This window comes from Oncorhynchus mykiss, chromosome 9, assembly GCF_057628025.1.
Source record: "Oncorhynchus mykiss isolate SJ-2025 chromosome 9, ASM5762802v1, whole genome shotgun sequence".
Taxonomy (NCBI): Eukaryota; Metazoa; Chordata; class Actinopteri; order Salmoniformes; family Salmonidae; genus Oncorhynchus; species Oncorhynchus mykiss.
In genome coordinates this window covers 76,348,346-76,414,898 of record NC_143030.1, presented here as the reverse complement: position 1 = coordinate 76,414,898, position 66,553 = coordinate 76,348,346, and the positions used below count along the sequence as shown (strand labels likewise).

Sequence of the window (66,553 nt, the reverse complement as noted above, 5' to 3'; positions counted from 1 at the left end):
GAATTTTTACTAGGATTAAATGTCAGGAATTGTGAAAAACTGAGTTTAAATGTATTTGGCTACGGTGTATGTAAACTTCCGACTTCAACTGTTGTGTAAACCTGAAACCTTTGGAAAACCACTGTTTGGGAAAGAGGGGTAAAGGAGAGGGGAATTTCCTTTAGCCAGCTGCTATCCGAAAGGAAGTGAGTCAGATGGTTCTACTGGCCCCGCCCTTCAGTTGTAAACATTAGTTCAGACTTGTTTAGTCAGGAAATTACTGTACCACCCCTCTGTATGTATGTGTTTGTTGTGAAACACGCCTGGCTGGCAGCGTTTTGACCTCCTCTGAGAGGACAAAGAAGAAATCAAGTCATCCAGTGCAACAGACAGACAGATGGATGGACAGACACAGGTTCTTTGTAGTGTTCAACATCTTGGACATACCCGAGAGGCGTTGCCTTCAACTAGCAGAGGATACTCTACCACCAGTTGACCTAGCGAGTCGGCGCACCAGCCCATTCATCAACCTGCCCAGGTCAGTGATGCCCATTTGTTCTTCCCGGGTAAATATGATCTAAATGCCGTGGCTTTCTACTACAGTGCTGCCTCTATTTTGCGCACCAGAGGGGAGCTCCTACTACGAGAGATCCAAGGTTGCCACGGTTCATTTTTCTGCTGACTGGGCGGGCATTGGAATGGGCCAAGTCTGGGAGAGAGGAGAGGAGGAGCTGGATTCGTATGAGGGGTTCATGGCTCAGTTCAGAGAAGTCTTCAATCATCCACTGGAGGGCAGAGAGGGGCAGAGAGGGGGGTGAGCATCTACTCCAACTACTGCAGGATGACCAGACTGCTCCTGTGGTTCCACGTCGGTTGAGAGTCCTGTAGTTGCCCTTCAGCCCAACATCCCGGTGGTATACCATGACCTGCGGAAGGGTATTTTCCAAAACCCGCGCCACCTGTCTCCCTTCTCATCGACCCTGGCGCTGTGCCATTGACCTGCTTGCAGGCTCTGCGCCCCTGCGCAGATGCATCTATCCTCTGTCGGTGGCTGAAACCCAGGCCATGGAGGAGTACATCCATGAGGCGCTTCAACAAGGTTTCATCCGCACGTCGGCAGGTTTCTTCTTCATGGCCAAGAAGGATGGAGGGTTACGCCCATGTATTGATTACAGAGGACTCAATGAAATCACCACCAAGTACCGTTACCCTCCCCCGTTGGTGCCGGCAGCCATTGAACATCTCTGCGGGGCCCGGTTCTTTACCAATTTGGACCTGTGGAGTGCATACAATCTCATTCACATCTAGGAGGGGGATGAATGGAAGACTTGGAGTACTTGGTGATGCCATTTGGCTTAGCCAATGCTCTGTCAGTGTTCCCGGCATTCGTCAACGAGGTATTCCGGGACATGATCGGATACCAGGGGGTCGTGTATATCGACAAAATCCTGGTCTGCTCGGCTACCTTGGAGCATCACATCACTTCCGTCCGAGTAGTCCTGGAACGCCTCCTGAGTGTTGGTGATCGAGGATCCATTCGTCATCCTCACCGACCATCGGAACCTGGAGTACATACGGACAGCGAGGAGGCTGAATCCGTGCCAAGCAAGGTGGGCCCTGTTCTTTACAAGATTTGACTTCACGCTGACCTATCGCCCAGGTTAAAAAAACACTAAAGTCGATGCCCAGTCCCGTCTACGTTTCGGGAGAAGGTCCAGAATGCACCCATAATCCATTCCTCTTGAGTCATAGCCCCTGTGGTCTGGGACATTAATGTGGATATCCACCAGGCTCTGGAGAGGGAGCCCGCACCCACTACCTGTCCTCCTGAGCGTTCCCACAGGGATAAGGGGTCGGCTGCTGACCTGGGCACACGCAGGTATCGCTGCTGGACATCCAGGTGTTTCTCACACTTCCTAATCTATCTCAGAGAAGTATTGGTGGTCTACCTTGGTGCAGGACGTTAGTTGTTACATCAACTCCTGCTCCTTATGTGCTCAAACCAAATCCCCCCAGCACACTCCAGCAGGGAAACTCCTCCCCCTTCCCGTGCCTCAGCATCCCTAGTCTCATCTATCCATTGACTTTGTCATAAATCCTAAATCCTGTCGTTTTATCCCTTTCTCTGGTCTCCCTACTGCGCTCAAGGTCACTGTCAAGGTCACTAAGGCACTATTCCAGCAGGTCTTCTGACATTATGACCTATAGGAGGACAGAGTTCCTCTGTCCAGTGTCTGTGTTCTTTTGCCCATCTTAATATTTTATTTTTATTAGCCAGTCTGAGATATGGCTTTTTCTTTGCAACTCTTTGTAGAAGGCCAGCATCCCGAAGTCGCCTCTTCACTGTTGACGTTGAGATGGGTGTTTGGCAGGTACAATTTAATGAAGCTGCCAGATGAGGACTTGTGAGGCGTCTGTTTCTCAAACTAGATACTTTAATGTACTTGTCCCCTTGCTCAGTTGTGCACCGGGGCCTCCCACTCCTCCTTCTATTCTGAGACAGTTTGCGCTGTTCTGTGAAGGGGATAGTACACAGCGTTGTACGAGATCTTCAGTTTCTTGGCAATTTCTCGCATGGAATAGCCTTCGTTTTCAGAACAAGAATAGACTGACGAGTTTCAGAAGAAAGTTCTTTGTTTCTAGCCATTTTGAGACTGTAATCGAACCCACAAATGCTGATGCTCCAGATACTCAACTAGTCTAAAGAAGGCCAGTTTAATTGATCTTTAATCAGAACAATAGTTTTCATCTATGCTAACATAATTACAAAATGGTTTTCTAATGATCAATTAGCCTTTTAAAATGATAAACTTGGATTAGCTAACACAACGTGCCATTGGAACACAGGAGTGATGGTTGCTGATAATGGGCCTCTGTACGCCTATGTAGATATTCCATAAAAATATTCAGTTTCCAGCTAAAATAGTCATTTACAACATTAACCATGTCTACACTGTATTACTGATCAATTTGATGTTATTTTAATGGACAAAAAAAAAGGACATTTCGATGTGACCCCAAACTTTTGAATGGTAGTTAGTGTATGTTAAATGTACAGGATAGGGACATTCCATTCCATCTAAACAATGGATATGTAGATACACATCTAAAATCTAATTCCAAATCTGACAGTAATATTTTACTCACACGCATAAAGGTACCATTAAGAGGTACAGGGAGTTGGTTAATAGTATTGTCCAACAGTAAATGGAGTTAGGTAATAATATTGTCCAACAGTAAATGGAGTTAGGTAATAATATTGTCCAACAGTAAATGGAGTTAGGTAATAATATTGTCCAACATTACAGGCAGCTAGGTAATAGTATTGTCCAACAGTACAGGAAGTTATGTAGTAGTATTGTCCAACAGTACAGGAAGTTGGGTAATAAACTCAGCAAAAATAGAAACGTCCTCTCACTGTCAGCTGTGTTTATTTTCAGCAAACTTAATGTGTAAATATTTGTATGAACATAACAAGATTCAACAACTGAGACAAACTGAACAAGTCCCACAGACATGTGACTAACAGAAATTGAATAATGTGTCCCTGAACAAAGGGGGGGGGGTCAAAATCAAAAGTAACAGTCAGTATCTGGTGTGGCCACCAGCTGCATTAAGTACTGCAGTGCATCTCCTCCTCATGGACTGCACCAGATTTGCCAGTTCTAGCTGTGAGATGTTACCCCGCTCTTCCACCAAGGCACCTGCAAGTTCTCTGAGATTTCTGGGGGAAATGGCCCTAGCCCCACCCTCCAATCCAACAGGTCCCGGACGTGCTCAATAGGATTGAGATCCGGGCTCTTCGCTGGCCATGGCAGAACACTGACATTCCTGTCTTGCAGGAAATCACACACAGAACGAGCAGTATGGCTGGTTGCTTTGTCATTTTGGAGGGTCATGTCAGGATGAGCCTGCAGGAAGGGTACCACATGAGGGAGGAGGATGTCTTCCCGGTAACGCACAGCGTTGAGATTGCCTGCAATGACAACAAGCTCAGTCCAATGATGCTGTGACACACCGCCCCAGACCATGACGGACCCTCCACCTCCAAATTGATCCCACTCCAGAGTACAGGCCTCGGTGTAACGCTCATTCCTTTGATGGTAAACGCGAATCCGACCATCACTCCTGGTGAGACAAAACCACAACTCGTCAGTGAAGAGCACTTTTTGCCAGTCCTGTCTGGACCAGCGACATTGGGTTTGTGCCCATAGGCAACACTGTTGCCGGTGATTTCTGGTGAGGACCTGCCTGCCTACAAGCCATCAGTCCAGCCTCTCTCAGACAGTCTGAACACTGATGGAGGGATTGTGCATTCCTGGTGTAACTCGGGCAGTTTTTGTTGCCATCCTGTACCTGTCCCGCAGGTGTGATGTTCGGATGTACCAATCCTGTGCAGGTATTGTTACACGTGGTCTGGCCACTGCGAGGACGATCAGTCTCCCTGTAGCGCTGTCTTAGGCGTCTCACAGTACAGACATTGCAATTGTATTTGTGCTCATTTAGCAGATACTCTTATCCAGAGCGACTTACGTTAGCGAGTGCATGCATTTTCATACTTCATACATAGCGCCATGCTCTATTAACTGAGCCACATGGAACCATGGGCAGAGTTTACACTTTTGGGACAGTTCTATTGGTTCTATTTTGACACGAAAGCTCAATCTAACAATGCTGAAGTATTTGAAATGATTTCAGATATTATTTGACCCAGATCTGGTTGTAATTTGATCTGGGTCTGGGCAGTAGTAGAAGCAGTGGGACTTGAGGGACAGCTTCGTTAAATAACCCACATCTGTGACCCTGGTGATGTCCTCTATCTGACCACTGACTAGCTGGATAGAGTACTGTCCTCTCTATCGAGATGGGATGGGACTCATTCAACATGTCAGGGCTAGAATAGATCTCAGGCCTAGAATAGATCTCAGGGCTAGAATAGATCTCAGGGCTAGACTAGATATTAGGGCTAGAATATATCTCAGGGCTAGAATAGATATTAGGGCTAGAATATATCTCAGGGCTAGAATAGATATCAGGGCTAGAATAGATCTCAGGGCTAGACTAGATATCAGGGCTAGAATAGATCTCAGGGCTAGAATAGATCTCAGGGCTAGAATAGACCCCAAGGCTAGAATAGACCCAAGGGCTAGACTAGATATTAGGGCTAGAATATATCTCAGGGCTAGAATAGATATTAGGGATGGAATATATCTCAGGGCTAGAATAGATATTAGGGATGGAATATATCTCAGGGCTAGAATAGATCTCAGGGCTAGAATAGACCCCAAGGCTAGAATAGACCCGAGGGCTAGACTAGATATTAGGGCTAGAATATATCTCAGGGCTAGAATAGACCCGAGGGCTAGACTAGATATTAGGGCTAGAATAGATATCAGGGCTAGAATAGACCCCAGGGCTAGACTAGATATTAGGGCTTGAATAGAGAAAGTGCCGTGAGGTCTGGGTCTGGGCAATAGTAGGAGCAGTGAGACTGGAAGAGCAGCTTCATTAGAGAATGACAGATGTAACTCTGTGGGCTGATATACCCCTTTAACTCTACTGAACCAAACCCATTCAAACTGTGACCAGATGCCTTATATCTATCAACAGCACCAGTGAGCCAGACATTTTTTTTTTAAACAAACTATAACTATAAAGCCAGACCAAGAAAAACCCAACCAAGCTGTGACCCTGATGCCCTCTATCTGTTGGCCAGAGGACAGACAGCTGAGCCTGGCAGGACCATCCATACTGTAAGATCTGTAAGGTGGAAGAGCCACTTAGCCTATAACCTATTAGAACGTTCAGATCTACAGGTATCAGAGGGTTAAGGCCCACAGTAACTTCGTCCCCAGAGAGCTGGCTGGTAGTGGAGTGAAATGGGACCCGAATGGCCTCTCTGCTTGTAGTACCTTTAATGCCCAGCAGAGGGCAGTATGTCATTAGGGCCCACAGTAGGACTGGAAACACAAAACCGCAACAACAACCCATCTGAGCAGCAGCTATGGAGGAAGGAGGAAGGTAGCCCATCTCCAAGAGGCGAAGGAATCCCATGGTCTGGCAAGCCTGATCCCAGATCTGTTCGTGCTGTCTTGGCAACTGCTGTCACGGAGAAGGCAAGACAGCACAAACAGATCTGGGATCAGGCTAGGGGGAACATCAAGCTGCCCCTCAAATACCCAGAGACTCTTTGCATTCAGTCTCACACGCACACAACGCACGCCAGAATTGGCCTGCTGAACCAAGCAGTAACTCTTATCACAGAAGCAACCAAGCGCCCAGCCCACTGCCTTGCTGTATTACATATTGGGTAACAAGCAATTAAGACAGGTCTACTGGGCCATAGCAAGTCACTATTACCATTATCCTGTTGTGGATGTGCTGTTTGTATTTCTGGTCATTTATGACTCAGGAAGTGGTGATTTATAGTAAGATATGCATACATGCACCATGTTCACGTCAGTATCCTGTCTGAGGTTTTGAATGCCATTTAATAAGGAACCTAGTGTTCCACAAAATACTCTAATCCGCTCTTTGGAAATGTGACGTTAGTTAGGTAGAAACCCTGGCGTTTTGCCGTTGCTATTTAAAAACATCCCGGGTGCTTTGTGCGTGTTTGTTTAAGTGTACATAACTAATGCGTTTATGACATAATGTTCTCTCTCTCCATCTACATGCTGTGATGTTTCCTGCTCATAGCAGCACAGTGATGACAGCATGCCGTGCATTAGCACTCTGTTTGTTGTGAAAGCTTCAAATAATTACATTTCTTTTTTTTTCAAGAACTTTCTTCAAGTGCAGTCGCAAAAAAAAACCCATCAAGTGATGAAACTGATGATGAAACTGGCTCTCATGAGGACCACCACTGTCATGTATACTCTCTCTGGCCTCTAGGTCACCAGACTACTGATTATTAAGCACATCTGTCACCATCGTCACTCGCACCAGCGCTTATTGACACTCACCTGGACTCCATCACCTCCTTGATTACTTGCCCTATTTATGTCACTCCCTTTGGTTCCTACCCCAGGCGTTAAATGTACTCACTCCCTGAACTTGATCCCGACTCTCAGCGTACATCTTTACAGCCAAAGGAAAGGAAGACCCAGACGTACCTCTTATCCTGCAGAGGATTACGTTCTTTAGAGTTAACTGCACCTCAGATTGGAGCCCAATCTGACACATCTCAACATCAACTGTTCCAGTGGAGACTGTGTGAATCAGGCCTTCATGGTTGAATTGCTGCAAAGAAACCACTACTAAAGGACACCAATAATAAGAAGAGACTTGCTTGGGCCAAGAAATAAGAGCAATGGCCTCCACAATCACCCGACCTCAACCCAATTGAGATTGTTTGGGATTAGTTGGACCGAGTGACGGAAAAGCAGCCAACAAGTGCTCAGCATATGTGGGAACTCCTTCAAGACATTTGGAAAAGCATTCCAGTTGAAGCTGGTTCTGAGAATGCCAAGAGTGTGCAAAGCTGTCATCAAGGCAAAGGGTGGCTACTTTGAAGAATCTAAAATCTCAAATATATTTTGATTTGTTTAACAAATCTTCCTGTGAACACCGGTGACATTATGGTTATGATAAGACTTCTGTATAAATATTTCCTCAATATTACATAAAGAGCCACTGCATATAGCATCGTTAGACCCAGTCAGAGCATGGCATCAGTCATTTACAAATTTAAAATCAAGCTTTATTGGTCACAAACACATGTTTAGCAGATGTTATTGCGGGTGTTGCGAAATGCTTGTGTTCCTATCTCCAACAGTGCAGTAATATCTAACAATTCACAACATTTCACAACAATACACACAAACTTAAAAGTAAAATAATGGAATTAAGGAATATATACATTTTCGAAGGAGCAACGTCGGAGTGGCTTTGACTAAAATACAGTAGATTTGAATACATAAAGCAAAAATATGTAAATATTACTCAAGTGACTAGTGTTCCATTATTAAAGTGGCCAGTGATTCCATGTCTATGTATATGGGGCAGCAGCCTCTAAGGTGCAGGGTTACGTAACCGGGCAGAAGCCGCCTAGTGATGGCTATTTAGCAATCTGATGAAATTGAGATGGAAGATGAAATTGAGATGGATGTTTTTTTTTTTTCAGTCTCTCTGTCCCAGAACCTGTACTGACCTCGCCTTCTGGATAACAGCGGGGTGAACAGGCAGTGGCTCGGGTGGTTGATGTCCTTGATGATCTTTTTTTGGCCTTCCTGTGACATGGGGTCCTGTAGGTGTACAAGGCTCTACATACTTGTACAATATGTTCATTTCTCAGACTCATACTGAACTAACAGTGAATGTGTTCAGACATGATAGATATTTCCCAAATGGCTTCCTACTTCATATGTAGTTCACTACTTTTGACCAGAGCCCTGTGCACTACTATTGCCCCGAGGGCCCTGGTTGAAAGTAGTGCACTACATATTATTAGGAAATAGAATACCATTTTGAGACACACACAATGTCAACGATTCAAAGTAAGAAGGATGTACAGGATACCTTTCCAAGCTGGCTTCATCCCAGATCTGTGCTCTTGTCAAGTCCATAGCTGTCATTGTCATGTCATGAAACAGACAGACAGACAGACGGCCGGACACTAAGGCTACTTCCAAGAAGAGCATTATGCAAATGAGGCAACACCAGTTGAGCTAGATAAAGTAATACTGTAGTATAGATGCAGTAATACTGTAGTATAGATACTGTTATGCTGTAGTATAGACACAGTTATAGTGTAGTATAGACACAGTAATACTGTAGTATAGATGCAGTTATACTGTAGTATAGATACACTAATGCTGTAGTATAGATTCTGTAATACTGTGATATAGATACAGTAATACTGTAGAATAGATAAAGTAATACTGTAGAATAGATACAGTAATACTGTAGTATAGATGCAGTCATACTGTAGTATAGATACAGTAATACTGTAGAATAGATATGTACAGTTGAAGTTTGAAGTTTACATACACTTAGGTTGGAGTCATTAAAACTAGTTTTTCAACCACTCCACAAATTTCTTGTTAACAAACTATAGTTTTGGCCAGTCGGTTCGGACATCTACTTTGAACATGACACAAGTAATTTTTCCAACAATTGTTTACAAACAGATTATTTCACTTATAATTCACTGTATCAGAATTCCAGTGGGTCAGAAGTTTACATACACTAAGTTGACTGTGCCTTTAAACAGCTTGGAAAAATCCAGATAATGATGTCATGGCTTTAGAAGCTTCTGATAGGTTAATTGACCTAATTTGAGTCAATTGGAGGTGTACCTGTGGATGTAGTTCAAGGTCTACCTTCAAACTCAGTGCCTCATTGCTTGACATTATGGGAAAATCAAAAGAAATCAGCCAAGACCTCAGAAAAAAAATGTAGACCTCCACAACTCTGGTTCATCCTTGGGAGCAATTTCCAAACGCCTGAAGGTACCACGTTCATCTGTACAAACAATAGTACGCAAGTATAAACACCATGGGACCAGGCAGCCGTCATACCGCTCAGGAAGGTGTTCTGTCTCCTAGAGATGGACGTACTTTGGTGCGAAAAGTGCAAATCTATCCCAGAACAACAGCAAAGGATATTGTGAAGATGCTAGAAGAAACAGGTACAAAAGTATCTCAACAAGGAAGAAGCCACTGCTCCAAAACCGCCATAAAAAAGTCAGACTAGGGTTTGCAACAACACATGGGGACAAAGATCGTACTTTTTGGAGAAATGTCCTCTGGTCTGATGAAACAAAAATAGACCTGTTTGGCCATAATGACCATCGTTATGTTTGGAGGAAAAAGTGGGATGCTTGCAAGCCGAAGAACACCATGGCAGCATCATGTTGTGGGGGTGCTTTGCTGCAGGAGGGACTGGTGCACTTCACAAAATAGATGGCATCACGAGGGAGGAAAATTATGTGGATATATTGAAGCAACATCAGTCAGGAAGTTAAAGCTTGGTCGCAAATGGGTCTTCCAAATGGACAATGACCCCAAGCATACCTCCAAAGTTGTGGCAAACGGCTTAAGGACAACAAAGTCAAGGTATTGGAGTGGCCATCACAAAGCCCGGACCTCAATCCTATAGAAAACATGTGGGTAGAACTGAAAAAATGTGTGCGAGCAAGGAGGCCTACAAACCTGACTCAGTTTCACCAGCTCTGTCAGGAGGAATGGGCCAAAATTCACCCAACTTATTGTGGGAAGCTGGTGGAAGGCTACCCGAAACATTTGACCCAAGTTAAACAATTTAAAGGCAATGCTACCAAATACTAATTGAGTGTATGTAAACTTCTGACCCACTGGGAATGTGATGAAAGAAACAAAAGCTGAAATAAATAATTCTCTCTCTAATATTATTCTGACATTTCACATTCTTAAAATAAAGTGGTGATCCTAACTGACCTAAGACAGGGAATGTTTAACAGGATTAAATGTCAGGAATGGTGAAAAACTGTGTTTAAATGTATTTGGCTACGGTGTATGTAAACTTCCCACTTCAACTGTATATCTCTGTATAGGTTTTTCTGTTCTGGGCCTTTTGAGTCCACAGCCAGTCAGTCAATTAGTCCAAACACATTAATACACTGATTAAAGCTGTGGATGGAAAATGTAAACTGATTAAGGCTGTGGATGGGAGAAGTGGCCCAGTTAACTGGCATGTAGACCACAGCCCACAACCACAGCCCACAACCACAGCCACAACCACAACCCACAGCCACAACTATAACCACAGCCACAACAACAACAACCACAACCCACAAAGATACAGGCCCTAAAAGTGAGGACTAGAGATAGAATCGTCTTCAAATGCTCCTTCAGTTGGAATGAAGGAATCTCTCTCTCTCTCTCTCTCTCTCTCTCTCTCTCTCTCTCTCTCTCTCTCTTCTCTCTGTCTCTCTCTGTCTCTGTCTCTGTCTCTCTCTCTCTCTCTGTCTCTCTCTCTCTCTCTGTCTCTCTCTCTCTCTCTCTCTCTCTCTCTCTCTCTCTCTCTCTCTCTCTCTCTCTCTCTCTCTTTCTCTCTACAGAGCCTTCGGGAAAGTATTCAGACTCCTTGACATCTCCACATTTTCTTATGTTACAGCCTTATTCCAAAATGTATTTATTTTTAATATCAACAATCTACACACAATACCCCATAATGACGAAGCAAAAACAGGTTTATAGATTTTTTAAAATAAATGTATTCAAAATGTAAAATAAGATTTTAGACCGTTTGCCTATGAGACTCGAAATAATCCTGTTTCCTGTTTCATTGATCACCCTTGAGATGTTTCTACAACTTGATTGGAGTCCACCTGTGGTAAATTCAATTGATTGGACATGATTTGGAAAGGCACACACCTGTCTATATAAGGTCCCACAGTTGACAGTGCATGTCAGAAAACCAAGCCATGAGGTCAAAGAATTGTATCGAGGCATAGATCTGGGGAAGGGTACCAAAACATTTCTGCAGCATTGAAGTTCCCCAAGAACACAGTGGCCTCCATCATTCTTAAATGGAAGAAGTTTGGGAACCACCGAAGCTCTTAGTATATCTGGCCGCCCGGCAAAACTGAGCAATCGAGGGAGAAGGGCCTTGGTCAGGGAGGTGACCAAGAACCCGATGGTGACTCTGACAGAGCTATAGAGTTCCTCTGTGGAGATTGGAGAACCTTCCAGAAGGACAACCATCTCAACCATCTCTGCAGCATAGGCCTTTATAATAGATTGGCCAGATGGAAGCCACTCCTCAGTAAAAGGCACATGACAGCCCACTTGGAGTTTGCCAAAAGATACCTAAAGACTCTCAGACCATGAGAAACAATATTATCTGGTCTGATGAAACCAAGATTGTATACTTTGGCCTGAATGCCAAGTGTCACGTCTGGAGGAAACCTGGCACCATTCCTACGGTGAAGCATGGTGGTGGCAGCATCATGCTGTGGGGAGGTTTTTCAGCGTCAGGGACTGGGAGACTCGTCAGGATCGAGGCAAAGATGAATGGAGCAAAGTACAGAGAGATCCTTGATGAAAATCTGCTGCAGAGCTCTCAGGACCTCAGACTGGGGCCAAGGTTCACCTTCCAACAGGACAACGACCCTAAGCACACAGGCAAGACAATGCAGGAGTGGCTTCGGGACAAGTCTCTGAATGTCCATAAGTGGCCCAGCCAGAGCCCGGACTTGAACCCGATCTAACATCTCTGGAGAGACCTGAAAATAGCTGTGCAGCAACGCTCCCCATCCAACCTGAAAGAGCTTGAGAGGATCTGCAGAGAAGAATGGGAGAAACTCCCCAAATACAGGTGTGCCAAGCTTGTAGCGTCATACCCAAGAAGACTCAATGCTGTAATCTCTTCCAAAGGTGCTTTAGCAAATTACTGGGTAAAGGGTCTGAATATACTTATGTAAATTAATTTAGTGAAACATTTCTAAAAACCTGTTTTTGTTTTGTCATTATGGGGTATTGTGTGTAGATAGATGAGGGGAAAAAACTATTTAATCCATTTTATAATAAGGCTGTAACGTAACAAAATGTGGAAATAGTCAAGTGGTCTGTCTGAATTCTTCCCAAAGGCACTGTGTATATATATATATATATATTTATTTCTCACTCGCTCAATCCCAGCTTTCTATTTCTTGTCCTTGGCTGTATCTCCTCTTCTCTCTGTAGCGGATCAGCAATATTGTGCGGATGGAGAGAGGGATTGGAGGGAGGGAGGGAGGGAGTATTGAGGGACGGACGGACAGATGGAGTATTGGAGGGAGGGAGGGACGGATGGAGTATTGGAGCGAGGGATGGAGTATTGAAGGGAGGGAGGGATGGAGAATTGGAGGGTGGGAGGGATAGATAATTGGAGAGAGGGAGGGATGGATGGAGTATTGGAGGGAGGGAGGGATGGATGGAGTATTGGAGGGAGGGAGGGAGTTTTGGAGGGAGGGAGGGATGGATTATTGAGGGAGAGAGGGAGGGATGGAGAGTTGGAGGGTGGGAGGGAGGGAGGGATGGAGTATTGGAGGGAGGGAGGGATGGAGTATTGGAGGGAGGGAGGGAGGGAGGGTGTGTTGGAGGGATGGAATATTGGAGGGAGGGAGGGAGGGAGGGATGGAGGGAGGGAGGGATGGAGTATTGGCGGGAGGGAGGGATGGAGAATTGGAGGGATGGAGTATTGGAGGGAGGGAAGGAGGGAGGGATGGAGTATTGGAGGGAGGGAAGGAGGGAGGGATGGAGTATTGGAGGGAGGGAGTATTGGAGGGAGGAAAGGAGGGAGGGAGGGATGGAGTATTGAGGGAGAGAGGGAAGGATGGAGTATTGGAGGGAGGGACGGACGGACAGATGGAGTATTGGAGGGAGGGAGGGATGGAGAATTGGAGGGAGGGATGGAGAATTGGAGGGAGAGATGGACGGATGGAGTATTGGAGGGAGGGAGGGATGGAGTATTGTAGGAAGGGAGGGAGGGTGTGTTGGAGGGATGGAGTATTGGAGGGAGGGAAGGAGGGAGGGATGGAGTATTGGAGGGAGGGAGTATTGGAGGGAGGAAAGGAGGGAGGGAGGGATGGAGTATTGAGGGAGAGAGGGAAGGATGGAGTATTGGAGGGAGGGACGGACGGACAGATGGAATATTGGAGGGAGGGAGGGACGGATGGAGTATTGGAGGGAGGGAGGGATGGAGTATTGGAGTGAGGGAGGGAGGGATGGATTATTGAGGGAGAGAGGGAGGGATGGAGAGTTGGAGGGTGGGAGGGAGGGAGGGATGGAGAATTGGAGGGAGGGATGGACGGATGGAGTATTGGAGGGAGGGAGGGAGTATTGGAGGGAGGGAGGGATGGAGTATTGGAGTGAGGGAGGGAGGGATGGAGTATTGGAGTGAAGGAGGGATGGAGTATTGGAGGGAGTGAGGGAGGGATGGAGTATTGGAGTGAGTGAGGGATGGAGTATTGGAGGGAGGGAGGGATGGAGTATTGGAGGGAGTGAGGGAGGGATGGAGTATTGGAGTGAGGGAGGGATGGAGTATTGGAGGGAGGGAGGGATGGAGTATTGGAGGGATGGAGTATTGGAGTGAGGGAGGGATGGAGTATTGGAGGGAGGGAGGGAGGGATGGAGGGAGGGAGGGATGGAGGGAGGGAGGGATGGAGTATTGGCGGGAGGGAGGGATGGAGTATTGGAGGGATGGAGTATTGGAGGGAGGGAGGGATGGAGGGATGGAGTATTGGAGTGAAGGAGGGATGGAGTATTGGAGGGATGGAGTATTGGAGTGAGGGAGGGATGGAGTATTGGAGGGAGGGAGGGATGGAGTATTGGAGGGATGGAGGGATGGAGTATTGGAGGGATGGAATATTGGAGGAAGGAAGGAAGGGTGGAGGGGACGGAAGAATGCAATTAATGGTTTACAAAACCCTGGTGTCAGCACAGACACCTCTTTGTCCTTATCATTTGTCCTCCCAGGGGCTTAGAGGCGAGAGGAGAGGCGTAGAGGGGAGAGGAGAGGTTTAGCGGGAAGAGAAGAGTGGTAGAGGGAAGAGGAGAGGAATAGAGGGGAGAGGAGAGGTGTAGAGAGGAAAGGTGTAGAGGGGAGAGGAGAGATGTAGAGGGAAGAGGAGAGGTGTAGCGGGAAGAGAAGAGTGGGAGAGGGGAGAAGAGAGGAATAAAGGGGAGAGGAGAGGTGTAGAGGGGAGAGGAGAGGAGGAGAGAGGAGAGGTAGAGGGGTAGAGAGGAGAGGAGAGGTGTAGAGAGGAGAGGTGGAGAGGAGGGGTAGAAGGGAGAGGAGAGGAGTAGAGGGGAGAGGTGGAGAGGAGTAGAAGGGATATGAAAGGTGTAGAGGGGAGAGGAGAGGTGTAGAAGGGAGATGAGAGGTGTAGAGGGGAGAAGAGAGGTGTCGAGGGGAGAGGAAAGGTGTAGAGGGGAGAGGGGAGTCGACGGAAGAGGAGAGGTGAGAGGTGTAAAGGGGAGAGGAGAGGTGTAGAGAGAAGAGAAGAGAGGAGGGGAGAGAAGTAGAGGGGAGAGGAGAGTAGAGGTGTAGAGGGAAGAGGAAGGGTGTAGGGGGGGAGAGGTGTAGAGCGGAGAGGAGAGATGTAGAGAGGTGAGGAGAGGGGAGAGGAGAGGTGTAGAGGGGAGAGGAGAGGTGTAGAGGGGAGAAGAGAGATTTAGAGGGGAGAGGAGAGATGTGGAGAGGAGAGGTGTCGAGGGGAGAGGAGAGGTGTAGAGGGGAGAGGAGAGGTGTAGAGGGGAGAGGAGAATTTAGAGGGGAGAGGAGAGATGTAAGAGGGGAGAGGAGAGGTGTAGAGCGGAAAGGAGAAGTGTAGAGAGGAGAGGCGTAGAGGGGAGAGGAGAGATTTAGAGGGGAGAGGAGAGATTTAGAGGGGAGAGGAGAGATGTAGAGATGTAGAGGGGAGAGGAGAGGTGTAGAGGGGAGAGGAGAAGTGTAGAGAGGAGAGGAGACCTCCACTCGTTCCTCCACTGTGCTTCTTGTGCCTTAAGACCCTGAATCAAGAAGTGAGCGTTCATTCACAGCTGCCACCGTAGCTACATTTAATTCAAATTTACATCACTACATTCATGTAAAGCCAGTACAGTTTAATAAACAGCAGGAACATTAACCTTGCAACATCTGGAACTCTTTTAAGCCACATGTTTATTCAGTGTTATAACGTTTGATAATCTGACACTGATTATACCTCACCATCAGTGCTCAATTTTGCACTTTTTTTGAATGAGGATCCCACCAACTGTCAGTTCCTCTCTAATTTCACAACGCTAAAAAGGTCAACTGTCAGTTAAAGCTTAGTGCCTTCAGTTCAGTTCGCTACTAAGATGTCTCAGTCTCATTATCAAATAGACTTACATTATTGCACATTTTTGATTACACTTTTTTTTACCGTATAAACCCTAATATTAATTCTCAGTGTTTTTACCGTATAAACCCTAAAACTAATTTTCAATGTTTTTTTTTTTTTTTCTTTACCCCCCTCTGCCTCAAACTCAAATACACCTCCAGACGAATGTTAAAATTAGATTTCACAGTCTGTAAGATGGATCTTTAAGCTGCAAGTCGCCTAACACGTCTCCAGAATCCTTCCATTCAGTAGGGTACCATGTCACACTCCTTTCAAAGTAGTATACACAAACATCCAGTCACATCCAGGTGCAGGTGCAAGGTACAAAACGTAAACTGCTGGAATGTTTCTCACGCTCCTCCTCCATTGGTTGCCTCACATTCGGGAAACGACTACTATCAGGATGCCACTGACTCCTGTCAAACAACCTCTAGTCATCTCCAAAAAAACATAGGAACTCAAAGGTTTCTGAAACACGTCAATGTAGAAACTCCCGTTCTTCCGGGGATAGTTAGATATTGTTGTGTTCCATCGGCGGTTTCTGTGGCAGCTGGTGGTTAACCATCTGCTCTAGTGGAAGCTGCTGCCCTTCTTGTGATGGCGAAGGAGCTGGTGGTGAGTCCCCGATCGGATTAGGATTCCCATTCCCATTCTGGTTCTCGTTCTCCTTCCTGTCCTTCTCACTAGGCTGGTTCAAGATGGCGGGTACGTCCTTACAACAGAAGTACTGCTTCCAGATCTTCAGGAAAGCGTCACGAAACTTCTTGATGCGGAAGGCGTAGACGATGGGGTTGACGGCTGAGTTGCCGTGCGTGAGCAATATGGCGATGTAGATCAGGAACAGGGGTTTGTCGCAGGTCGGACAGAACAATGTGATGCAGTTGATGATGTGGAGGGGAAGCCAGCTGATGGCGAACAGGAAGAGGACCAGGGCCAGCGACTTGGCCAGTTTGAGTTCCTTGTCGTAGTACTTGTTGGGGTCGGTGTGGCTGATGGTGCAAGCCTGTAAGAAGAAATATTATCTTGATTTAGTATTCTTGTTATTATAAATTAATAATCATTACGATAGGTATTTTACCCAGATACTCAGGGAAATAATTCCCCCTGTTATAGATGGTAATGTAGGTGCCAGTCTGTTCCTACTGCTGTAGATGGTAATGTAGGTGCCAGTCTGTTATAGATGGTAATGTAGGTGCCAGTCTGTTATAGATGGTAGTGTAGGTGCCAGTCTGTTATAGATGGTAATGTAGGTGCCAGTCTGTTATAGATGGTAATGTAGGTGCCAGTCTGTTATAGATGGTAATATAGGTGCGAGTCTGTTATAGATGGTAGTGTAGGTGCCAGTCTGTTCCTACTGCTGTAGATGGTAGTGTAGGTGCCAGTCTGTTCCTACTGCTGTAGATGGTAGTGTAGATGTGGGGCCCTGCTACATAGATGGGGGAAGGAGGGCTGGTCACCTCACCTTCTTGTTGAGCTGCTTGTGGATCATGTAGAAGATCTCTGTGTAAATGACCAGCATGAGGAGTAAAGGAGGCAGCACCTGTAGTGGAAACATAATCCGGTCCTGGTTAGCTCCAGTACCACGTTTTACCCCAGGCACTAGTTGAGCTACACAACTACTTAACAACAAATTATATATGCTTTCTGTGAAGTTCAACAAACAACATCAGACGCCCTGACTTCCATTCTTATGCACATAAGATATACTACATATAGAGAGATGTTATAATACCCAGCTGATATACTACGTATAGAGAGATGTTATAATACCCAGCTGATATACTACATATAGAGAGATGTTATAATACCCAGCTGATATACTACATAAAGAGAGATGTTATAATACCCAGCTGATATACTACATATATAGAGATGTTATAATACCCAGCTGATATACTACTTATAGAGAGATGTTATAATACCCAGCTGATATACTACATGAAGAGAGATGTTATAATACCCAGCTGATATACTACATAAAGAGAGATGTTATAATACCCAGCTGATATACTACATATAGAGAGACGTTATAATACCCAGCTGATATACTACATATAGAGAGATGTTATAATACCCAGCTGATATACTACATGAAGAGAGATGTTATAATACCCAGCTGATATACTACATGAAGAGAGATGTTATAATACCCAGCTGATATACTACATATAGAGAGATGTTATAATACCCAGCTGATATACTACATGAAGAGAGATGTTATAATACCCAGCTGATATACTACATATAGAGAGATGTTATAATACCCAGCTGATATACTACATATAGAGAGACGTTATAATACCCAGCTGATATACTACATAAAGAGAGATGTTATAATACCCAATTGATATACTACATACAGAGAGATGTTATAATACCCAGCTGATATACTACTTATAGAGAGATGTTATAATACCCAGCTGATATACTACATGAAGAGAGATGTTATAATACCCAGCTGATATACTACATATATAGAGATGTTATAATACCCAGCTGATATACTACTTATAGAGAGATGTTATAATACCCAGCTGATATACTACATGAAGAGAGATGTTATAATACCCAGCTGATATACTACATGAAGAGAGATGTTATAATACCCAGCTGATATACTACATATAGAGAGATGTTATAATACCCAGCTGATATACTACATGAAGAGAGATGTTATAATACCCAGCTGATATACTACATATAGAGAGATGTTATAATACCCAGCTGATATACTACATGAAGAGAGATGTTATAATACCCAGCTGATATACTACATATAGAGAGATGTTATAATACCCAGCTGATATACTACATATAGAGAGATGTTATAATACCCAGCTGATATACTACGTATAGAGAGATGTTATAATACCCAGCTGATATACTACATATAGAGAGATGTTATAATACCCAGCTGATATACTACGTATAGAGAGATGTTATAATACCCAGCTGATATACTACTTATAGAGAGATGTTATAATACCCAGCTGATATACTACATGAAGAGAGATGTTATAATACCCAGCTGATATACTACATGAAGAGAGATGTTATAATACCCAGCTGATATACTACATATAGAGAGATGTTATAATACCCAGCTGATATACTACATATATAGAGATGTTATAATACCCAGCTGATATACTACTTATAGAGAGATGTTATAATACCCAGCTGATATACTACATATATAGAGATGTTATAATACCCAGCTGATATACTACATGAAGAGAGATGTTATATTACCCAGCTGATATACTACATAAAGAGAGATGTTATAATACCCAGCTGATATACTACATATATAGAGATGTTATAATACCCAGCTGATATACTACTTATAGAGAGATGTTATAATACCCAGCTGATATACTACATGAAGAGAGATGTTATAATACCCAGCTGATATACTACATGAAGAGAGATGTTATAATACCCAGCTGATATACTACATATAGAGAGATGTTATAATACCCAGCTGATATACTACATGAAGAGAGATGTTATAATACCCAGCTGATATACTACATATAGAGAGATGTTATAATACCCAGCTGATATACTACATATAGAGAGATGTTATAATACCCAGCTGATATACTACGTATAGAGAGATGTTATAATACCCAGCTGATATACTACATATAGAGAGATGTTATAATACCCAGCTGATATACTACGTATAGAGAGATGTTATAATACCCAGCTGATATACTACATATAGAGAGATGTTATAATACCCAGCTGATATACTACATATAGAGAGATGTTATAATACCCAGCTGATATACTACATATAGAGAGATGTTATAATACCCAGCTGATATACTACGTATAGAGAGATGTTATAATACCCAGCCGATATACTACATATAGAGAGATGTTATAATACCCAGCTGATATACTACATATATAGAGATGTTATAATACCCAGCTGATATACTACATATAGAGAGATGTTATAATACCCAGCTGATATACTACATAAAGAGAGATGTTATAATACCCAGCTGATATACTACATAAAGAGAGATGTTATAATACCCAGCTGATATACTACATATAGAGAGATGTTATAATACCCAGCTGATATACTACATACAGAGAGATGTTATAATACCCAGCTGATATACTACTTATAGAGAGACGTTATAATACCCAATTGATATACTACATACAGAGAGATGTTATAATACCCAGCTGATATACTACATATAGAGAGATGTTATAATACCCAGCTGATATACTACATGAAGAGAGATGTTATAATACCCAGCTGATATACTACATATAGAGAGATGTTATAATACCCAGCTGATATACTACATGAAGAGAGATGTTATAATACCCAGCTGATATACTACATATATAGAGATGTTATAATACCCAGCTGATATACTACATATAGAGAGATGTTATAATACCCAGCTGATATACTACATATAGAGAGATGTTATAATACCCAGCTGATATACTACATAAAGAGAGATGTTATAATACCCAGCTGATATACTACTTATAGAGAGACGTTATAATACCCAGCTGATATACTACATATAGAGAGATGTTATAATACCCAGCTGATATACTACATATATAGAGATGTTATAATACCCAGCTGATATACTACATGAAGAGAGATGTTATAATACCCAGCTGATATACTACATAAAGAGAGATGTTATAATACCCAGCTGATATACTACATATAGAGAGATGTTATAATACCCAGCTGATATACTACATGAAGAGAGATGTTATAATACCCAGCTGATATACTACATATAGAGAGATGTTATAATACCCAGCTGATATACTACATAAAGAGAGATGTTATAATACCCAGCTGATATACTACATGAAGAGAGATGTTATAATACCCAGCTGATATACTACATATAGAGAGATGTTATAATACCCAGCTGATATACTACATAAAGAGAGATGTTATAATACCCAGCTGATATACTACATGAAGAGAGATGTTATAATACCCAGCTGATATACTACATATAGAGAGATGTTATAATACCCAGCTGATATACTACATATAGAGAGATGTTATAATACCCAGCTGATATACTACATAAAGAGAGATGTTATACTACCCAGCTGATATACTACATGAAGAGAGATGTTATACTACCCAGCCGAAGAAGTTGAAGTAGACCATATAGTCCATGCTGATTACGTTCTCAAACTGACAGGTGATGATGAGATCCTCGTTCAGGGAACCGTTCTGCTGTAGCCTGCAGGGATGGATGGAGGGGGGGGGACGGGACGGGACGTTATGCACTTCTAATTGTGTATATTATAGATACACAGTATCAATATCAGAATTAGAAGCGCTGAATTATTAGACAATTCTTATTACTAATACATTTGGGAGCCTGAAATGCCCCCCCAACCCCACCCCCTATGGGCTCTGTTCAAAAGTAAGCTATTTCGGACACAACCAATGTCAAACTGTAATAAACAAACAACACAAAACTAATTTAAAATACATAGCTACCTACCTCCAGAGGTTGTTCCAGCCCAGCATGGGGGTCAAGCCCACGATGAAGGCCACAGTCCAACACACCACCACCGCCACGGCCGCTCGCTGCTTTGTCACCACACGCTTGTAGCTGTAGAGACAGAGAGAAACCAGGCGGTTAGGGAGTTAGTCTCCTCTACCGTAACACAAGGAGTTAGTCTCCTCTACCGTAACACATGGAGTTAGTCACCTATACCATAACACATGGAGTTAGTCTCCTATACCATAACACAAGGAGTTAGTCACCTCTACCATAACACAAGGAGTTAGTCTCCTCTACCGTAACACAAGGAGTTAGTCACCTCTACCGTAACACAAGGAGTTAGTCTCCTATACCGTAACACAAAGAGTTAGTCTCCTCTACCGTAACACAAGGAGTTAGTCTCCTCTACCGTAACACAAGGAGTTAGTCACCTCTACCGTAACACAAGGAGTTAGTCTCCTATACCGTAACACAAGGAGTTAGTCTCCTATACCGTAACACAAAGAGTTAGTCTCCTCTACCGTAACACAAGGAGTTAGTCTCCTCTACCGTAACACAAGGAGTTAGTCTCCTCTACCGTAACACAAGGAGTTAGTCTCCTCTACCGTAACACAAGGAGTTAGTCTCCTCTACCGTAACACAAAGAGTTAGTCTCCTCTACCGTAACACAAGGAGTTAGTCTCCTCTACCGTAACACAAGGAGTTAGTCTCCTATACCGTAACACAAAGAGTTAGTCTCCTCTACCGTAACACAAGGAGTTAGTCTCCTCTACCGTAACACAAGGAGTTAGTCACCTCTACCGTAACACAAGGAGTTAGTCTCCTATACCGTAACACAAGGAGTTAGTCTCCTATACCGTAACACAAAGAGTTAGTCTCCTCTACCGTAACACAAGGAGTTAGTCTCCTCTACCGTAACACAAGGAGTTAGTCTCCTCTACCGTAACACAAGGAGTTAGTCTCCTCTACCGTAACACAAAGAGTTAGTCTCCTCTACCGTAACACAAAGAGTTAGTCACCTCTACCGTAACACATGGAGTTAGTCTCCTATACCATAACACATGGAGTTAGTCTCCTCTACCGTAATACAAGGAGTTAGTCTCCTACACATACACACCGCACACCGCACACACAAAAAGTTACCAAAACGTGAACAACAAGAGTACAATGTCAGTTTTGGGGCTGTAACTCCCTGCACCACAAACAAGAGAATCATGGTAGCGGACATGTTAAACCTGTATTTAATACAGCTTTTCAACATAAAGAAAAGAGACATCCTCATTCTATGCCTTCTATTTCACCTCCCTCCCTCTCCTCCCCTCTTCCCTCCCTCCACCCCCTCCCTCCCTCCCTCCCTCCTCCCTCCCTCCCTCCCTCCCTCCCTCCCTCCACCCCCTCCCTCCCTCCACCCCCTCCCTCCCTCCCTCCCTCCTCCCTCCCTCCCTCCCTCCCTCCCTCCCTCCCTCCCTCCCTCCCTCCACCCCCTCCCTCCCTCCCTCCCTCCTCCCTCCCTCCCTCCCTCCCTCCCTCCCTCCCTCCCTCCCTCCCTCCCTCCCTCCCTCCACCCCCTCCCTCTCTCCCTCCCTCCTCCCTCCCTCCCTCCCTCCCTCCACCCCCTCCCTCCCTCCCTCCCTCCCTCCCTCCCTCCACCCCCTCCCTCCCTCCCTCCCTCCTCCCCTCCCTCCCTCCCTCCTCCCCTCCCTCCCTCCCTCCCTCCCCTCCTTCCAAGCACTGCGTTCCAGAATATTTTTTTTATTTTCATTTGAAGCGATGACGGTGATTCATGGTTTCTAAAAATTGACTACCTCTCAATATCCTCATGCAGTACAGTACTAATGTAACCTCCAAACTGTGCGCTGAACAGAGACAGACTGCAGTGATTCTTCATTCAGTAGGCAACACAATAGCTTAAGATACCTTTATTGGTCGATTGCACACAAGGTTCGCTTTTAACACAACCCCTCTGAAAGACACACATACGTACATACACACACATGCTGCATGTATACACACATATAACACACACACACACACACACACACACACTGTACATACATACCAGGGGTCGGTACGAGTTCAGGGAACAGAACTGAAAACTGTAAAATAATGGCATTTTTCAAGGAACATAATCACAACCGGGAACGAAAGTGAACAATACCGTTCCGGAACAGAACTGTTTAATAACGTTGTTTTATGTTCCAGGCAAAACATATTCTGTTCCACAAACAAATGCAACAAAGCGCCTATTCAAAGCCCTCCCTCTGTCAATCAGAATCTTCTTCCAGAGTCTGCCTGACAGCTGAACATCTTTGCCAGTAAGTACAGTTGAAGTCGGAAGTTTACATACACCTTCGCATACACCTTAGCCAACTCAGTTTTTCACAATTCCTGACATTTAATCCTAATACAAATTCCCTATTTTAGGTCAGTTAGGATCACCACTTTATTTTAAGAATGTGAAATGTCAGAATAATATTAGAGAGAGAATGATTTATTTAAGCTTTTATTTTCTTTCTTCACATTCCCAGTGAGTCAGAAGTTTACATACACTCAATTAGTATTTGGTAGCATTGCCTTTAAATTGTTTAACTTGGGGCAAATGTTTCGGGTAGCCTTCCACAAGCTTCCCACAATAAGTTGGGTGAATTTTGGCCCATTCCTCCTGACAGAGCTGGTTTAACTGAGTCAGGTTTGTAGGCCTCTTTGCTCGCACATGCCTTTTCAGTTCTGCCCACAAATGTTCTATGGGATTGAGGTCAGGGCTTTGTGATGGCCACTCCAATACCTTCAATGCTAGTTAGGGATACTATAGTTATCACATTTCACATTTGATTTATTAACTACAAAAAGGTAAGACGTGTTTTTAATTCTGGTACTGCTCTGCACAAGCAAGCTTGTTAGCTAGCTAGCTTCTCTGGTCCAACGTTATGCCAACTCTGAAGTTTAAAGACATTCTAAGTTCCTCCATAGAAGCCGCTCCTCCGTAGGTATAATTCAGTGGGTCTAATTCAGATAATACACGCCATCACAAAATACCAAGCGCTTAAAGCCAAGCCTCCTCCTCCACCCTCTCTCGCTCTGTCTCCCCACCTGCAAAATACCAAGCGCTTAAAGCCAAGCCTCCTCCTCCACCCTCTCTCGCTCTCTCTCCCTCCCCAACCTGCAAAATACCAAGCGCTTAAAGCCAAGCCTCCTCCTCCACCCTCTCTCGCTCTCTCTCCCCAAACTGCAAAATACCAAGCGCTTAAAGCCAAGCCTCCTCCTCCACCCTCTCTCGCTCTCTCTCCCCAACCTGCAAAATACCAAGCGCTTAAAGCCAAGCCTCCTCCTCCACCCTCTCTCGCTCTCTCTCCCCACCTGCAAAGTTCCAGTTGCATCTCGCACCATCTTTCCGTCATGCATGTGAACAACTCACTGAGCTATAGATTGCCCACTCCATAGCAAACTGCTCTATCCGCACTGCATGAAATGGTGAACTGATTTATTCACGTTGAGCTAAATAGAATGTAAAAAACAATTTCATAGGTTTAAAAAGAAACAGAAAGGAAATATATGATATATATATATATAAAATATAAACCGGTACTTTTCTTTGTTTCAAACCGGTTCAGGACTTTATTTTGCAGGTCGGAACAGAAAAACTAAGCAATTCGAAAATAATTTTGGTTTCAACCCCCTCACATCCTCCCTGGAGAGTTGCAAGGTGCTGCCCCACAGCTACCGGGGGGGGGGGGGGGGGGGGGCTGTTGTTGTGGGGAGTTAAGTGCATTGCTCAAGGGCACAACAGCAGGCAATAGCATCTAGGATTTTTTGATACCAGAAACCCTCCAGTTGCTAGCTCACTTCCCGACAGGATTTTTCTGTTGGCTTTTTCCCAGTTTGCTGGCTTGCATGTCTGACTGCTAAGAAGAAGTAGGCTCATTGGTATCACATTGACTTCTGTCAGTCTCATTAAGACTGCAGATCTGGCCGTGTAGCTTCACACACACACACACACACACACACACACACACACACACGCTGTGAATGCTGAGGTGGTGTGTGAGTGAGAGAGTGAGGGAGAAAGAGAGAGATAGAGACAGAGAGAGAGAGACTGCATGCAGAATTCTGCAAAAATATCCTCTGTGTACAACGTAGAACACCAAATAATGCATGCAGAGCAGAATTAGGCCGATGCCCGCTAATTATCAAAATCCAGAAAAGAGCTGTTAAATTCTACAACCACCTAAAAGGAAGCGATTCCCAAACATTCCATAACAAAGCCATCACCTACAGAGAGATGAACCTGGAGAAGAGTCCCCTAAGCAAGCTGGTCCTGGGGCTCTGTGGGGTGTGTTTGTGTTTGTGAACAGAGCCCCAGGACAGCAACACAATTAGACCCAACCAAATCATGAGAAAACAAAAAGATAATTACTTGACACATTGGAAAGAATTTACAAAAAACAGAGCAAACTAGAATGCTATTTGGCCCTAAACAGAGAGTACACCGTGGCAGAATACCTGACCACTGTGACTGACCCAAACTTAAGGAAAGCTTTGACTATGTACAGACTCAGTGAGCATAGCCTTGCTATTGAGAAAGGCCGCCGTAGGCAGACATGGCTCTCAAGAAAAGACAGGCTATGTGCTCACTGCCCACAAAATTAGGTGGAAACTGAGCTGCACTTCCTAACCTCCTGCCCAACGTATGACCATATTAGAGAGACATATTTCCCTCAGATTACACAGATCCACAAAAAATTTGAAAACAAACCCAATTTTGATAAACTCCCATATCTACTGGGGGAAATTCCACAGTGTGCCATCACAGCAGCAATATTTGTGACCTGTTGCCACAAGAAAAGGGCAACCAGTGAAGAACAAACACCATTGTAAATACAACCCATATTTATGCTTATTTATTTTCCCTTGTGTACTTTAACCATTTGTACATTGTTACAACACTGTATATATATATATATATATATATATATATATATATATATATATATATATATATATATATATATATATATATATATATATATATATATATGACATTTGTAATGTCTTTAATCTTTTGAAACTTCTGTATGTGTGATGTTTACTGTTCATTTTTATTGGTTATTTCACTTATATATTATCTACCTCACTTGCTTTGGCAATGTTAACACTTTTTTCCCATGCCAATAAAGCCCCTTGAATTGAATTGAATTGAATTGAGAGACAGAGAGAGAGGAGACAGAGAAAGAGTGAAAAAGACAGAGAGAGATAGAGAGAGGGAGAGAGAGGAAGAGAGAGAGAGAATGACAGAGAGAGAGAGAAAGAAAGAGAGAGAGAAAGAAAGAGAGAGAGACAGAGAGAGACAGAGAGAGAGAGAGAAAGCGAGAAAGAGACAGAGAGAGAGGAGACAGAGAAAGAGACAGAGAGAGAGAGAAAGAGACAGAGAGAGGGAGAGGGAGAGAATGACAGAGAGGGAGAGAAAGAAAGAGAGAGAGAGAGAGACAGAGAGAGGGAGAAAGAGACAGAGAGAGGAGACAGAGAAAGAGAGAAAGAGACAGAGAGAGATAGAGAGAGGAAGAGAGAAAGAGACAGAGAAAGAGACAGAGAGAGAGATAAAGAGACAGAGAGAGAGACAGAGAGAGGGAGAGGGAGAAAGAGACAGAGAGAGAGAGAGAGAGAGAGAGAGAGATTAAGAGACAGAGAGAGAGGAGACAGAGAAAGAGACAGAGAGAGAGAAAAAGAGACAGAGAGAGCGAGAGAGAGAGAGAGAGAGATTGTGTGTCAGTGTATTGGGGTGAGCTAATGGCCTGGGCAATGATAAAAATGAAGATAGTCAGACAGGGACTCACATTACCATGTCTAAGGCTGCAGGCTATGTTGATTGGCTGCACTGTTAGCCTTGTTGTACCTCTTCTATTGTTTTCTTCTAAAAGACTAATGTGTAACGTATACGTAATGTACAGAGTATGGTGGACAAATCAGTTCAGATATAAATGTCTGAAAATAATGTATGCTGCTCTAGCTTTAAACAGAATGCAGATCTGTTGGGCTTCAACCTGTTGGCCTGCAAACTTAAAGGTCCACAATGATGTCGCCATTGCCCTCGATTCTAAGCAAAGTTGTGCTGCTATTTTTATTGACTTGGCCAAAGCTTTTGATACGGTAGACCATTCCTTTCTTGTAGGCAGGCTAAGAAGTATTGGTGTCTCTGAGAGGTTTTTGGCCTGGTTTGCTAACTACTTCTCTCAAAGAGTGCAGTGTATAAATTGTAAAAAATCTGCTGTCTCAGCCACTGTCTGTCACCAAGGGTGTACCCCAAGGTTCGGTCCTAGGCCCCACGCTCTTCTCAATTTACATCAACAACATAGCTCAGGCAGTAGGAAGCTCTCTCATCCATTTACAGTATATGCAAATGATACAGTCTTATACTCAGCTGGCCCCTCCCCGGATTTTGTGTTAAATGCTCTACAACAAAGCTTTTTTAGTGCCCAACAAGCTTTCTCTACCCTTAACCTTGTTCTGAACACCTCCAAAACAAAGGTCATGTGGTTTGGTAAGAATTGTCCCTCTCCCCACAGGTGTGATTACTACCTCTGAGGGTTTAGAGCTTGAGGTAGTCACCTCATACAAGTACTTGGGAGTACGGCTAGACGGTACACTGTCCTTCTCTCAGCACATATCAAAGATGCAGGCTAAAGTTAAATCTAGACTTGGTTTCCTCTATCGTAATCACTCCTCTTTCACCCCAGCTGCCAAACTAACTCTGATTCAGATGACTATCCAACCCATGCTAGATTACGGAGACGTAATTTATAGATCAGCAGGTAAGGGTGCTGTCGAGCAGCTAGATGTTCTTTACCATTCTGCCATCAGATTTGCCACCAATGCTCCTTATAGGACACATCACTGCACTCTATACTCCTCTGTAAACTGGTCATCTCTGTATATCCGTCACAAGACTCACTGGTTGATGCTTATTTATAAAACCCTCTTAGGCCTCACTCCCCCCCTATCTGAGATATCTACTGCAGCTCTCATCCTCCACATCCAACACCCGTTCTGCCAGTAACATTCTGTTAAAGGTCCCCAAAGCACAAACATCCCTGGGTTGCTCCTCTTTTCAGTTTGCTGCAGCTAGCGACGGGAACAAGCTGCAACAAACACTCAATCTCTTAATTCAAGAACTCCATCATGGACACTCTTACTGACAGTTGTGGCTGCTTTGTGTGATTGTTGTTGTCTCTACCTTCTTGCCCTTTGTGCTGTTGTCTGTGCCCAATAATGTTTGTACCATGTTTTGTGCTGCTACCATGTTGTATTGCTACCATGTTGTTGTCATGTTGTGTTGCTACCATGCTGTGTTGTCGTGTGTTTCTGGCTTGCTATGTTGTTGTCTTAGGTCTCTCTTTGTGTAGTGTTGTGTTGTCTCTCTTGTCGTGATGTGTGTTTTGTCCTATATTTATATGCTATTTATTTATTTTTTAATCCCAGGCCCCCGTCCCCGCAGGAGGCCTTTTGCCTTTTGGTAGGCCGTCATTGTAAATAAGAATTTGTTCTTAACTGACTTGCCTAGTTAAATAAAGGTTAAATAAATAAAATAAATGAATTGGCCGATTGATTTGATATGAAAAAAGTGTAGTGATAAGAACTTGCGACTGAACACTAGTGAGTATTGTTCCTAAGAAACCCTACTAATGGATACAAACGGATAGCAGCTCAAACAGCAACCAGGGAGTGTCTAGTGTGTGATTAAGACACACACACACACACACACACACACACACACACGGTCTAGTGTAGATAACGCACATGGTTCCCATAACAACCTGATGGTTTAATAACAATACAGATTGTTTCTTATCAAAATTATCCACACTGGGTATTGTTTCCTCTTGCATAACTATGTCCATGTGGGTACAGTATAATGTAGATAGTGAGAGGTGGTTGGAGTGGCATTTCAACTACTCTCTTTTGAGCTCTATAGGCCTGGGTAGATTTTACAGGTGTGGTTGAGATTGATGCATTATTTAAGTGACAATGCCAGAGAAGCCGGTGTTTGGAGGATATATTGGCATGCGTGTTGTTAGGCCCGAGACGAAGTCAAACAACGGGTTACCAACATATCGTCTTCGAGGGCGTTATCATCTTTTATACAACGAGTTACCAACACATTCAAATAACGATTGACATATTTTCATTAAACATGTTTTGTTGATGAATTTATTCATATTATTTCATCCTTCCACGAGATATAGTCCCGACACAAATCTAGGGTTGTTACCCAAGCCGGCTGGTCGTTCGTTCTATTGGTTCGCTTGCCAGAGACCCGACCCAGTCGTTAAGGCTTTTTTGTCCTAAATCTATGGACGTGATCCAGTCGTTGGTTCTCAATGTTCCGTTACCATGATGTCTGGCAACGTTCTTATCCCTTGCTTGCTAGCTAGCCAACTTTGCTAACACAGTCACGTCAAACAGTGCAGCCAGAATAACAACAAAGTAGCTGCATTTGTGTTTGTTTAATCTGTTTTATAGTGATTTGGGGGGGGGGGGGGGGGTATATCCATAACTTTGAGCTAATGAGGCACAGGTTCTCCTGGCATAGAAAATGTGCTCTCTCGTCAGGACACTGTTGTTCAGAGGAGCTAGCCAACAACACAGCTAACACAATCACTTCAAACTGAATCTGGAATGACAGCAAACTGGCTGAGAAAAGCTGCCAGACTGTCTGTCTCGTCCATTACTATCAGACAGCTGGAGATCGAATTTCAATATTGAAACAGTATTGCCAATGTAGGCAAGACAGACAGCAAGGTCAATACAAAATCTCTGTTGTTCAAAACCAAATGCTAGTCTAACAAAAAAAATTGGAGAAAATGTCTGGATGCTTTTTACAGTGGAGATCAAGTTTCTAAATTGCCTGGCTGGGCTGATGAGACAGTAGATTGCACAGTCTGATGGAACAGAGTAAATTGGCATTTCAATGTAACATCCTCTGCCGGTAATTTGTGGAATAGATACCGGCTGGAACGTGGTTTTAACCAATCAGCATTCAAGATTAGACCCACCTGTTGTCGGATTGGGTAACACTGTCTTACATGTAGGACAACGATGATGACGATCATATGATGTAATCCAGGGTTTTTTCTGCATCAAAAAGGGTCATAGGTGGTGGACGCTACGGAATTTTAGAAAACCTTTTTAGGAACCCCATCTTGGCGGTGTAGACACATTTTATTTTTTATTTTTTGCTAATTTCTTGCAATTCTACAAACGTATCCATGGAGTTGAGAGAATGTTTTGCTGTTTAATTCAATCCTATCCCTATTTAGGGGACTTTGAGCGGTTCTGGACTGGTTCCGACTGACATTTTGGTGTACCAAGTGCTTTGTCAACATCGCAGGGTCCAGTGCCTTATAATGTGTTCACATAGGATTTATGGTATTTTGCCTTATATACCTCCCTGTATGCCAGCAGGCCGGAGATGAGTGGTAGTCGTGGTGTGTAGAGATGTGGGTGGGCGTCTATTTACAGTGCCTTGCGAAAGTATTCGGCCCCCTTGAATAATTTTGCACGCCCAATTTTTCAGTTTTTTATTTGTTAAAAAAGTTTGAAATATCCAATAAATGTCGTTCCACTTCATGATTGTGTCCCACTTGTTGTTGATTCTTCACAAAAAAAATACAGTTTTACATCTTTATGTTTGAAGCCTGAAATGTGGCAAAAGGTCGCAAAGTTCAAGGGGGCCGAATACTTTCGCAAGGCACTGTAAATAGTCCATTAAGGAGATACACCATTAAAAATAAATCCATTCTTAATTCATTTAGACAGGTCCTGAGAAACATTATAAGACTAATAAAAATGTATTTTGTAAACAACAGAACAGCATGTTTTGAGTTTAATTAGGCCTATGTTATGGGTCTGTGCAGCCTGGCTGTGCCATCCAAATTAAAGCAATAGTTGGTTATTTTGTTCATTAAACAGACAAGACACAACTACCCGATCGCAGTCAACACACGTAAATATTATAGTAAGAATATAATGGACTATTACAAAATAAAATACAACAAATATTTTTCCACACGGAACTTGCGTCACAGGAACGTGTGTGGAACCGCTGAAAAGGGATGTTTTCAAACAGAGGCCATGATTCTTTTTGTCCACCTTCAATCTCTTTCCTACCCTCACCCCTCTTTGTTAGGGAGCAGTCTTATCTTCATCTTTGTTAGGGAGCAGTCTTATCTTCATCTTTGTTAGGGAGCAGTCTTAACCTCATCTTTGTTAGGGAGCAGTCTTATCTTCATCTTTGTTAGGGAGCAGGCGTAGGGTCTTATCTTCATAATGATACCCATAGAAAATAATAGCAATCTATATTTTCAAAAGCATGTGAGTCTCATGTTCATATCTCACAACCGCTGCACGTTTTCATCTTAAAATGTGATATAGTGAAGCACCTGAGTGAGTTGGGTGAGCAATTATGCAGGTACTTTCCCGAAACGGATGACACAAACAACTGGATTCGTTATCCCTTTTATGCCCTGCCTCCAGTCCACTTACCGATATCTGAACAAGAGAGCCTCATCGAAATTGCAACAAGCGGTTCTGTGAAAATTGAATTTAATCAGAAGCCACTGCCAGATTTCTGGATAGGGCTGCGCTCAGAGTGTCCTGCCTTGGCAAATCGCACTGTTAAAACACTGATGCCCTTTGCAACCACGTACCTATGTGAGATTGGATTCTCGGCCCTCACTAGCATGAAAACTAAATACAGGCACAGACTGTGTGTGGAAAACGATTTAAGACTGAGACTCTCTCCCATACATCCCGACATTGTTAGAGGACTACGGTGTCCCCAAAAACATCTTAGGCTGCATGTCCATGGATTATAACAGCAGAAAAATCCCCGTAAAATCCAGAATTCAATTGTAATCCAATATTGGTGTCCTCATACAGAATAACGACTGTATAATCAAGGAATCATTAATTGATTTATAATTGGAAAAAGTTCAATTATAGCACTGCCTGATTTGAAGTGTTGTTTTCTGTAGAAGTAGGAAAAGTGTTGTGAAGGAGGTGATGACATGAGCTGACTGAGAACTTGAGAAGGTTTAATAATAGACAAGGAAATCAAAGAGTCAATAATGACATTCGGCTATACCCCTGCCAGGAAAAGACAAGTGCATGACAAATTCCCAACAACCTCTCTATCTCTCTCTCTCTCTTTTGACAAATGAACCATTCACAATCTCTCTCCCAAGTCAAAGTGACTTCGTTAAAAAAGGATTAAAAGCAAGTCGATCACTATCTAAGAATATTCTCCAACAAATGGAGAATGGAAAAACGCCCTTCTGCTACTCGGCTTCTCTTCTCCCCACATTCTCTCCTCCTCAGTCTCCCTCTGCTTCTTCTCAGCAGCAGAGCCCCGAGCCTTTTGTTTCACCCTGGACATGGCAGCTCTAGTTTGGCAGCACTAGAACATGCAACACAGCACCAGAGGCTGTTCCATTCAATATGCATTACTAAAAATGTAATCTCTGTCACTGTCACAGACTCACTCAATTCCACTGAAAGAATAAACCAATATATCCTCATCTTTCAAAAAAAGAAAGGGTGATGGCATCTCCCCCCAAAAAATGAAACAACAAATTCATTTTTAAATGTGTAGGTGCTCTTTGAATATTGAAGTAGGCTGACGTGTTTTGACCTCAATGGTATCCTCTGTTGTATTCTCCTCTAATATCTCTGAATAAGTTCCCTAGAAAATGGTCAAGTACTGTAAGCTGAACAGCAAAAAGCAGCACATTGTCAGCAGAGAAGAAAGAGTAAGACAGACAGAGATGTGATTTTCTCCACTCCTCCTCACATTGGCAGCAGAGAAGAACAGAGATGTGATTTTCTCCACTCCACCTCACATTGGCAGCAGAGAAGAACAGATGTGATTTTCTCCACTCCTCCTCACATTGGCAGCAGAGAAGAACAGAGATGTGATTTTGTCTACTCCTCCTCACATTGTCAGCGGAGAAGAACAGAGATGTGATTTTCTCTACTCCTCACATTGTCAGCAGAGAAGAACAGAGATGTGATTTTCTCCACTCCTCCTCACATTGGCAGCGGAGAAGAACAGAGATGTGATTTTCTCCACTCCTCCTCACATTGTCAGCACAGAAGAACAGAGATGTGATTTTCTCCACTCCTCCTCACATTGGCAGCGGAGAAGAACAGAGATGTGATTTTCTCTACTCCTCCTCACATTGGCAGCAGAGAAGAACAGAGATGTGATTTTCTCCACTCCTCCTCACAGTGATGCCTTGTTAGTCTCTCATCCTTCCTTCACTGCATTCCTGAGGACATAACAGCTAATTAGAGCTGCTTTTATCGCTCTGCTATGGTAAGGTGTGTGTGTGTGTGTGTGTGTGTGTGTGCGTGTGTGTGTGTGTGTGTGTGTGTTTGTGTGTGTGTGTGTGTGTGTGTGTGTGTGTGTGTGTGTGTGTGTGTGTGTGTGTGTGTGTGTGTGTGTGTGTGTGTGTGTGTATGTGTGTGCTGTCATGTTAATACCAGAATGTCAGACACCTTCCCTCTCCATGGGGCCTGGCAGTGAGGATGTGGGCATCCTAGTGACATGGATCCAAAAGGTGTTATGATGACCACCATGACAACCACCTGGTAATCAGATCTTCCTCATCATCATTACACCTTCTTCATCAACTCCTCCTCCTCTCCACACCTTCTTCTTCTCCTCCTCCTCCTCATCATAATTACACCCTCTTCATCACCTCCTCCTCCTCTCCACACCTTCTTCTTCTCCTCCTCCTCCTCATCATCATAATTACACCCTCTTCATCACCACCTCCTCTCCACACCTTCTTCTTCTCCTCCTCATCATCATAATTACACTCTCCTCATCACCTCCTCCTCCTCTCCACACCTTCTTCTTCTCCACCTCCTCCTCCTCATAATTACACCCTCTTCATCACCTCCTCCTCCCACACCACACCTTCTTGTTCTCCTCCTCCTCATCATCATCATTACACCCTCTTCATTACCTCCTCCTCCCACACCACACCTTCTTGTTCTCCTCCTCCTCATCATCATCATTACACCCTCTTCATCACCTCCTCCTCCCACACCACACCTTCTTGTTCTCCTCCTCCTCATCATCATCATTACACCCTCTTCATCACCTCCTCCTCCTCTCCACACCATCTTCTTCTCCTCCTCCTCATCATCATAATTACACCCTCTTCATCACCTCCTCCTCCTCTCCACACCTTCTTTTCTCCACCTCCTCCTCATCATAATTACACCCTCTTCATCACCTCCTCCTCCTACACCACACCTTCTTGTTCTCCTCCTCCTCCTCCTCCTCATCATCATCATTACACCCTCTTCATCACCTCCTCCTCCCACACCCCACCTTCTTGTTCTCCTCCTCCTCCTCCTCCTCCTCATCATCATCCTTACACCCTCTTCATCACCTCATCCTCCCACACCACACCTTCTTGTTCTCCTCCTCCTCATCATCATCATTACACCCTCTTCATCACCTCCTCCTCCCACACTACACCTTCTTGTTCTCCTCCTCATCAGCATCATCATTACACCCTCTTCATCACCTCCTCCCAGCCACACCACCTTCCCCCCATCCCCAGTAGTGCATTTTATCCACCTGTTCAATTAGAGTATAACTGGTCAGTGTAGGTATAAGACATGATGAGTTGTTTTTGTTTACCTGGTTGGAATCTTGACCCTGAGATAGCGGTCAATCGCAATGGCCAGGAGGGCCAGGATGGAACTTTGCGTCAGTACCAGCACCGTGCACGCGACCATTAGGCAGCTGTAGAAGTGAGTTTGAAGTCCGATGCTGATAGTTATCGCCAAGGGGATGACGAGGGCTCCCACTGCGATATCCGCCAGGGCCAGAGAAACGATGAAACAGAATGTTGTGTCTCTCAACGATTTGTTAATTTTCACCGCCCAGACCACCATCACATTACCCAGGACGGAAAAGACGGCAATCACCACCTCCATGCCGATGTAGAGCGCCTGGGCTGGGGCGAGTGCTTCAGGCATCCTTTAAACACTATTATAGGTTATAAGAGAGAACTAGGTATTATTTCAATTAAAGCAGGCTTGGGAAGCGTACAAAGCAATAATTTGATTAGAGTTACACACCTATTAGTCCAAGTGCGTTATGCGTTCTACAGTGGCAACATCACTTGGGTTATTCTATTTCCATCATAATGATGTTCTGATACACATCCAGGTTGTGGAACAATTTAGCATCATATTGGACCCCCAAAAAGCAGATATAGGAATGAATAGTTAGACCTATTATTTGAATATAGTAGTAGTAGGCTAGAAGTCCCGAGGTTATCGTGGTACGCTGCAGTTCCTGTCCTCGTTCAATACCCTGTTCCACCACTTCGTTGGATCCACCTGCGCTCTGGGAAGGGACCTTGCTTGCCCGGTATTGTTTATTATTTACCCTTGGTAATCACTTTAACATCTTATTTTATCTACGGTTTCTCGGTTATCGGTTGAAAAGCAGGTCGTAGTTAAAAAAATAAAAAATACATCTTCCATGTATAGTAATTTAGTGAACGAAACAGAACGGTCTCCCTGCTGTGGTATGCGGCGGCTTAAATCAAATGCAACCGGGCGCCCGTGCTCGTGCTCCGTGCTATTTCCCGTTCCCGTTGCTTTGAGAGTCAAAGCAGCAATGCGGTGACCTAATATAGCTCTCAGCGCTTGGCTCTAGCTCTGATCTGTTTTGGTCACACGCGCTCTGATTTTCCTTGTCCGTTATATTTATCACATCTCAAAGTGTTTACTTTTTGAAGCCCATTTCCGCATAATTCCAACTCTGTGAATTGCCATTGCAGGCGCATTGTTTCTTCCAAATGAGATAGAAAATAGGGAGATAACTGTTGTGGTGCTGCCAGGACCGTCCCGGAGACGTCTCTCTCTTTGTGCCTATAATGCGAATTGTGATGAAACTTTCTCTTTGATTGATCTAGTAGGGTTATTCCTAGGATAGCCTAGACCACTTATTTGGAATGTATTTATACTCCCTTCTACGCCCTAACTGCTCCGGTGTCAATTCAATTGTGTAAAACGTTTCTCAAACAATCAACAGGGTGTCTCACAGCCACCTTATGATAGGGAGTGAGACGTTATGATAGGGAGTGAGACGTTATGATAGGGAGTGAGACGTTACGATAGGGAGTGAGACGTTATGATAGGGAGTGAGACGTTATGATAGGGAGTGAGACGTTACGATAGGGAGTGAGACGTTATGATAGGGAGTGAGACGTTACGATAGGGAGTGAGACGTTACGATAGGGAGTGAGACGTTATGATAGGGAGGGAGACGTTATGATAGGGAGGGAGACGTTATGATAGGGAGTGAGACGTTATGATAGGAAGTGAGACATTATGATAGGGAGGGAGACGTTATGATAGGGAGGGAGACGTTATGATAGGGAGTGAGACGTTATGATAGGGAGTGAGACGTTATGATAGGAAGTGAGACGTTATGATAGGGAGTGAGACGTTATGATAGGGAGTGAGACGTTATGATAGGGAGGGAGACGTTATGATAGGGAGGGAGACGTTATGATAGGGAGGGAGACGTTATGATAGGGAGGGAGACGTTATGATAGGGAAAGAGACGTTATGATAGGGAGTGAGGCGTTATGATAGGGAGTGAGACATTATGATAGGGAGTGAGACGTTATGATAGGGAGTGAGACGTTATGATAGGGAGTGAGACGTTACAATAGGGAGTGAGATGTTACAAAAGGGAGTGAGACGTTATGATAGGGAGGGAGACGTTACAATAGGGAGTGAGACGTTATGATAGGGAGTGAGACGTTATGATAGGGAGTGAGACGTTATGATAGGGAGTGAGACGTTATGATAGGGAGTGAGACGTTATTATAGGGAGTGAGACGTTATGATAGGGAGTGAGACGTTATGATAGGGAGTGAGACGTTATGATAGGGAGTGAGACGTTATGATAGGGAGTGAGACGTTATGATAGGGAGTGGGACGTTACAATAGGGAGTGAGACGTTATGATAGAGAGTGAGACGTTACAATAGGGAGTGAGACGTTATGATAGGGAGTGAGACGTTACAATAGGGAGTGAGACGTTATGATAGGGAGTGAGACGTTATGATAGGGAGTGAGACGTTATGATAGGGAGGGAGACGTTATGATAGGGAGTGAGACGTTATGATAGCGAGTGAGACGTTATGATAGGGAGTGAGACGTTACGATAGGGAGTGAGATGTTATGATAGGGAGTGAGACGTTACAATAGGGAGTGAGATGTTACGATAGGGAGTGAGACGTTATGATAGGGAGGGAGACGTTATGATAGGGAGGGAGACGTTATGATAGGGAGGGAGACGTTATGATAGGGAGTGAGACGTTATGATAGGGAGTGAGACATTATGATAGGGAGTGAGACGTTACGATAGGGAGTGAGACGTTATGATAGGGAGTGAGACGTTATGATAGGGAGGGAGATGTTACGATAGGGAGTGAGACGTTATGATAGGGAGGGAGACGTTACGATAGGGAGTGAGACGTTATGATAGGGAGTGAGACGTTATGATAGGGAGTGAGACGTTATGATAGGGAGGGAGACGTTACGATAGGGAGTGAGACGTTATGATAGGGAGTGAGACGTTATGATAGGGAGTGAGACGTTATGATAGGGAGTGAGACGTTATGATAGGGAGGGAGACGTTATGATAGGGAGTGAGACGTTATGATAGGGAGTGAGTGGGTCGAATCACATCACTCTGATGGGATTGGTCGGTAGGAAACAATAAATAAAACACAAGGAAAAGTGGAAGAGGATTTTGTATGGTAGCCTAGACTACTGTAATGCATGTATTACCCTGTTACAAGTCTGTAAAACAGTGTTAAGACTAGCAGTAGGCCTACCATTTAATTTCGTGACTACAGTCATCCAATGGACCAATCGTAATGTAATTTCCAGAACAGACTACTTTAACTATAAGCATATTGATTTTCAAGGTCATGAATGATCATTACAAATGAAGTTAAATGGATTATGTTCATGTTAGCACATTGGAAACAATGATTTATTTTGAATAATTGATCAAAATTAAATTCCATCTGCTCATTATTATTCCCCCAGGCCTTGTTTAAGGAAGATAATCAGAAATCAATACTGATTGCAAAACTGGTTGTTTAATATTATAGACAAAAAGAAGTGTTTCCAGTCACAGTGTAGGATAATCAAGGCATTTTTTGCCTGGGTTGGATCCCAAAATGGCATCATATTCCCTTTATATTGCACTACTTTTGACAACGGCCGATAGGGTTCCAGGGCCAGCACACTATATAGAGAATAGGGTGCTATTTAGGATGCAGCCAAGATCTTGTCTCGATCCAGTTTGACTGTTCCTGAGCAGCCATCTTTGAGACACTCAGCAACGTGAGGGCTGAGATCACCATAGAGAGATTAAACTGAGCTACAGCGACCTTCAGAAAGTATTCACACCCCCTTTGACTTTTTTACACATTTTGTTGATTTAAAAAGTGGGAATAAAATGGATTAAAAATGTTTTTTTTTTTTTTGTGTCAACGATCTAAACAAAATACTCTCATGTCAAAGTGGAAGAAAAAGTTGTAAAACAGTTGTAAAAAAAAAAAAAAAAAAAAAGAATATGAAAAATTAAACACTAATATATCTTAATTAAAAAGTATTAAATCCCTTGAATGTGAGAATCACGTTTGGCAGCGATTACAGCTGTGAGTCTTTCTGGGTAAGTCTCTAAGAGTTTAGTTGTTGATCATTTGCTAGACTGCTATTTTTACGTCGTGCCATACATTTTCAAGCTGATTTAATTCAAAACTGTACCCAGGCCACTCAGGAACATTCAATGTCATCTTGGTAAGCAACTCCAGTGTATATTCGGCCTTGTGTTTTAGGTTATTGTCCTGCTCTAAAGGTGAATTTGTCTACCAATGTCTGTTGGAAAGCAGACTGAACCAGGTTTTCCTCCAGGATTTTGCCTGTACTCTGCTCTATTCTGTTTCTTTTTATCCTTAAAATAACTCCCTAGGCCTTGCCGATGACAAGCAATACCCATAGCATGATGCAGCCACCACCATGCTTGAAAATATGAAGTGTGGTGCTCATAATGCTTTGTATTCAGGACATAAAGTTAACTTCTTTGCCACATGGTGCTTTATTGCAAAAGGGATGCATGTTTTGGGATATTTTTATTCTGTACAGGCTTCCTTCTTTTCACTCTGTCAATTAGGTTAATATTGTGGAGTACCTACAATGTTGTTGATCCATCCTCAGTTTACTCCTATCACACCCATTCAACTCTGTAACTGTTTTAAAGTCACCATTTGGCGATTTCCTTCCTCTCCGGCAACTGAGTTAGGATGGTCACCTGTATCGTTGTAGTGACTGGGTGTATTGATACACCATCCAAAGTATAACTAATAAACTTCACCATGCTCAAACTGATATTCAATGTGTTTAAAAATAAATAAATTGCCCATCTACCAATAGGTGCCCTTCTTTGCGAGGCATTGGAAAACCTCCCTGGTCTTTGTGGTTGAATCTTTGTTTGAAATTCACTGTTCGACTGAGGGGCCTTAGATATAGTTAATTGTATATGTGGGGTACAGAGATGACGCACGCAGTCATTCAAAAATCATGTTAAACACTATTATTGCACACAGAGTGAGTCCATGCAACTTATTATGTGACTTGTTATGCAAATGTTTACTCCTGAACTTATTTAGGCTGGCCATAACCAAGAGGTTGAATACTTATTGACACAAGCCATTTCATCTTTTCATTTTTTATTTAATTTGTAAAAATGTCTAAAAACATAATTCAGATTTGACATTATGGGGTATTGTGTGTAGGCCAGTAACACAACATCTCAATTGAATCCATTTAAAATTCAAGCTGTAACACAACATGTGGAAAAGGTCAAAGGGTGTGAAACTTCCGGAAGGCACTTTAACTCAGCTGAGCAGTGTGAGTTGAGTTCCATCCACAGCAGAACTCGTGTTCTCTGGCAATCCTGGCAGGCAGGCCTGGGCTGGGCTGGGCTGGGCTGAAGACCTGGGTTCAAATACATTTGTTCTCTGTCAAATACTTTAGATGGGCTTGATTGAGCTTGCCTGGCCAATGGAATAGTCCCACAAGTGCAAACCCTGTCCAACAGGCTCTCTATGCAGGCTCAGACAAACAAATAAGGTATTTGAAAACTTTCAAATACTATTTGAACCCAGGTGTCATGGGCAGTGCTGTGTGGGTTTGGTATACTGTACAGAAAGAGAGAGAGAGAGAGAGGTCCTAGATGATAAACTGCACTGCGTTCTGACACTCACTTACATAACATGGAGTAGGCAGGAGGCCGGCAGGGAGCTAGGCTCAGGCAGGGCAGAGGTGCCATTATCTCCAGCGGATGAAATGTGATACAGACAGATACAAAAACAGAACTTGGCAATATAACATAATAGTGGTCAGGGTCAGGGTGTATGTCATGGTCTGGTCAGGGTGTATGTCATGGTCTGGTCAGGGCCAGGAGGCAGGCAGGCATGGTGGACGTGCTTCAGCGATGGAAAATCAAAATCAAATTAGATAGCGTTCGTAAACAACAGGTGTAGACTTACAGGGAAATTCTTACATAGGGGTCCTTGTCCAACAGTACAGAGAGAAAGATACAGAGTGAAATAGAAATAATGACATAAGGAATAAATACACTGTGAATAACGAAAAAACTATCCCAAGTAAAAATAACAACATTGCTACAGGGAGTAGCAGGTAATAACATGGCTATATACAGGAAGTAGCAGGTAATAACATGGCTATATACAGGAAGTAGCAGGTAATAACATGACTATATACAGGAAGTAGCAGGTAATAACATGGCTATATACAGGGAGTAGCAGGTAATAACATGGCTATATACAGGGAGTACCAGGTAATAATATGGCTATATACAGGAAGTAGCAGGTAATAACATGGCTATATACAGGGAGTAGCAGGTAGTAACATGGATATATACAGGAAGTAGCAGGTAATAACATGGCTATATACAGGAAGTAGCAGGTAATAACATGGCTATATACAGGAAGTAGCAGGTAATAACATGGCTATATACAGGAAGTAGCAGGTAATAACATGGCTATATACAGGAAGTAGCAGGTAATAACATGGCTATATACAGGAAGTATCAGGCAATAACATGGCTATATACAGGAAGTAGCAGGTAATAACATGGCTATATACAGGAAGTAGCAGGTAATAACATGGCTATATACAGGAAGTAGCAGGTAATAACATGGCTATATACAGGAAGTAGCAGGTAATAACATGGCTATATACAGGGAGTAGCAGGTAATAACATGGCTATATACAGGGAGTACCAGGTAATAACATGGCTATATACAGGAAGTAGCAGGTAATAACATGGCTATATACAGGAAGTAGCAGGTAATAACATGGCTATATACAGGGAGTACCAGGTAGTAACATGGCTATATACAGGAAGTAGCAGGTAATAACATGGCTATATACAGGAAGTAGCAGGTAATAACATGGCTATATACAGGGAGTACCAGGTAATAACATGGCTATATACAGGAAGTAGCAGGTAATAACATGGCTATATACAGGGAGTAGCAGGTAATAACATGGCTATATACAGGAAGTAGCAGGTAATAACATGGCTATATACAGGAAGTACCAGGTAATAACATGGTTATATACAGGGAGTACCAGGTAATAACATGGCTATATACAGGAAGTACCAGGTAATAACATGGTTATATACAGGGAGTACCAGGTAATAACATGGCTATATACAGGAAGTAGCAGGTAATAACATGGCTATATACAGGAAGTAGCAGGTAATAACATGGCTATATACAGGAAGTAGCAGGTAATAACATGGCTATATACAGGAGGTAGCAGGTAATAACATGGCTATATACAGGAAGTATCAGGCAATAACATGGCTATATACAGGAAGTAGCAGGTAATAACATGGCTATATACAGGAAGTAGCAGGTAATAACATGGCTATATACAGGAAGTAGCAGGAAATAACATGGCTATATACAGGAAGTATCAGGCAATAACATGGCTATATACAGGAAGTAGCAGGTAATAACATGGCTATATACAGGAAGTAGCAGGTAATAACATGGCTATATACAGGAAGTAGCAGGTAATAACATGGCTATATACAGGAAGTAGCAGGTAATAACATGGCTATATACAGGAAGTATCAGGCAATAACATGGCTATATACAGGAAGTAGCAGGTAATAACATGGCTATATACAGGAAGTAGCAGGTAATAACATGGCTATATACAGGAAGTAGCAGGAAATAACATGGCTATATACAGGAAGTATCAGGCAATAACATGGCTATATACAGGAAGTAGCAGGTAATAACATGGCTATATACAGGAAGTACCAGGTAATAACATGGCTATATACAGGGAGTAGCAGGTAATAACATGGCTATATACAGGGAGTACCAGGTAATAACATGGCTATATACAGGAAGTAGCAGGTAATAACATGGCTATATACAGGAAGTAGCAGGTAATAACATGGCTATATACAGGGAGTACCAGGTAGTAACATGGCTATATACAGGAAGTAGCAGGTAATAACATGGCTATATACAGGAAGTAGCAGGTAATAACATGGCTATATACAGGGAGTACCAGGTAATAACATGGCTATATACAGGAAGTAGCAGGTAATAACATGGCTATATACAGGGAGTAGCAGGTAATAACATGGCTATATACAGGAAGTAGCAGGTAATAACATGGCTATATACAGGAAGTACCAGGTAATAACATGGTTATATACAGGGAGTACCAGGTAATAACATGGCTATATACAGGAAGTACCAGGTAATAACATGGTTATATACAGGGAGTACCAGGTAATAACATGGCTATATACAGGAAGTAGCAGGTAATAACATGGCTATATACAGGAAGTAGCAGGTAATAACATGGCTATATACAGGAAGTAGCAGGTAATAACATGGCTATATACAGGAGGTAGCAGGTAATAACATGGCTATATACAGGAAGTATCAGGCAATAACATGGCTATATACAGGAAGTAGCAGGTAATAACATGGCTATATACAGGAAGTAGCAGGTAATAACATGGCTATATACAGGAAGTAGCAGGAAATAACATGGCTATATACAGGAAGTATCAGGCAATAACATGGCTATATACAGGAAGTAGCAGGTAATAACATGGCTATATACAGGAAGTAGCAGGTAATAACATGGCTATATACAGGAAGTAGCAGGTAATAACATGGCTATATACAGGAAGTAGCAGGTAATAACATGGCTATATACAGGAAGTATCAGGCAATAACATGGCTATATACAGGAAGTAGCAGGTAATAACATGGCTATATACAGGAAGTAGCAGGTAATAACATGGCTATATACAGGAAGTAGCAGGAAATAACATGGCTATATACAGGAAGTATCAGGCAATAACATGGCTATATACAGGAAGTAGCAGGTAATAACATGGCTATATACAGGAAGTAGCAGGTAATAACATGGCTATATACAGGAAGTAGCAGGAAATAACATGGCTATATACAGGAAGTATCAGGCAATAACATGGCTATATACAGGAAGTAGCAGGTAATAACATGGCTATATACAGGAAGTATCAGGCAATAACATGGCTATATACAGGAAGTAGCAGGTAATAACATGGCTATATACAGGAAGTAGCAGGTAATAACATGGCTATATACAGGAAGTACCAGGTAATAACATGGCTATATACAGGAAGTACCAGGTAATAACATGGTTATATACAGGGAGTACCAGTACTGAGTCCATGTGCAGGGCTACGAGGTAATTGAGGTAGCTATGTACATATAGGTAGGGGTAAACTGAGTAGGCAACAGGATAGATAATAGATAGTAGCAGCGGGTAGCCATTTATTTCGCTACTTAGTTGTCTTGTTTAGCAGTGTCATGGGGGTAGAAGGAGGGTAGAGGGTAGAAGGCCCCCACACCAGGCCATTGTTTTCCTCGAGGCCCCCCACACCAGGCCATTGTTTTCCTCGAGGCCACCACACAAGGCCATTGTTTTCCTCGAGGCCCCACATCCAGGCCACTGTTTTTATCCAGGCCCCCACACCCGGCCATTGTGTTCCTCCAGGCCCCCACAACCAGGCCATTGTTTTCTCTCGAGTCCCCCACACCCGGCCATTGTTTTCCTCGAGGCCCCCACACCAGGCCATTGTTTTTCTCGAGGCCCCCACACCCGGCCAATGTTCTTCTCGAGGCCCCCACACCAGGCCAATGTTTTTCTCGAGGCCCCCAACACCAGGCCATTGTTTTCCTTCAGGCCCCCACACCAGGCCAATGTTTTTCTCGAGGCCCCCACACCCGGCCAATGTTCTTCTCGAGGCCCCCACACCAGGCCAATGTTTTTCTCGAGGCCCCCACACCAGGCCAATGTTTTTCTCGAGGCCCCCAACACCAGGCCAATGTTTTCCTTCAGGCCCCCACACCAGGCCAATGTTTTTCTCAAGTCCCTCACAACCAGGCCATTGTTTTTCTCTAAGGCCCCCACACCAGGCCATTGTTTTTCTCTAAGGCCTCCATGCCTTTCCTTGAGGCCCCCTTTATTAAGTGCTAATTTCCAACAGAATTTCAGGCAGCGCTGATAGGGACATTTTAGACCCAACCCAAAATCTGGTTTTAGCAGTAACACAGTTGGTTATGGTATGAAGTTTGACAGCGGAAACGCAGCCCATCCAGCCGTGACGCACACTGACCATATGACATGGAACAAGAGTAGACTAATGTGATTTTGGTGCCTGTAATAGTTTGTATTTAGAAACACAGAAAAATAATGTTTTTTCCCCCCATTTCATTGTATTTGATTAAAAACCAAGCATAGCGTCCCCTCCTCTCATTTAAGGCTTTTTTTTTGTGTCCGCCTAATGCAATCAACGAAGAAGTCAAGACTGTCGATAAAGGAAATGAATCTGAAGCACCGAAGCTTTAGCAAGTTTCAGAGTAAACAGCGAGCTGACATTCCCTTTTCATCTATTCACTATAGACAGTCCCACATTATTTTCCTTGGCTATGGAAAGCCAACTGACATTTACTCCTGAGGTACTGACCTGTTGCACCCTCTACAATCACCGTGATTATTATTTGACCCTGCTGGTCGTCTATAAACATCTTGAAGAACGATCTGGCCTTCATGGCCATGCACTCTTATAATGTCCACCCGGCACAGCCAGAAGAGGACTGGCCACCCATCAGAGTCTGATTCCTCTCTAGGTTTCTTCCTCACGCCAACCCCAGCAAGTGGCCCGATAATTGTGATAGTGAAAATAGCAAAAATATTTCTGCCACACCCATGAACCTATAGAGCTACCACCTGCGTTAGGTTTGTTAAAATAGAGCAGTGTGTGTGTGTGTGTGTGTGTGTGTGTGTGTGTGTGTGTGTAAGACTGTGTGTGTGTGTGTGTGTGTGTGTGTGTGTGTGTGTGTGTGTGTGTGTGTGTGTGTGTGTGTGTGTGTGTGTGTGTGTGTGTGTGTGTGTGTATGTGTGCGTGTGCGTGTGTGTGTGTGTTTGCGTGTGTGCGTGTGTGTGTGTATGTGTGTGTGTGTAAGACTGTGTGTGTGCTTGTACTCTTTTCCTACAGACTAACTATGCTGTAATTCTGCACTGGGCGTTGCCTAAAAAAACAACATGGGAAACAGTAACGGAGATGAATCACTGTTTTTAATATAAAAATAGTGACTAGCCAGAGTACTCCTATAGTGTAATGTTATTACACAAGGAGTTGATGTGTTTAAGTTACGTCAAACTGTGACCTGCTGTTTTAAGCTTATTTTAAGCTTAATACTGTTTTTCGAGCCATCAAGTAATTGTTGGAATGGAATCCCATAGAGCTCCGGTCAAAAGTAGTGCACTAAATGGGGAATAGTGTGCCATTTGGGACAAAACCTTTTTTCCACCTTTATTGAGTCCCAGAATGGGAGCCAAGGAATTGAGGTGCTGTGCTCAACATGGAGTAAACAGAGCTCCTTAATTGAATACATTTTGTGTCTGTTTTTTTTGGGGGGGGGGGGGGGGGGGGGGGGGGGGCTACTAGGAGAGTAGAGGGAGGAATTCCGTGGAGCATTCTCACTGAAGACATCACTCACTTCATATACCTGTTATAGTCTGTTTGTGAAGGAAATGAAGGAATTGTTGCTAGCTATCTGAGCCTTGAATAACACGTCCATTTTCAATCCAGACTTTTTGATTGGTCAGATAAGCTATACCTGAGGCAGTGATACTGTATCTGGTTAGACAGGCTTTATATACCAGAGGAAATTATACTGTATCTAACCAATATCCTCTCCCCTACAAGAACAGAAAAGTTATGACAGGCTCTCTATTAAAACAAACAGATATTTCCATGTATTCCAGGGGAAAGTGGAACTGCTTTTGTGACAGAAAGACCATAACCATTCACCACCGTATTTAAATTCATAGTCGTTGGTGAGCAATAGCTTTGGCCCTGTGGGTCGCATTGGAGTAGACTTCTATTCCATTGACAGGCATGACTGAGGCCCATTCTCCACACAGACTGGTGCGCCATAACCACTCAAAGCTGCACTATCCCTATATGCACATATACCATTGCCATGTATTGATCTGTGCCATTCACTTTGAACTGGACTGTGTTTACAGCATGATTGTTCGCAAGTAGATGCGCTTGTTTTGAGATCAAAGTGAGAGCTGCATGTAGCCATGTGTGCACATTTCTTCACATTCTTTGCTATTAAGTGAATTATTATAATTATAACTATAACCTAGTTATGGCTCATTATATTTATAACTATAACCTAGGTATAGCTCATTTCTAGTCAGCAATGGGGGAGTGGTTGCTTCCTACAAGAGCACAAAACGTGCATTTCTAGCCATCATTGAAATGCAGGTAAAGAGATTTTTTTCTATCTTAAAGGGGCAGTGTTGTATTTTGAGACAGGCTTGAGTAAGCTAAGTAGCCAATAGGCAGAAGGTAGCATAATTTATCTGATTCTCTGTATTAACAGTTTGGAAATAATAATGAATTTGATTTTGTAAAGTGGTTTCTTGCATCAAACAACAGAACGTATTCAGTTACCTTGCCTGAAGGACAAGTGGATTAACAGTTTAATGTCAATCTCTACATGTGTTTTTCATAAGTCTCATGGAATGTAGTCCTACATTGAACACCACACATTTGCTGCTACTGTAGGCTGAAGGATGGAACAGATTCATCTGCATTATTTTTTGATGTTAGGCCACTGATAAGCCTACATTATGATCACTTGGCCACTATTATAACTGTAACTGAAAGCGGATACAGCCTCAGTGGTCACAGTAAATGTGCGCCAGAAGTTGCACAGAATTTTCACAGTGTGCTAATTGCCGATTTTTTTTGTTAGGGAAAATTGGCATTGATGTCAGAATAGACTATGTACTATAGTTGTGATGTCAGAATAGATGGGTACTATAGCAGTGATGTCAGAATGGACTGTGTACTATAGCAGTGATGTCAGAATAGATGGGTACTATAGCAGTGATGTCAGAATAGACTGTGTACTATAGCAGTGATGTCAGAATAGACTGTGTACTATAGCAGTGATGTCAGAATAGACTGTGTACTATAGCAGTGATGTCAGAATAGACTGTGTACTATACCAGTGATGTCAGAATAGACTGTGTACGATAGCAGTGATGTCAGAATAGACTGTGTACTATAGCAGTGATGTCAGAATAGACTGTGTACTATAGCAGTGATGTCAGAATATACTGTGTACTATAGCAGTGATGTCAGAATAGACTGTGTACTATAGCAGTGATGTCAGAATAGACTGTGTACAATAGCAGGGATGTCAGAATAGACTGTGTACTATAGCATTGATGTCAGAATAGACTGTGTACGATAGCAGTGATGTCAGAATAGACTGTGTACTATAGCAGTGATGTCAGAATAGATGGGTACTATAGCAGTGATGTCAGAATAGATGGGTACTATAGCAGTGATGTCAGAATAGACTGTGTACTCTTGCAGTGATGTCAGAATAGATGGGTACTATAGCAGTGATGTCAGAATAGACTGTGTACTATAGCAGTGATGTCAGAATAGACTGTGTACTATAGCAGGGATGTCAGAATAGACTGTGTACTATAGCAGTGATGTCAGAATAGACTGTGTACAATAGCAGGGATGTCAGAATAGACTGTGTACTATAGCATTGATGTCAGAATAGACTGTGTACGATAGCAGTGATGTCAGAATAGACTGTGTACGATAGCAGTGATGTCAGAATAGACTGTGTACTATAGCAGTGATGTCAGAATAGACTGTGTACTATAGCAGTGATGTCAGAATAGACTGTGTACTATAGCAGTGATGTCAGAATAGACTGTGTACAATAGCAGGGATGTCAGAGTAGACTGTGTACTATAGCAGGGATGTCAGAATAGACTGTGTACTATAGCAGTGATGTCAGAACAGACTGTGTACTATAGCAGTGATGTCAGAATAGACTGTGTACTATAGCAGTGATGTCAGAATAGACTGTGTACTATAGCAGTGATGTCAGAATATACTGTGTACTATAGCAGTGATTTCAGAATAGACTGTGTACTATAGCAGTGATGTCAGAATATACTGTGTACTATAGCAGTGATGTCAGAATAGACTGTGTACTATAGCAGTGATGTCAGAATAGATGGGTACTATAGCAGTGATGTCAGAATAGACTGTGTACGATGGCAGTGATGTCAGAATAGACTGTGTACTATAGCAGTGATGTCAGAATAGACTGTGTACTATAGCAGTGATGTCAGAATAGACTGTGTACTATAGCAGTGATGTCAGAATAGACTGTGTACAATAGCAGGGATGTCAGAATAGATTGTGTACTATAGCAGGGATGTCAGAATAGACTGTGTACTATAGCAGTGATGTAAGAATAGACTGTGTACTATAGCAGTGATGTCAGAATAGATGGGTACTATAGCAGTGATGTCAGAATAGACTGTGTACTATAGCAGTGATGTCAGAATAGACTGTGTACTATAGCAGTGATGTCAGAATAGACTGTGTACTATAGCAGTGATGTCAGAATAGATGGGTACTATAGCAGTGATGTCAGAATAGATGGGTACAATAGCAATGATGTCAGAATAGACTGTGTACGATAGCAGTGATGTCAGAATAGACTGTGTACTATAGCAGTGATGTCAGAATAGACTGTGTACTATAGCAGTGATGTCAGAATAGATGGGTACTATAGCAGTGATGTCAGAATAGATGGGTACTATAGCAATGATGTCAGAATAGATTGTGTACGATAGCAGTGATGTCAGAATAGACTGTGTACTATAGCAGTGATGTCAGAATAGACTGTGTACTATAGCAGTGATGTCAGAATAGACTGTGTACTATAGCAGTGATGTCAGAATAGACTGTGTACAATAGCAGGGATGTCAGAATAGATTGTGTACTATAGCAGGGATGTCAGAATAGACTGTGTACTATAGCAGTGATGTCAGAATAGACTGTGTACTATAGCAGTGATGTCAGAATAGATGGGTACTATAGCAGTGATGTCAGAATAGACTGTGTACTATAGCAGTGATGTCAGAATAGATGGGTACTATAGCAGTGATGTCAGAATAGACTGTGTACTATAGCAGTGATGTCAGAATAGATGGGTACTATAGCAGTGATGTCAGAATAGATGGGTACTATAGCAGTGATGTCAGAATAGACTGTGTACTATAGCAGTGATGTCAGAATAGACTGTGTACTATAGCAGGGATGTCAGAATAGACTGTGTACTATAGCAGTGATGTCAGAACAGACTGTGTACTATAGCAGTGATGTCAGAATAGACTGTGTACTATAGCAGTGATGTCAGAATAGACTGTGTACAATAGCAGTGATGTCAGAATAGACTGTGTACTATAGCAGTGATGTCAGAATAGACTGTGTACGATAGCAGTGATGTCAGAATAGACTGTGTACTATAGCAGTGATGTCAGAATAGACTGTGTACTATAGCAGTGATGTCAGAATAGACTGTGTACTATAGCAGTGATGTCAGAATAGACTGTGTACTATAGCAATGATGTCAGAATAGACTGTGTACTATAGCAGTGATGTCAGAATAGACTGTGTACAATAGCAGGGATGTCAGAATAGACTGTGTACTATAGCATTAACATCAGAATAGACTGTGTACGATAGCAGTGATGTCAGAATAGACTGTGTACGATAGCAGTGATGTCAGAATAGACTGTGTACTATAGCAGTCATGTCAGAATAGACTGTGTACGATAGCAGTGATGTCAGAATAGACTGTGTACTATAGCAGTGATGTCAGAATAGACTGTGTACTATAGCAGTGATGTCAGAATAGACTGTGTACTATAGTAGTGATGTCAGAATAGACTGTGTACAATAGCAGGGATGTCAGAATAGACTGTGTACTATAGCAGGGATGTCAGAATAGACCGTGTACTATAGCAGTGATGTCAGAACAGACTGTGTACTATAGCAGTGATGTCAGAATAGACTGTGTACTATAGCAGTGATGTCAGAATAGACTGTGTACAATAGCAGTGATGTCAGAATAGACTGTGTACTATAGCAGTGATGTCAGAATAGACTGTGTACTATAGCAGTGATGTCAGAATAGACTGTGTAGTATAGCAGTGATGTCAGAATATACTGTGTACTATAGCAGTGATGTCAGAATAGACTGTGTACTATAGCAGTGATGTCAGAATAGACTGTGTACTATAGCAGTGATGTCAGAATAGATGGGTACTATAGCAGTGATGTCAGAATAGATGGGTACTATAGCAATGATGTCAGAATAGACTGTGTACGATAGCAGTGATGTCAGAATAGACTGTGTACTATAGCAGTGATGTCAGAATAGACTGTGTACTATAGCAGTGATGTCAGATTAGACTGTGTACTATAGCAGTGATGTCAGAATAGACTGTGTACTATAGCAGGGATGTCAGAATAGATTGTGTAATATAGCAGGGATGTCAGAATAGACTGTGTACTATAGCAGTGATGTCAGAATAGACTGTGTACTATAGCAGTGATGTCAGAATAGACGGGTACTATAGCAGTGATGTCAGAATAGACTGTGTACTATAGCAGTGATGTCAGAACAGACTGTGTACTATAGCAGTGATGTCAGAATAGATGGGTACTATAGCAGTGATGTCAGAATAGACTGTGTACTATAGCAGTGATGTCAGAATAGATGGGTACTATAGCAGTGATGTCAGAATAGATGGGTACTATAGCAGGGATGTCAGAATAGATTGTGTAATATAGCAGGGATGTCAGAATAGACTGTGTACTATAGCAGGCATGTCAGAATAGACTGTGTACTATAGCAGTGATGTCAGAACAGACTATGTACTATAGTTGTGATGTCAGAATAGATGGGTACTATAGCAGTGATGTCAGAATGGACTGTGTACTATAGCAGTGATGTCAGAATAGACTGTGTACTATAGCAGTGATGTCAGAATAGACTGTGTACTATAGCAGTGATGTCAGAATAGACTGTGTACTATAGCAGTGATGTCAGAATAGACTGTGTACTATACCAGTGATGTCAGAATAGACTGTGTACTATAGCAGTGATGTCAGAATATACTGTGTACTATAGCAGTGATGTCAGAATAGACTGTGTACTATAGCAGTGATGTCAGAATAGACTGTGTACAATAGCAGGGATGTCAGAATAGACTGTGTACTATAGCATTAACATCAGAATAGACTGTGTACGATAGCAGTGATGTCAGAATAGACTGTGTACGATAGCAGTGATGTCAGAATAGACTGTGTACTATAGCAGTCATGTCAGAATAGACTGTGTACGATAGCAGTGATGTCAGAATAGACTGTGTACTATAGCAGTGATGTCAGAATAGACTGTGTACTATAGCAGTGATGTCAGAATAGACTGTGTACTATAGTAGTGATGTCAGAATAGACTGTGTACAATAGCAGGGATGTCAGAATAGACTGTGTACTATAGCAGGGATGTCAGAATAGACCGTGTACTATAGCAGTGATGTCAGAACAGACTGTGTACTATAGCAGTGATGTCAGAATAGACTGTGTACTATAGCAGTGATGTCAGAATAGACTGTTTACAATAGCAGTGATGTCAGAATAGACTGTGTACTATAGCAGTGATGTCAGAATAGACTGTGTACTATAGCAGTGATGTCAGAATAGACTGTGTAGTATAGCAGTGATGTCAGAATATACTGTGTACTATAGCAGTGATGTCAGAATAGACTGTGTACTATAGCAGTGATGTCAGAATAGACTGTGTACTATAGCAGTGATGTCAGAATAGATGGGTACTATAGCAGTGATGTCAGAATAGATGGGTACTATAGCAATGATGTCAGAATAGACTGTGTACGATAGCAGTGATGTCAGAATAGACTGTGTACTATAGCAGTGATGTCAGAATAGACTGTGTACTATAGCAGTGATGTCAGATTAGACTGTGTACTATAGCAGTGATGTCAGAATAGACTGTGTACTATAGCAGGGATGTCAGAATAGATTGTGTAATATAGCAGGGATGTCAGAATAGACTGTGTACTATAGCAGTGATGTCAGAATAGACTGTGTACTATAGCAGTGATGTCAGAATAGACGGGTACTATAGCAGTGATGTCAGAATAGACTGTGTACTATAGCAGTGATGTCAGAATAGACTGTGTAGTATAGCAGTGATGTCAGAATATACTGTGTACTATAGCAGTGATGTCAGAATAGACTGTGTACTATAGCAGTGATGTCAGAATAGACTGTGTACTATAGCAGTGATGTCAGAATAGACTGTGTACTATAGCAGTGATGTCAGATTAGACTGTGTACTATAGCAGTGATGTCAGAATAGACTGTGTACTATAGCAGGGATGTCAGAATAGATTGTGTAATATAGCAGGGATGTCAGAATAGACTGTGTACTATAGCAGTGATGTCAGAATAGACTGTGTACTATAGCAGTGATGTCAGAATAGACGGGTACTATAGCAGTGATGTCAGAATAGACTGTGTACTATAGCAGTGATGTCAGAATAGATGGGTACTATAGCAGTGATGTCAGAATAGATGGGTGCTATAGCAGGGATGTCAGAATAGATTGTGTAATATAGCAGGGATTTCAGAATAGACTGTGTACTATAGCAGGCATGTCAGAATAGACTGTGTACTATAGCAGTGATGTCAGAACAGACTATGTACTATAGTTGTGATGTCAGAATAGATGGGTACTATAGCAGTGATGTCAGAATGGACTGTGTACTATAGCAGTGATGTCAGAATAGACTGTGTACTATAGCAGTGATGTCAGAATAGACTGTGTACTATAGCAGTGATGTCAGAATAGACTGTGTACTATAGCAGTGATGTCAGAATAGACTGTGTACTATACCAGTGATGTCAGAATAGACTGTGTACTATAGCAGTGATGTCAGAATATACTGTGTACTATAGCAGTGATGTCAGAATAGACTGTGTACTATAGCAGTGATGTCAGAATAGACTGTGTACAATAGCAGGGATGTCAGAATAGACTGTGTACTATAGCATTAACATCAGAATAGACTGTGTACGATAGCAGTGATGTCAGAATAGACTGTGTACGATAGCAGTGATGTCAGAATAGACTGTGTACTATAGCAGTCATGTCAGAATAGACTGTGTACGATAGCAGTGATGTCAGAATAGACTGTGTACTATAGCAGTGATGTCAGAATAGACTGTGTACTATAGCAGTGATGTCAGAATAGACTGTGTACTATAGTAGTGATGTCAGAATAGACTGTGTACAATAGCAGGGATGTCAGAATAGACTGTGTACTATAGCAGGGATGTCAGAATAGACCGTGTACTATAGCAGTGATGTCAGAACAGACTGTGTACTATAGCAGTGATGTCAGAATAGACTGTGTACTATAGCAGTGATGTCAGAATAGACTGTGTACAATAGCAGTGATGTCAGAATAGACTGTGTACTATAGCAGTGATGTCAGAATAGACTGTGTACTATAGCAGTGATGTCAGAATAGACTGTGTAGTATAGCAGTGATGTCAGAATAGATGGGTACTATAGCAGTGATGTCAGAATAGATGGGTACTATAGCAATGATGTCAGAATAGACTGTGTACGATAGCAGTGATGTCAGAATAGACTGTGTACTATAGCAGTGATGTCAGAATAGACTGTGTACTATAGCAGTGATGTCAGATTAGACTGTGTACTATAGCAGTGATGTCAGAATAGACTGTGTACTATAGCAGGGATGTCAGAATAGATTGTGTAATATAGCAGGGATGTCAGAATAGACTGTGTACTATAGCAGTGATGTCAGAATAGACTGTGTACTATAGCAGTGATGTCAGAATAGACGGGTACTATAGCAGTGATGTCAGAATAGACTGTGTACTATAGCAGTGATGTCAGAACAGACTGTGTACTATAGCAGTGATGTCAGAATAGATGGGTACTATAGCAGTGATGTCAGAATAGACTGTGTACTATAGCAGTGATGTCAGAATAGATGGGTACTATAGCAGTGATGTCAGAATAGATGGGTACTATAGCAGGGATGTCAGAATAGATTGTGTAATATAGCAGGGATGTCAGAATAGACTGTGTACTATAGCAGGCATGTCAGAATAGACTGTGTACTATAGCAGTGATGTCAGAACAGACTATGTACTATAGTTGTGATGTCAGAATAGATGGGTACTATAGCAGTGATGTCAGAATGGACTGTGTACTATAGCAGTGATGTCAGAATAGACTGTGTACTATAGCAGTGATGTCAGAATAGACTGTGTACTATAGCAGTGATGTCAGAATAGACTGTGTACTATAGCAGTGATGTCAGAATAGACTGTGTACTATACCAGTGATGTCAGAATAGACTGTGTACTATAGCAGTGATGTCAGAATATACTGTGTACTATAGCAGTGATGTCAGAATAGACTGTGTACTATAGCAGTGATGTCAGAATAGACTGTGTACAATAGCAGGGATGTCAGAATAGACTGTGTACTATAGCATTGATGTCAGAATAGACTGTGTACGATAGCAGTGATGTCAGAATAGACTGTGTACGATAGCAGTGATGTCAGAATAGACTGTGTACTATAGCAGTGATGTCAGAATAGACTGTGTACTATAGCAGTGATGTCAGAATAGACTGTGTACTATAGCAGTGATGTCAGAATAGACTGTGTACAATAGCAGGGATGTCAGAGTAGACTGTGTACTATAGCAGGGATGTCAGAATAGACTGTGTACTATAGCAGTGATGTCAGAACAGACTGTGTACTATAGCAGTGATGTCAGAATAGACTGTGTACTATAGCAGTGATGTCAGAATAGACTGTGTACAATAGCAGTGATGTCAGAATAGACTGTGTACTATAGCAGTGATGTCAGATTAGACTGTGTACTATAGCAGTGATGTCAGAATATACTGTGTACTATAGCAGTGATGTCAGAATAGACTGTGTACTATAGCAGTGATGTCAGAATAGATGGGTACTATAGCAGTGATGTCAGAATAGACTGTGTACGATAGCAGTGATGTCAGAATAGACTGTGTACTATAGCAGTGATGTCAGAATAGACTGTGTACTATAGCAGTGATGTCAGAATAGACTGTGTACTATAGCAGTGATGTCAGAATAGGCTGTGTACAATAGCAGGGATGTCAGAATAGATTGTGTACTATAGCAGGGATGTCAGAATAGACTGTGTACTATAGCAGTGATGTAAGAATAGACTGTGTACTATAGCAGTGATGTCAGAATAGATGGGTACTATAGCAGTGATGTCAGAATAGACTGTGTACTATAGCAGTGATGTCAGAATAGACTGTGTACTATAGCAGTGATGTCAGAATAGACTGTGTACTATAGCAGTGATGTCAGAATAGACTGTGTACTATAGCAGTGATGTCAGAATAGACTGTGTACTATAGCAGTGATGTCAGAATAGATGGGTACTATAGCAGTGATGTCAGAATAGATGGGTACTATAGCAATGATGTCAGAATAGACTGTGTACGATAGCAGTGATGTCAGAATAGACTGTGTACTATAGCAGTGATGTCAGAATAGACTGTGTACTATAGCAGTGATGTCAGAATAGATGGGTACTATAGCAGTGATGTCAGAATAGATGGGTACTATAGCAATGATGTCAGAATAGACTGTGTACGATAGCAGTGATGTCAGAATAGACTGTGTACTATAGCAGTGATGTCAGAATAGACTGTGTACTATAGCAGTGATGTCAGAATAGACTGTGTACTATAGCAGTGATGTCAGAATAGACTGTGTACAATAGCAGGGATGTCAGAATAGATTGTGTACTATAGCAGGGATGTCAGAATAGACTGTGTACTATAGCAGTGATGTCAGAATAGACTGTGTACTATAGCAGTGATGTCAGAATAGATGGGTACTATAGCAGTGATGTCAGAATAGACTGTGTACTATAGCAGTGATGTCACAATAGATGGGTACTAAAGCAGTGATGTCAGAATAGACTGTGTACTATAGCAGTGATGTCAGAATAGATGGGTACTATAGCAGTGATGTCAGAATAGATGGGTACTATAGCAGTGATGTCAGAATAGACTGTGTACTATAGCAGTGATGTCAGAATAGATGGGTACTATAGCAGTGATGTCAGAATAGACTGTGTACTACAGCAGTGATGTCAGAATAGACTGTGTACTATAGCAGGGATGTCAGAATAGACTGTGTACTATAGCAGTGATGTCAGAATAGACTGTGTACAATAGCAGGGATGTCAGAATAGACTGTGTACTATAGCATTGATGTCAGAATAGACTGTGTACGATAGCAGTGATGTCAGAATAGACTGTGTACGATAGCAGTGATGTCAGAATAGACTGTGTACTATAGCAGTGATGTCAGAATAGACTGTGTACTATAGCAGTGATGTCAGAATAGACTGTGTACTATAGCAGTGATGTCAGAATAGACTGTGTACAATAGCAGGGATGTCAGAGTAGACTGTGTACTATAGCAGGGATGTCAGAATAGACTGTGTACTATAGCAGTGATGTCAGAACAGACTGTGTACTATAGCAGTGATGTCAGAATAGACTGTGTACTATAGCAGTGATGTCAGAATAGACTGTGTACAATAGCAGTGATGTCAGAATAGACTGTGTACTATAGCAGTGATGTCAGAATATACTGTGTACTATAGCAGTGATGTCAGAATAGACTGTGTACTATAGCAGTGATGTCAGAATAGACTGTGTACGATAGCAGTGATGTCAGAATAGACTGTGTACTATAGCAGTGATGTCAGAATAGACTGTGTACTATAGCAGTGATGTCAGAATAGACTGTGTACTATAGCAGTGATGTCAGAATAGACTGTGTACAATAGCAGGGATGTCAGAGTAGACTGTGTACTATAGCAGGGATGTCAGAATAGACTGTGTACTATAGCAGTGATGTCAGAACAGACTGTGTACTATAGCAGTGATGTCAGAATAGACTGTGTACTATAGCAGTGATGTCAGAATAGACTGTGTACAATAGCAGTGATGTCAGAATAGACTGTGTACTATAGCAGTGATGTCAGAATATACTGTGTACTATAGCAGTGATGTCAGAATAGACTGTGTACTATAGCAGTGATGTCAGAATATACTGTGTACTATAGCAGTGATGTCAGAATAGACTGTGTACTATAGCAGTGATGTCAGAATAGATGGGTACTATAGCAGTGATGTCAGAATAGACTGTGTACGATAGCAGTGATGTCAGAATAGACTGTGTACTATAGCAGTGATGTCAGAATAGACTGTGTACTATAGCAGTGATGTCAGAATAGACTGTGTACTATAGCAGTGAAGTCAGAATAGACTGTGTACAATAGCAGGGATGTTAGAATAGATTGTGTACTATAGCAGGGATGTCAGAATAGACTGTGTACTATAGCAGTGATGTAAGAATAGACTGTGTACTATAGCAGTGATGTCAGAATAGATGGGTACTATAGCAGTGATGTCAGAATAGACTGTGTACTATAGCAGTGATGTCAGAATAGACTGTGTACTATAGCAGTGATGTCAGAATAGACTGTGTACTATAGCAGTGATGTCAGAATAGACTGTGTACTATAGCAGTGATGTCAGAATAGACTGTGTACTATAGCAGTGATGTCAGAATAGATGGGTACTATAGCAGTGATGTCAGAATAGATGGGTACAATAGCAATGATGTCAGAATAGACTGTGTACGATAGCAGTGATGTCAGAATAGACTGTGTACTATAGCAGTGATGTCAGAATAGACTGTGTACTATAGCAGTGATGTCAGAATAGATGGGTACTATAGCAGTGATGTCAGAATAGATGGGTACTATAGCAATGATGTCAGAATAGACTGTGTACGATAGCAGTGATGTCAGAATAGACTGTGTACTATAGCAGTGATGTCAGAATAGAATGTGTACTATAGCAGTGATGTCAGAATAGACTGTGTACTATAGCAGTGATGTCAGAATAGACTGTGTACAATAGCAGGGATGTCAGAATAGATTGTGTACTATAGCAGGGATGTCAGAATAGACTGTGTACTATAGCAGTGATGTCAGAATAGACTGTGTACTATAGCAGTGATGTCAGAATAGATGGGTACTATAGCAGTGATGTCAGAATACACTGTGTACTATAGCAGTGATGTCAGAATAGATGGGTACTATAGCAGTGATGTCAGAATAGACTGTGTACTATAGCAGTGATGTCAGAATAGATGGGTACTATAGCAGTGATGTCAGAATAGATGGGTACTATAGCAGTGATGTCAGAATAGACTGTGTACTATAGCAGTGATGTCAGAATAGACTGTGTACTATAGCAGGGATGTCAGAATAGACTGTGTACTATAGCAGTGATGTCAGAACAGACTGTGTACTATAGCAGTGATGTCAGAATAGACTGTGTACTATAGCAGTGATGTCAGAATAGACTGTGTACAATAGCAGTGATGTCAGAATGGACTGTGTACTATAGCAATGATGTCAGAATAGACTGTGTACGATAGCAGTGATGTCAGAATAGACTGTGTACTATAGCAATGATGTCAGAATAGACTGTGTACTATAGCAGTGATGTCAGAATAGACTGTGTACTATAGCAGTGATGTCAGAATAGACTGTGTACTATAGCAGTGATGTCAGAATAGACTGTGTACTATAGCAGTGATGTCAGAATAGACTGTGTACAATAGCAGGGATGTCAGAATAGACTGTGTACTATAGCAGTGATGTCAGAATAGACTGTGTACTATAGCAGGGATGTCAGAATAGACTGTGTACTATAGCAGTGATGTCAGAATAGACTGTGTACTATAGCAGTGATGTCAGAATAGACTGTGTACTATAGCAGTGATGTCAGAATAGACTGTGTACTATAGCAGTGATGTCAGAATAGACTGTGTACTATAGCAGTGATGTCAGAATAGATGGGTACTATAGCAGTGATGTCAGAATAGATGGGTACAATAGCAATGATGTCAGAATAGACTGTGTACGATAGCAGTGATGTCAGAATAGACTGTGTACTATAGCAGTGATGTCAGAATAGACTGTGTACTATAGCAGTGATGTCAGAATAGATGGGTACTATAGCAGTGATGTCAGAATAGATGGGTACTATAGCAATGATGTCAGAATAGACTGTGTACGATAGCAGTGATGTCAGAATAGACTGTGTACTATAGCAGTGATGTCAGAATAGACTGTGTACTATAGCAGTGATGTCAGAATAGACTGTGTACTATAGCAGTGATGTCAGAATAGACTGTGTACAATAGCAGGGATGTCAGAATAGATTGTGTACTATAGCAGGGATGTCAGAATAGACTGTGTGCTATAGCAGTGATGTCAGAATAGACTGTGTACTATAGCAGTGATGTCAGAATAGATGGGTACTATAGCAGTGATGTCAGAATAGACTGTGTACTATAGCAGTGATGTCAGAATAGATGGGTACTATAGCAGTGATGTCAGAATAGACTGTGTACTATAGCAGTGATGTCAGAATAGATGGGTACTATAGCAGTGATGTCAGAATAGATGGGTACTATAGCAGTGATGTCAGAATAGACTGTGTACTATAGCAGTGATGTCAGAATAGACTCTGTACTATAGCAGGGATGTCAGAATAGACTGTGTACTATAGCAGTGATGTCAGAACAGACTGTGTACTATAGCAGTGATGTCAGAATAGACTGTGTACTATAGCAGTGATGTCAGAATAGACTGTGTACAATAGCAGTGATGTCAGAATAGACTGTGTACTATAGCAATGATGTCAGAATAGACTGTGTACGATAGCAGTGATGTCAGAATAGACTGTGTACTATAGCAATGATGTCAGAATAGACTGTGTACTATAGCAGTGATGTCAGAATAGACTGCGTACTATAGCAGTGATGTCAGAATAGACTGTGTACTATAGCAGTGATGTCAGAATAGACTGTGTACTATAGCAGTGATGTCAGAATAGACTGTGTACAATAGCAGGGATGTCAGAATAGACTGTGTACTATAGCATTAACATCAGAATAGACTGTGTACGATAGCAGTGATGTCAGAATAGACTGTGTACGATAGCAGTGATGTCAGAATAGACTGTGTACTATAGCAGTCATGTCAGAATAGACTGTGTACGATAGCAGTGATGTCAGAATAGACTGTGTACTATAGCAGTGATGTCAGAATAGACTGTGTACTATAGCAGTGATGTCAGAATAGACTGTGTACTATAGCAGTGATGTCAGAATAGACTGTGTACAATAGCAGGGATGTCAGAATAGACTGTGTACTATAGCAGGGATGTCAGAATAGACTGTGTACTATAGCAGTGATGTCAGAACAGACTGTGTACTATAGCAGTGATGTCAGAATAGACTGTGTACTATAGCAGTGATGTCAGAATAGACTGTGTACAATAGCAGTGATGTCAGAATAGACTGTGTACTATAGCAGTGATGTCAGAATAGACTGTGTACTATAGCAGTGATGTCAGAATAGACTGTGTAGTATATCAGTGATGTCAGAATATACTGTGTACTATAGCAGTGATGTCAGAATAGACTGTGTACTATAGCAGTGATGTCAGAATAGACTGTGTACTATAGCAGTGATGTCAGAATAGATGGGTACTATAGCAGTGATGTCAGAATAGATGGGTACTATAGCAATGATGTCAGAATAGACTGTGTACGATAGCAGTGATGTCAGAATAGACTGTGTACTATAGCAGTGATGTCAGAATAGACTGTGTACTATAGCAGTGATGTCAGATTAGACTGTGTACTATAGCAGTGATGTCAGAATAGACTGTGTACTATAGCAGGGATGTCAGAATAGATTGTGTAATATAGCAGGGATGTCAGAATAGACTGTGTACTATAGCAGTGATGTCAGAATAGACTGTGTACTATAGCAGTGATGTCAGAATAGACGGGTACTATAGCAGTGATGTCAGAATAGACTGTGTACTATAGCAGTGATGTCAGAATAGATGGGTACTATAGCAGTGATGTCAGAATAGACTGTGTACTATAGCAGGGATGTCAGAATAGATTGTGTAATATAGCAGTGATGTCAGAACAGACTATGTACTATAGCAGTGATGTCAGAATAGACTGTGTACTATAGCAGGCATGTCAGAATAGACTGTGTACTATAGCAGTGATGTCAGAATAGACTGTGTACTATAGCAGTGATGTCAGAATAGACTGTGTAGTATAGCAGTGATGTCAGAATATACTGTGTACTATAGCAGTGATGTCAGAATAGACTGTGTACTATAGCAGTGATGTCAGAATAGACTGTGTACTATAGCAGTGATGTCAGAATAGATGGGTACTATAGCAGTGATGTCAGAATAGATGGGTACTATAGCAATGATGTCAGAATAGACTGTGTACGATAGCAGTGATGTCAGAATAGACTGTGTACTATAGCAGTGATGTCAGAATAGACTGTGTACTATAGCAGTGATGTCAGATTAGACTGTGTACTATAGCAGTGATGTCAGAATAGACTGTGTACTATAGCAGGGATGTCAGAATAGATTGTGTAATATAGCAGGGATGTCAGAATAGACTGTGTACTATAGCAGTGATGTCAGAATAGACTGTGTACTATAGCAGTGATGTCAGAATAGACGGCTACTATAGCAGTGATGTCAGAATAGACTGTGTACTATAGCAGTGATGTCAGAATAGATGGGTTCTATAGCAGTGATGTCAGAATAGACTGTGTACTATAGCAGGGATGTCAGAATAGATTGTGTAATATAGCAGTGATGTCAGAACAGACTAAGTACTATAGCAGTGATGTCAGAATAGACTGTGTACTATAGCAGGCATGTCAGAATAGACTGTGTACTATAGCAGTGATGTCAGAACAGACTGTGTACTATAGCAGTCATGTCAGAATAGATGGGTACTATAGCAGTGATGTCAGAATAGACTGTGTACTATAGCAGTGATGTCAGAATAGATGGGTACTATAGCAGTGATGTCAGAATAGATGGGTACTATAGCAGTGATGTCAGAATAGACTGTGTACTATAGCAGTGATGTCAGAATAGATGGGTACTATAGCAGTGATGTCAGAATAGACTGTATACTATAGCAGTGATGTCAGAATAGACTGTGTACTATAGCAGGCATGTCAGAATAGACTGTGTACTATAGCAGTGATGTCAGAACAGACTATGTACTATAGCAGTGATGTCAGAATAGACTGTGTACTATAGCAGGCATGTCAGAATAGACTGTGTACTATAGCAGTGATGTCAGAACAGACTGTGTACTATAGCAGTGATGTCAGAATAGACTGTGTACTATAGCAGTGATGTCAGAATAGACTGTGTACTATAGCAGGCATGTCAGAATAGACTGTGTACTATAGCAGTGATGTCAGAACAGACTGTGTACTATAGCAGTGATGTCAGAATAGACTGTGTACTATAGCAGTGATGTCAGAATAGACTGTGTACAATAGCAGTGATGTCAGAATAGACTGTGTACTATAGCAGTGATGTCAGAATAGACTGTGTACTATAGCAGTGATGTCAGAATAGACTGTGTACTATAGCAGTGATGTCAGAATATACTGTGTACTATAGCAGTGATGTCAGAATAGACTGTGTACTATAGCAGTGATGTCAGAATAGACTGTGTACTATAGCAGTGATGTCAGAATAGATGGGTACTATAGCAGTGATGTCAGAATAGATGGGTACTATAGCAATGATGTCAGAATAGACTGTGTACAATAGCAGGGATGTCAGAAAAGACTGTGTACTATAGCAGGGATGTCAGAATATACTGTGTACTATAGCAGTGATGTCAGAATAGACTGTGTACTATAGCAGTGATGTCAGAATAGATGGGTACTATAGCAGTGATGTCAGAATAGATGGGTACTATAGCAATGATGTCAGAATAGACTGTGTACGATAGCAGTGATGTCAGAATAGACTGTGTACTATAGCAGTGATGTCAGAATAGACTGTGTACTATAGCAGTGATGTCAGAATAGACTGTGTACTATAGCAGTGATGTCAGAATAGACTGTGTACTATAGCAGTGATGTCAGAATAGACTGTGTACTATAGCAGTGATGTCAGAATAGATGGGTACTATAGCAGTGATGTCAGAATAGACTGTGTACTATAGCAGTGATGTCAGAATAGACTGTGTACTATAGCAGTGATGTCAGAATATACTGTGTACTATAGCAGTGATGTCAGAATAGACTGTGTACTATAGCAGTGATGTCAGAATAGACTGTGTACTATAGCAGTGATGTTAGAATAGATGGGTACTATAGCAGTGATGTCAGAATAGATGGGTACTATAGCAATGATGTCAGAATAGACTGTGTACGATAACAGTGATGTCAGAATAGACTGTGTACTATAGCAGTGATGTCAGAATAGACTGTGTACTATAGCAGTGATGTCAGAATAGACTGTGTACTATAGCAGTGATGTCAGAATAGACTGTGTACAATAGCAGGGATGTCAAAATAGATTGTGTACTATAGCAGGGATGTCAGAATAGACTGTGTACTATAGCAGTGATGTCAGAATAGACTGTGTACTATAGCAGTGATGTCAGAATAGATGGGTACTATAGCAGTGATGTCAGAATAGACTGTGTACTATAGCAGTGATGTCAGAATAGATGGGTACTATAGCAGTGATGTCAGAATAGATGTGTACTATAGCAGTGATGTCAGAATAGACTGTGTACTATAGCAGTGATGTCAGAATAGATGGGTACTATAGCAGTGATGTCAGAATATACTGTGTACTATAGCAGTGATGTCAGAATAGACTGTGTACTATAGCAGTGATGTCAGAATAGACTGTGTACTATAGCAGTGATGTCAGAATAGATGGGTACTAAAGCAGTGATGTCAGAATAGATGGCTACTATAGCAATGATGTCAGAATAGACTGTGTACGATAGCAGTGATGTCAGAATAGACTGTGTACTATAGCAGTGATGTCAGAATAGACTGTGTACTATAGCAGTGATGTCAGAATAGACTGCGTACTATAGCAGTGATGTCAGAATAGACTGTGTACTATAGCAGTGATGTCAGAATAGACTGTGTACTATAGCATTGATGTCAGAATAGACTGTGTACTATAGCAGTGATGTCAGAATAGATGGGTACTATAGAAGTGATGTCAGAATAGACTGTGTACTATAGCAGTGATGTCAGAATAGATGGGTACTATAGCAGTGATGTCAGAATAGACTGTGTACTATAGCAGTGATGTCAGAATAGATGGGTACTATAGCAGTGATGTCAGAATAGATGGGTACTATAGCAGTGATGTCAGAATAGACTGTGTACTATAGCAGTGATGTCAGAATAGATGGGTACTATAGCAGTGATGTCAGAATAGACTGTGTACTATAGCAGTGATGTCAGAATAGACTGTGTACTATAGCAGTGATGTCAGAATAGACTGTGTACTATAGCAGGCATGTCAGAATAGACTGTGTACTATAGCAGTGATGTCAGAACAGACTGTGTACTATAGCAGTGATGTCAGAATAGACTGTGTACTATAGCAGTGATGTCAGAATAGACTGTGTACAATAGCAGTGATGTCAGAATAGACTGTGTACAATAGCAGTGATGTCAGAATAGACTGTGTACTATAGCAGTGATGTCAGAATAGACTGTGTACTATAGCAGTGATGTCAGAATAGACTGTGTACTATAGCAGTGATGTCAGAATATACTGTGTACTATAGCAGTGATGTCAGAATAGACTGTGTACTATAGCAGTGATGTCAGAATAGACTGTGTACTATAGCAGTGATGTCAGAATAGATGGGTACTATAGCAGTGATGTCAGAATAGATGGGTACTATAGCAATGATGTCAGAATAGACTGTGTACGATAGCAGTGATGTCAGAATAGACTGTGTACTATAGCAGTGATGTCAGAATAGATGGGTACTATAGCAGTGATGTCAGAATAGACTGTGTACTATAGCAGTGATGTCAGAATAGATGGGTACTATAGCAGTGATGTCAGAATAGATGGGTACTATAGCAGTGATGTCAGAATAGACTGTGTACCATAGCAGTGATGTCAGAATAGACTGTGTACCATAGCAGTGATGTCAGAATAGATGGGTACTATAGCAGTGATGTCAGAATAGACTGTGTACTATAGCAGTGATGTCAGAATAGATGGGTACTATAGCAGTGATGTCAGAATAGACTGTGTACAATAGCAGTGATGTCAGAATAGACTGTGTACTATAGCAGTGATGTCAGAATAGACTGTGTACCATAGCAGTGATGTCAGAATAGATGGGTACTATAGCAGGGATGTCAGAATAGACTGTGTACAGCAGTGTTATACTTGCTTCCCAGCAGGCAGAACCCACTTCGTTTGACCCACTGCTCATCATAATCGCACACACTACAAGCATTCACTACAAGCATTCACTACAAGCATTCACTACAAGCATTCT

General features: G+C 42.2%; 1 protein-coding gene across 1 annotated transcript; it reads right to left on the bottom strand.

Annotated features, from left to right (window-relative positions):
• Window positions 1-15,481: 15,481 nt before the first annotated feature.
• adora1b (adenosine A1 receptor b) lies at window positions 15,482-36,399 on the bottom strand. Its single transcript, XM_036988909.2, has 5 exons — window positions 35,042-36,399; window positions 21,331-21,441; window positions 20,961-21,063; window positions 17,271-17,348; window positions 15,482-16,811 (listed from the first exon to the last, which is right to left on the bottom strand). The coding sequence occupies exons 1-5, from the start codon at window positions 35,380-35,382 to the stop codon at window positions 16,320-16,322; spliced, it is 1,125 nt and encodes a 374-aa protein (XP_036844804.2). The 5' UTR covers window positions 35,383-36,399; the 3' UTR covers window positions 15,482-16,319.
• Window positions 36,400-66,553: the final 30,154 nt, after the last annotated feature.

Excerpts from the sequence above, each read along its gene's own strand:
- adora1b (XM_036988909.2), bottom strand. The coding sequence starts at position 35,382 with ATGCCTGAAGCACTCGCCCCAGCCCAGGCGCTCTACATCGGCATGGAG. Across the intron at positions 21,064-21,330 it reads GGCTGGAACAACCTCTGGAG|GCTACAGCAGAACGGTTCCC; the intron begins GTAGGTAGCTAT and ends CCATCCCTGCAG. Across the intron at positions 17,349-20,960 it reads ACTTCAACTTCTTCGGCTGG|GTGCTGCCTCCTTTACTCCT; the intron begins GTAGTATAACAT and ends TTTCCACTACAG.